This window comes from Brachypodium distachyon, chromosome 2 (genome assembly GCF_000005505.3).
Source record: "Brachypodium distachyon strain Bd21 chromosome 2, Brachypodium_distachyon_v3.0, whole genome shotgun sequence".
Classification (NCBI taxonomy): domain Eukaryota; kingdom Viridiplantae; phylum Streptophyta; class Magnoliopsida; order Poales; family Poaceae; genus Brachypodium; species Brachypodium distachyon.
The window spans coordinates 15720813-15788804 of NC_016132.3; the positions used below are offsets into that span (position 1 = coordinate 15720813).

Here is a 67992-nt window from a genome sequence, read left to right on the forward strand (position 1 = left end):
ACCCCCTTGGCACGATGGCCGGCCCCTTCTCCAATGACCCGACACGATGGTCGGGCCCACAATTCACATAAATGAAGCACTTGGTGTATCCCAGCATGTATATAGCTAAAATCATAAGTAAACAGCATGTATATAGCTAAAATCATATACTTGGTGTATCCCAGCATGTATATAGCTAAAATCATAAGTAAACAACATGTATATAGCTAAAATCATAGCAAGCAACTAGAGATGGGGAAATCAGCAAGCTAATTATGTACAGAGCAAGCTAATTTGATGGGGAAATCTAGGGTTCGGCGGCGGCGGGCTAGAGAGACACAGAGACAGGGAGAGAGAGAGAGAGAGAGAGAGAGAGAGAGAGAGATGCAAACCTAGGGTTTGATGGCGAAGGAGGAAGTGAAGGGGCGCGTAGAGATAAACAAAACTTTTTCTACGCGAACTCCCAAGATCTAGCCGAGGTAGAAGGCCACGAGGATTACCACTAGACGCGCAGTTGCGGATTATCGATGCGGCGCCTTGATGCAGTGCAGTCCCTCGATCCGATCCAGCCGATCCAATCCCGCGATCGTCGAAGTGCTGAACGTACAGCACCTCTGCCGGTATCCACACGTGCGAGGAGGAGCTCCGGCGGCGGACTGCTAGGTCCGGTGCGACGGTTGGACTGAATAGGGCTAGGGTTCTCAACGCATGAGAGGGGAAAAACCTTGTTCCTTAGGCATCCCACGCCCCTGCTTATATACCGAGTGGAAGTGGGCTCCAGCACTTGTGGCCCATCCATTCTGCGAGTCCAACTCGCATTGTCAGCCCAATTCTAGTCTGGGTCCAACCCGACCAAATACTTGCTCCCACTCTTAAGTGTGTGACCCCGCAGGCTCATGGCGACTTGGACACGATTGGAATCCGATTCTCAATCGATCAATCGGTAGCGGCTCCTAGCAGAACGTGCCGACTCCCAAGTACCATCGAGTCATGACGACGTACCTTCCAATGTGACATACATCTTAGTCCCTTTTGCCTCACGATATACCTTGTCAAACTATAGGCGATTAATCGTCATCCCTTTAATAGTTCAACTCTCTTCCCGATCTGTGATATACGATTCATCCGACTAACTCTTAGTTGATCGACCCGGTTAACAGTTAACCAAGTCGCGCATGGCCATGCTTCCCGAATCATATCACTCGAGAGGGCCCAGAGAATATCTCTCCAGTCGGAGGGGCAAAATCCCATCTTGGTTATCCACATCACACAGCTTGATTCTCAGTCAACCCGAACTCTGCCTTTATAACTGCCCTGTTACGGAACAACGTTTGACAGAACCTAAGTTGGTGATCCACAACTCGGATTGTGCGATAACCTCAGGTCTAAGGATTACATTGATTGAGACATGCAAATGACGACCTACTCGTTGCATCTCAATATGGGTCAGTCCGACTCGCTAAACTCTTTAGTCGAGTCTGTGTAAGCTGGAATGACATCACCATGCCCATGACAAGTGGAACCGAGTCATCAGCCAACTTTCACATTAGTCTAGGTTATGTGTCCAGCACAACCTCAATGACTAAGGACAATTTAGTATGAACAACATGAATACATAGTTCCACAATCAAATCACATATTCAATGATACATATCAGATGTTCAAACAAGAACAACTTAATAATATTTATGAATACATTGGGAATTACATCATACATGATTGCCTCTAGGGCATATTCCCAACAGGAAGATGGCGTGGAGGCGTCGGGCTCGGCAGCGCGTGGTCGAGGCGGGGGCGTCAGGCTCGGCAGCGGTGGGCCCCGGGCGCGGTGGCGGCGCTCGGGGCGAGGACGACGAGGCGTGGGCTCGAGGCATAGGAAGAAGACGACGCGGGGGCATCGGGCTTGGCGGCGGCGGCAGCCGGAGGGCGTCGGGTCGGCAGCGTCGGGCTCGGGGCAGCGGAGGAGGTCGACGGCGCGGAGGAGAAGGAGGAGGTCGATGGCGCGGAGGCAAAGGACGGCGGCGGCGGTGCGGAAATCCGGCAGGGCTTCGCCCGGGGGAGGAGGAGCGCCCACTGCTGGTCTGCTAGGAAAGTGACGGGCTAGAGTTTCGGCCGCTCCTTTTATATGCCGAAGCACATCAGTGGCGGTCGTGTAACCGCGCGAATGTTACTGATGATCACCCACACATCAGTAATGGGCGGGAGGCTCAGCAACCGTTACTGATGTGCTTACATCAGTAACGGGTGGCAGAGCGACAAACCATTACTGATGTGCTCCTATACATCAGTAACGGTCACACAGTAGTTGACCGTTACTGATGTGCTACTATGCTTGTTGGGGCAGTTGTACCAATTTAAATTTAGAAAACCTGTCCCTTTGAAATTATGTTTGAGGAATCAATTCATGCATTTCTCTAGTATTTGTACTACATTAAATTCAAAAAATTCATCACATGCATACAAATTTCACAAATAATTTCACTTAGAGCAAAGTTTGCATTAAGATTCAGTACGAGTACATTTTTACAATGTGACTAGTAGTGCTTCTCCTTCCTTCGGTAAGTCATAACTTGACTCCTCGCAGAACTGCTTCTGAGGTAGGGTTTTTTGTGGTATTTTCTCGCTCTCGCTCCCATCACTTCTTCTTTTCCCTCTCCTTTTCCTCGTTAATATTGTGCGTTCCGCTTCTTCGTCATCTGCGGCGGTCGTCGGATCATGGAAACCTTCCTAGTCTTCTTGTGAAGTAATTCCGTCCACTCCAACAATGCTTCTTTTCCCTCTTCTTACTACGACGCGGCCTTTATTTGCCGGGTCATCTATGTAGAATACCTGCTTGCATTATTTAGCAAAGAACCATGGTTCCTCTCTTGCCGGGATTTTTCTCACGTCAACTTGTTCACGAGGGATCTCAGGAGGTAGCACCATTGTCGTGAACCTGTGACTTTCTTCTTTGTCACCTTTGGTCCATCTTACACGAAATATTGGGATCTTTATGATCGAGTACTCCAATTCCCAGATCTCCTCGATAACGCCGAAGAACGCTTTGGTTTTGCTGTTGTCGTCGGTCGCGGTCTCAGAAGTCATGACTACACCACTATTTTGATACGTGCTTTTACGGTCCTGAGACGCAGTATAGAAGTTATAGTCGTTGATCGCATATGATTGCCAAGTAGAGACGTGGTAAGCAGATTCCCGTGACAAACATGCAACCGTCTCTTCTGATACATTGGTCGTCTCCCTGCCGGACCAATAATTCTTCAGCCACGCTGCGAATGTTTTATTGTGCTCCCAGTGGATCCAGACTTCTCCTCTTTTAGGGTTTTCATTTCACAGTTGTTCCATGTGCATTTCATGATAAGGCCGGCAGCAATCGACAGTTTGCAACACAACAAATGTGATCTTTCAAAGTCAGTTTCCCTTCCTCTTCCATAGACATTAAGGTATGTATGTCCAAGACCACCTTCGCCATCGAGCTTGCCCTTGTGCCGTGATTCGGGAACACCTATTGATTTCTGATCGGCCAACCACTCCGTGCAGAACTCGATGCACTCTTCTGCCCAGCTTTCCACCATGCTACCTTCCGGACGCGATCTGTTACGAACATAGCGCTTCAGAACCCCGTTGTATCGTTCAGGGCCATACATGTTATGCAGAAACGAGGGCCCTAGGGACAAGATCTCATCGCATATGTGGATCATTAGATGGACCATGATATCAAAGAATGATGGAGGGAAGAACATTTCGAGCTCGCACAGAATCTGTATCATACTATCCTTCAGTATCTGGCATCGTCTAACGGTGATTGACTTCTGCGAGATGCTGTAAAAGAAGTCAAAAAGCTTCATGATTGTCTCCCTTACGTGCAGCCCCATGATACCTCTGATTGCGACTGAAAGTAACTGAGTGAGTATGACATGGTTGTCGTGAGATTTCATGCCAGATAGCTTGTGACTCTTCATGTCAACCAGATGCTTGATGCTCGACGAGTTGTTTGATGGGACTTTAATGCCCTGCAAGCACTGGCACATCCTATGCAACTCGTCTTTGTACAGGTTGTAACATGCAAGACGACATCGTGTGGTCACCATCACGAAACCATTCTTGTTGGCTGCCGACACTTGATCTTTGCCCCACAACTCTTTTCTGATAGACATGAGTCTCAGGTCCTTCCGTGCATTGGGTACATCTTTCGTCTTCTCTGAAATGTTCATCAGCAACCCCAGCACGCCGTCGCATACATTTTTCTCCACGTGCATCACATCTATGCTGTGGCGACATTCTAAATGTGCCAAGTACTCCAGGTCCCAGAATACGAACCTCCTTTTCCACACGACGCCTTCAGGTTCCTTATATTTCTTCGCAGCAATCTTTCCGGGGACAACTTCAAGATCGTTCACAATTTCGAGGATTTGCATACCGGACTTCTCCTTCGGCGTTGTCTCGTGCTCCATCTTCTCATTGAACCTTTCCTTGTCATCCCTCCAAGGGTCTTTAGCATCCAACCACTTTCGGTGGCCATGTAAAGAATTTTGCATGAAGCGGGCAACTTCTCCGATGTCGTGTTTCCCCCGCACTTTGTACAGGCCTTGTAGCCATGTGTCACTTGGCATGAAGTATTTCCATTCGCGGCATAGTCATGCACGCAGGTCAGAAGCGCTGCTCTCATGGTGAAGTACTCCCTCCTGTTTGCGTCCCAAACCACTCTGCCAGAGTTCCAAAGCTGCTTCAGCTCATCCTTCACTAGCTGCAGATACACATTTAGGTCAGCTCCCGGCTGCTTTAGACCCTGTATGAGCATGCACATGTGGATGTACTTTCTCTTCATGATTAACCATGGGGGAAGGTTGTAGACAAACAAGATCACTGGTTATGTGCTGTGCTTGTTGTTCATGTTTTCGAAAATTTTTATCCCATCAGTGCCGAGACCGAGCCTCAGGTTTCTGGGCTCTGCCCCGAAATCTGGAAATGCCGTGTCGAAGTTCCTCCATTGAGTCCCATCGGCAAGGTGTCTTAGGACCCCAGCTTCCTCCACACGGTAGTGCCCGTCAGGATCGAATGCAGCCTGTGCCGGATCTTGATAGACGAGATACCTCGCGTCCTTAACGCTTAACTCGGCCACCTGTCGTAAGATACCAGACAGTCTTTGCCGGCCTGCCCTTCATCACTTCTTCCCCATCGTCTTCGTCACCTCTAGCGTTTTTCTTCTTGTATCTCGATGCACCGCATATGTGGTAGCTCTCATGGTTCTCGTACTTTCCAATGTATACCATGCAGTCGTTTAGACATAAATGATGTTTCACGCAATCTAATCCAATCGGGCATGTAATCTTCTTCGCCTTGTATGTGCTGTTGGGCAACTTGTTTGGCTGTGGAAAAACCGAATCAAGGTAACTCAACAAGTCCGTGAAGTCCTTGTCTGACCAGCATGATGCTGCCTTCAGCCTCAAAAGTTCGAGCATCACTTCGAGCACGTTGTTTTCTTTGCCAGCTCCATCATACAAGGGTGTGTTTGCGTCCTCCAACAATTTTTTGAACTGAGCAGACTCTGCCTCATCTTTAGGATCCTCCAGCTGGTCCCGTAGGTATGGGTCATCTAGCATTTCGGCAATCCTGTCACGTGGAGCTCCTTCACCTTCCACATTAGCCTCCTCATCGACCCTTGTTTCTTTCTCGGAATCATTCGCCAGATCATACCGCAGGACATCATCATCTTCGCTACTGCTAACGACATCAACCGCATCCTCCCCGTGACAAGTCCAGCGAGAATAACCTTCCACAAACCCGATGTCAGCACGTGCATCTGAACATCTTCAGACTTCATCATGCATGTGTTTCCACATTTGCAACATGGACAACGCATCATCACAAGTCCTTTTCGTTCCATATCACCTTTCGCAACTCCAAAAAAGACCGTCCATTCGGTTATCCATCGAGCATTGATTCTTTCCTTGGCGTACATCCAAGAACTGTCCTTCGATCTACAACACAATACACAAGAAAACACAAAGCAAAATAGTTAGCCAGCCTAATCATTAACAAGGAGAGTAAGGTGTTAATTAACAGGGGCTAACTAAAATTTTGAAATTAGAGACAATCGGAGAGAAATTGGAGGCCGGCGAGAAAGATCGGGAGGGAGAGAGAGCTCGCAAGGGAGAGGGAAGCTCCGGGCGACGACGAGGAGGCCGCATTTTGGCCGGCGGCCGGAGCTCAAAATTTTAAAATTGGGGAACTTCAGAGAGAAATTGGAGGCCGGCGAGATAGATCGGGAGGTAGAAAGAGCTCGCAAGGAAGAGGAAAGCTTCGGGCTCAAAGATAGGAGCTCGCCGGCCATGGCCGTCCGCCGGCCATGGAGATGGCGGCCGCCGGCGCAGGGGAGAGAGGAGGAAGGGAGAGGGAGGAGGCGCTACCTGGTGGGCTCGTCGGCGGCCATGGCGGCTTCGGGCAGCGGTTCGCCGTCGCCGAATAAGAAGGGGCTGCAGCTGATCCGTTACGACGCGCAACGCGACCAGCTACGGCTCTGCCCAGCGTATTTAAACCGCGACGATCATCAGTGACGGTTGGGACTTGGGCGACCGTTAATTATAATAGGGGGTACATCAGTAACGGTCGCGTTAGGGCGACCGTTACTAATGCGTGACGACCGCCACTGATGTCTCTCACGAGGTATGGTGGTTCATCAGTGGCGGTCGCCTCGCGCGGTCGCCACTGATGTATGGCTGGGCGGGGACGGGCAGACCCCGCTCTGTTCATCAGTAACGGTCGCGGCCGCGACCGACACTGATGTTGTTCATCAGTAACGGTCGTGCCGACCATTACTGATGTGCGGTTACATATAGACCGTTTTGTAGTAGTGTAGAACGAAAATGACCGCCATCCCGAGGTAAATCGATCGTGTACATCTATCACTTTTTTGACGGGAACATCTATCATTTTAAGTTGAGGTATATATCACAGGCTATCTATACATGTTGCGTATCAAGAAAGAAAAATAAGTATTATTTTAGAGATAAAGAGGGATTTTGGAACCGGTGTTGTCATGTGTACCATGGTGGCCCTCTCCCTAGGTACGCCCTGTGCTTGGAGGGCCAATAGAAGGAAGGAATGTGTCTAGATATTGTTCTATTTTGCACAGAGTGGGATTGTTCGTGGTCCATGCGATCCGGTCCTGATGGACTATACAAATGCCGAAATATCTAAAGAAGACCAGCCATCAAGAGATCTGATCATTTCATGTGTATACACTGCGGATTTTACATAAGCTGCTCTGGCATTAATTTACTCCGTTAAAAGGAAAAAAAATTGCACAACAAAGGGAAGGACCACTACATTAGTGGGATCGAGAGCTTAAAGTTAATTAATATTAGGATATATACTCTGTCCACACGTACATAGCTTGTTAGTACTAAATACGCTACATCAGATTTTGGGTAACATATATAGAAGAAATGAAGATAGAGAGATAAAAAAAACTTATTCTAGCTAGAAACCGGGACAGGACCACTCTTTTTTCATTAAGATGTAAACAAGATATTATTCGTAACTGCAGGGGTGAAGTCTTGTCCTCCTGGACGGTGCTCCCCAACTGTGCTTCACCGGCGGAGGCTGAAATTCTTGCTTGTGGCTGGGGCCTCCGCTTGGCTAGGGATTGGATCGATATGCCTATGGTGATTGAAGGAGACTGTGCTGATCTCATTGATGGCCTGAAGACGAAGGACAGAGACAAGGCTATCTATGGCCATCTCTTGCTGGATGTGAAGGCTGTGCTTGCGGACCTGCTTGCTTTCCGGGTCTCGCTAGTGAAGAGGGAGTGTAATAGAGTGGCTCATGAACTTGCTCAATTAGCTAAGAGTGGTGTAGAGTCTCAGGTGTTGAGACTCGAGTCGCCGCCTTGTATCGACGAGCTTCTCGCTTTAGATTGTAATTCTGAACTCTTTTATCAATAAAGCACTCCCGATTCCTCGCAAAAAAGAAGATATAATTACAATATATACATGTTTCTTCTATACAAAACCAATACATTAATTCGTAGCCAGTTTTTTTTGTTTATCTATTGAAAATGCCCTTACTAACAAAGAGAAAATGTAATTGAAGAGTTTTACGTTACACAAAGTTGTCCGTACTGTTTCTCTCTCTGCGTGGAAACAAGCTAGCTACTCCAACAACTTGTTGGATGCTCTCACGCACCATTCACGCGAAGTTAATGTGAAGAATATTTTTTAGCTCCTGGTCGATTGCACGAAGCCACGAACACAGCTCAGTTACATTTGACCACGATAAACAAAGTACTCGCGACCGTGTTCTGGCACGTTAGCGCGTTCCATGCATGACACATTTTTTTTCTTTTTGCCCACCAAGTTTTTATTCGACCGACCTGCACGCAGGTACAGCAAAAGAAAATGTTATCGTGAAAGCAACGGTAGGAGAATAACACTGACCACTTTACTATTTGATCAAAGGGTCGTTGATCAAAGTCATGAACATTGCAGTCACATGTATGGCAGCACAACACAACGGTTAATTAGAGCATAAGTGAGAGAATCTTAATAAGGGAGTCTATTGAGGCTAAGACCCTAGGTCCCTTGCTGGCTACACATTGTATCTAGAGGACCAGCTCTTCCAAGGAAATTACGAACCGGCCGAATCTTACTTGTGACCATGTCTTAGATTTCTTTTTTTTGGCAAAACATACGTACGATCGATAAGTAGCTAGGTTTCTATGAAAGTTTGTCCTGGTTGTATCAGTGAAACCAATAGCCATAACCAACCACCACAAACATGTGGCAAAGCTGGCCGATGTGAGTACAAGTCAAACATACCCTAGCTAGCAAGAATAAATACTAGAGATATATGATTATTTTTAATCTCTAAAATTAAGTATTTTATTTCTTTTCTGATTTGTTTGTACAATTTATGATATTTGTTTATTTATACCAAATAAAGTGTTCACATAAAAATTGTATGGTTCATAAATTATTTTTCTTACTAATATCGATGGAGATTGTCATGTATTTTTCTTTAAAAAATCATCTATTTTCAAAACACTAAGACAAAAGGTAAGAGTGAATCAAATAAATAAGAAATGTTCACGTATTTTTTTAAAGAAGTAAAGGTAAAATTTTCATGTGTTTGAAATTCGTGACTTTTTTTAGTTTCAAAAGAAATGTTCTCATACGTAAGAAGAGATGTTCGTGTGTATAATAAGCAAGTAAATGTTCATGTATACCCCAAAATGCGACTTATCTTGTGCAAACCTTCATCCGGTACAACAAATAATAAATAAATATGAACAGATAAATATGAAATAGAAGCAAACAGTGAGAATAAAAAAGAAAGGAAAAGGAACTGTAAGAAAAAAAAAACAAGAAAACACTAAAGAAAGTTGGGCGTTATGTGAGCTTGGCCCACGTACCAGACTGGAAAGAAGCCCCTTCAAAATAGGCCGATTCAAGGCCTGGGCTGGACTTGTACATTTGGAAGGCCTTGGAGGCTAGAAACTAGAAACAAGCAGACCCCAAGTGCACCCAGCCTACCCGAGCCCAGCTGGTTCCCGGCCCAGGAGTTTCGTAGCAAATTGGGTTGGCAGGCCAGCCCACCAACAAATCTTCTCTTCGTCTCTTTTTCCACTCCTCTAAAAATCCTTCTTTCCTTATTTTCTTTGTACAGTAATAACGAGCAGTAGCGGTAATTTGCGTCCCAGATATTTTTATCACAACGTAAACTAAACCAAAAGTACCACCAGTCAATCACACCCGAATATTACTGGCCTGTCTCGTGCCAAATTTATCAAGACCTGAAGAATAATCCTAGCCACTAGCTCACTGATGCTTCCTTCACTCCTTGTCCATCTTTCCACAGGCCACAACCACAGAATTATACCACCTTATGTCCTTTCATCAATGTTTACGCAAAAGAAAAACTAAAATTTATAGTGTCAGCTTAAGCTTAAGTGCCCCAAAAAGGGTTAACATAATCCTCCCTAACATAATTGAGTCATTAACTCGGCATTTTTGTTACTGACATGTGGGGCCGATGACGATTTGCAGCATTCACGTCCAAGCTCGGTGCCCGAGTCAATCTTCGGCAAATGACAGGTGGGACAGAAGCCACGTGTCAAACACGTGGTACCTCTCATACGTTCGAATTTCTATCCGGACGATAATACGGAGTAATAATTAAACGGAAAATTGTCTCATGAATAAGTAGTGTAACCGGATTTTTGAACCACGAAAAAGGAAGAGAAAATCGGGAGGAATGGCCACTAGCAGCCTTGGCCTCTCCACGTCCTTCCTCCCCGGCCACGACACCCGGCGGCGGCGCCGGCCGCCGCGGGGCCCCGCCGCGTCGTTCCGGCCGGTGACGGCGGAGCTCGGCGCGGAGGTGGGGCGGCAGCTGGTGGAGGCGGTGGGCGTGGGGCTCCCCTGCACCGTCATGGCCTGCGGCGACGTCATCTACCGCAGCACGCTCCCCCACAACGACGGGCTCACCATCACCGCCCCCGGCGTCGCGCTCGCGCTCGCCGCCGCGTCCTACCTCTGGGCCACCCCCGGCGTCGCCCCGGGGTTCTTCGACATGTTCGTGCTCGCCTTCGCCGAGCGCCTCTTCCGCCCCACTTTCCGCAAGGTGCAGACTCCACAGTTAGTTCCCAGCCCTGAGTCGTTCGTGATGCTTTGATTCGTGCTAATTTGGTGTTCCTGGGCAGGACGATTTCGTGCCCGGGAAGAAGCTTGGGGAGGGCGCGTTCGGGGTCGTGTACAGGGCGTCGCTGTCTGACCCCAAGGCGGCGGAGAAGGTGAACACCAATGTTGCATCTGCTTGTAAAATGCGGTGCCTCAATTTTGTAGAATTTTGGTAGCTGGTGATTGCTTATTGCATTATTGGCGAAACAGAACAACCGGATTAAGTTGAAGTGTTATTGGATTGGACAAATTGAAGTTGTTCACACAGGAAGTGAAAAATGTGTCTGTGAGCATATGGTGGCATGATCATTCAAATATTATGGTTGTTGCGTCATGTAAATAAGCAGAATTTAAAGGTTCCAGGTTGATCGCTGAAAATCCTAAAACCCTGTCAAAGTTTTGTGAAACAAGCTTCTGAAGAGCAGTAAAAGAGTATAGGTTATTCACTTTTATGTGTCAGTAAAGTGGCTTCCAAACCATGCATATTAATGCACACTGCTTGTTTTGTTTATCTTCAAGCAAGGTGATGTGGTCGTGAAGAAGGCAACCGAGTATGGCGCAGTCGAGATATGGATGAATGAGCGTGTCAGGAGAGCATGCGCTAGCAGCTGTGCAGATTTTGTTTACGGATTTTGTGAGGTATGTCTACACTCGGTTGAGTGGTGTAGCTGTTTCCCACAATCTTCGGATTTAGTTTTGTTTGCCAATACTTGATTGATTCCTAAATTCGCATTGTGTATTTTATTTTCTAGAGCAAACCTAAAGGTAAGGGAGCTGATGATTACTGGCTTATTTGGCGTTATGAAGGCGAGGCCACGCTTTCTGCTCTCATGCAAAGCAAGGAGTTCCCTTACAATGTAAGTGCATCAGGCTTGAAGCAGGGTGTTAGGCCAGACAAGATGATTGCTTGCATTGACTTCAGTTTACCAGTTCTAGGTTTAGCATGATATTTCTTTGTTGCCATAAACTGCGGTCAGTTAACTGATTCTGGCCACTCGGTGTTGAAACCCCAGTTTTATTTGTAGGCTAGCTTACTGAGCTGCACTAGAATGATGTAGTTACTTAACCAGTTTTCATCACCTCTCACCTAGGTAGTGAGTGAGTGTTTATATTTATCTGGAGCTGTACTACCTTACATACCCACAGTGAAACTTTTGAGCTTATTATGGGTCATTAGCTCTAGGGCTCTAGCTTATGATGAAATGCCTTGCTAGTGAGAACAGTCAGATAGGTTCCTTTCGTTAACGCCATCAGCTCATTGCATGACAACCATTTCTTCTTTCCATCTATTTGTAACGAGACGGATTCTCCCATGTAATTTAGTGTTAGCTTGGTAATTTCTGTAACAAAAATATGTATCGTGGTGTACTTTAACAGTTTAAATATGTTTGTGGTTGATCAGGCTGAGACAAAGATTCTAGGAAATGTTCAAGATTTGCCAAAGGGGATAGCGAGAGAGAATAGGATTATTCAAACGGTGATGCGACAACTCTTGTTTGCTCTTGATGGACTTCATTCAACAGGGATTGTTCACAGGGACATAAAACCCCAAAATGTGATATTTTCAGAAGGTAATAACCAACACCTATCACGTATGTTGTTTGCAATTTCATCGTAAAATCTTTTGTACTAATCTTTTCACGTTTTATCTACCGAAAGAATCTCGCACCTTCAAAATTATTGATCTTGGAGCAGCAGCTGATTTACGAGTGGGCATCAACTATATTCCTAAGGAATTCCTTTTGGATCCAAGGTAACCAAGCTACCTTCATGTTTGGGCCGAACTGCTGGAGGAAAAAAAATCCAAGATAATTGTTACCTCTTGAAGTTTAAGCTGTTACCCCAAAAATAGAGTTTTCCTTGGGATTTTCTTGGAGCTTTATCAATGCTTTGCAGGTATGCTGCTCCGGAGCAATATATCATGAGCACACAAACACCTTCTGCTCCCTCTGCTCCAGTTGCAACTGCTTTATCTCCAGTTCTGTGGCAGGTATTCTATAAAAGTTTGAATCCTTGATTAAACTGTTTTTCCTCTATGTCAGTTCAAGACAATTGTTCCTACCAAGAGAATTACTTTAGCTGATGCAACAATTTTGTATTGACAGCTGAACCTTCCTGACAGATTTGACATATATAGCTTGGGCCTGATATTCTTGCAGATGGTATGTCATCACTGTAATTTAATTTATGTGTTTCCTAGTTTCATGTCTGTCTGTTTTAATAAACCCAGAGGAAGGTAGCTTTATACACCAAAAGGTAGTATCAAAGCCATTACATGGGAAAAAAATTCTCCGATTCCTGCTGGAATAGATCAATAGAACTGTTTTCTTTGGAATTCCTGCATTGAGTGCATGATTTTTTTTTCTTATTATTACTGCAAGAATTGAACTGTCTCCACTGAAAATTCTTCATACCATGGCCCTTAAAGTTTGTAGTGCGTGTTATGGAACTCCAAACTTTCAGTTTTACTATAACTCTATAAGTTCTCAAAGCGTCCTCGCATTAAGCTGCCTTTCCCTTAGCTTGAATGCATAATACCAATTTACATTCTGCACTATATTGTTATAGATAGACCCTTCCACTTTGTTCATATATTGTCGAAACACCTTCCTGGTAAGCTTGTAGTGACTGATGTTCCTGACTTACTAGGGAAATCAGTAACATATTTGAGTATTTGTTAATCTCTACTCTGCATAACTTGAAATAATGATACTGTTAAATTACTTGCAAGTGTGTTTTCCTCTTTTTTTGACCTCCTTTTCTACCTCTGCTAACCCAGCTAGCTCATTATGCTCGTGTGTAATTAGTATGTGTGTGAAACACACGCTGTACTGTTACCTGCATCTCCACACTTTGCTGCAGGCAGGATCCTACATAATAGGGACATGAAATGTTGCATGTTCGAACGGTCATTTTCAGTTGAGGATTTTTCTGTGGTGTTGCAGACATTATCAGAACACATAAAGTTTATTGGCAGGATATTACGCTAACTTCTGCTTTCAAAACATCGCATGATTGCATAGGTTTGAAGTTTCAGCAAAAATCTTGTAGTTTTAAATTATCTTTAACACATCATTCTTTTTCAGGCATTTCCAGCATTGAGAACAGACAGCAGCCTCATACAATTTAACCGTCAACTGAAGAGATGCAACTATGACTTAGAAGCTTGGAGGGATTTGGTAGAACCACGAGCTGCCCCAGATCTTCGGAGGGGCTTTGACATCTTGGATTTAGATGGTGGTATCGGATGGGAGCTCCTGACGTCGATGGTCCGGTACAAAGCGCGGCAAAGGACTAGTGCCAAGGCTGCACTTGCACATCCATATTTCAACAGTGAAGGGCTCCTCGGCCTCTCGGTCATGCAGAACTTGAGGCTGCAGCTATTCCGCGCAACCCAGAAGGACTACAGCGAAGCGGCTCGATGGGTCGTGGGCCTCATGGCGAAATCAGGAACGGAAGCAGGAGGAGGCTTCACAGAAGCACAGCTTCAAGAGCTCAGGGTATGTATTCGTGACAGGATGACAAGAACATACCGCTGAGTAAAAACTTGAGCTGTTGGAGCATTTACCGTCGTTTCATTACACTCTACATCATTTCTTTCGTTTTCAGAATTTTGTACTGAGGTGCAGTGGGATAAACATACGATGATTTGGTAGGAGAACACTGACCACTTTCTTGTGTGCAGGAGATCAAACCGAAGAAAGATAGTGCCGAGCGGAACGTGCTCGCTTCCATGCTGCGCGTGCAGAGAAAGATTGTGAGAACGATCAACGAAAGTATGGACGAGCTCACCAGCCAGCGCAAAAGCATCTGGTGGAGCCGGTGGATTCCCAGGGAGGAGTAGAGATCAGGCAGGCGCAGCTCTGTACATTGTCCAGTTCTTCTATAAAAGACGACTCCCATTAGCTACGCTAAATTGGTAAATGGTATATATGCCCTGCTTACTTTGTAGCGTTGGTGAGTACAAATTTGCCCGTCGGAAACACTATGATAACATATACCGACATGAAGATAGATGTACATATTTTTTACACGGAAGCAATATTTTCTGGACCTTGATCACAGGTTCATAGCGAGTCTGCTGTGCTCGATTAATTTGTGATGATGGCTTGCTGATCTGGAGGTACCTTCTTCATTTTGTGCTGCAAGATTCCATCATTCCTTGACAGGTCGACTGCACTTTGTGGCCTTAAGAAGTTTATTACTATGATTGAAGCATCAGTACATGAGTGAAGTTTATGGTTCAATTGTACCATTAATTCGGTTATTTGGGTCCTTCTCATTTGTTGCATTTGTCTGGGTGTCCTCCATGTCCATGGTCCAGCCGTCCAGTCCTTGGCCATTCTGCTCAAGGTGTCAACTCTCAACTGCCAAAGTTCCAACTACAACCAAACACTTACATCTAGCCACTAGTCGATCTATGGCCAGGACTACTCGATTGGTACTAGTAGGATTATCTAAACTACTACTCCCTCCGGTTTAAGTGTCTACCTCTGATTCATAACAAGTGTCTTAGTGATCGGAGGACGGAGGACGGGTAGCTGAAGTGCAAATTCTTCATAAAATAGGACATGTAAGCAAAAAGGTCATTCAGTGAGAAATACACTGTGGGACGCATAGTAGATCCTGTCCGGTACCAAGCGAAAGCCTACGAAGAGGGTAGCCTAGAGAGCGACAGCCGATTGCCAGTAGAGCACACGGGCCCTTTTGGTATTGTCGGAATGTTGCTTTTGGACGGGCTGGACTTGGTCCAGGACGTGTCAAGGCTTAATAAAACAATGTAAGCTCTGTGAAATGAAACCATGCGGTACCATCCAACGGTTTGTCGATAGGTAGGCAATCGTTATGTGCAGCAACAATGCTGATAACACAAATGATCATCAACCATCAGTTCATTATTTTACGGTTGATTAGGCACCTCGTTATGGTACTGGCCAATGATTAAGTTCCAAATCCTTCAGCCGACAGCCGTCCTCTCTGTTCCATTTAGCATGGAGCGATGATCATGTGGGCAACACTGGTAGCTAGCATTTGGCCCCATGACTGTTCGTCGTTATTTTTCTTCGAGGTTCTGGGCCTGCCCTTTAGATGATTACTCCTTCCGTCCCATATTAACTGACGAAATATTACATGTATGTAGACATTTTTTCGGTATAAATATATCTTTATTTGAACAAATTTGAGTCATTTAATATGTGGAACGGATGTGGAACGGAGGGAGCAGATCATAGCCGTGCAAATGCAATCTGCCCGTTCTTTTACGTGCAAAATGTGTTCGAAAGCGTGGTAGTACTCCGTAGAACGAGTCCAGGAACGTCTCCCGTCGACGGCGCCAGTTACGTTCTCAATGGGAAGGAAGCAACCGAAAGGCGGAGAAGCCACCGCATGCTTTTTGTTTCCTTTGTTTATTTCTTTCTTTAGGTGGCCCTCCTATTAATTAATCAACGCTGTTTTTTTCTTCAGGTGGCCCTCCTATAATTAATCAACGCTGTTTTGTTCTCTGCCCGACGGCTAGAAGAAGATTCAGACAGCGAATCTGTTCGGGCATTCTTGTTCGTAAATCGCACTTAACACCTCCCAGTTCCAGTGAATTCGCGATCAGCTACTTTTCTGAGGACCAAAGTATGTCGATGAGTCGATCTACTGTACTCAATTGTATGGTCAAATGATAGGATGAGATTTTTGCGTCTGACTCGTACTCTCGTCTCTTCGCAAAAAAAAAAAAGGACTCGTACTCTCGTAGGAAAATACACAAGGTGCAAAATTCCTCTGCAGGGGGAGCCAAGAAGAGTACTCCGGTGCTGAAAGCAAGTTTGTAAGAGTTTAGAGGGGTTCCGCAAAACATAGCATAACCTCCAAAAAAATCGCCGATTTCTGGAACCTTCCGTTCGCATTGCGTAGACCACCCAGAAAACCCATCCGCTCGTACGCCAACTTCGCAAAAAGCACCCCCTACTTATCTCCATTCCCACAAATACACCCAACTTCTCTCTCTTCCGCAGACTGACAGACTGTCCCCACACACACCGCGTCTTCGCGATACTCTGCCGCCGGGAGAGAGAAGAAAAGGAGGGGGAGAAAAAACCCCGACGAGAAACCGTCGCGAACAACGCCCCAAAAGACAGCGAGAACGAGAGGGGCGGCGGTGGCGGGGGAAGGGAAGGAAAATGGCGTCGATGCAGAGCTGGCGCAAGGCGTACGGCGCCATCAAGGACACCACCACCGTCAGCCTCGCCAACCTCAACTCCGACTTCAAGGTCCGCCGGATCCGGACACCCTCCTCTCCCTCTTATCTCCCCGCCGGGTTTTTGTTTCTGACCTAAAGTTTGCGCCGAATCCGTGGGAACCCTGGTTCCTCCCTCGGCTGGGGCGGGCCGGTGGCGTGCGAGGAGCGCTGGATCTGCGTGGTTTTGATCGGGGAACTCGTTTTTTTTGTAGGATCTGGATGTGGCGATCGTGAAGGCGACTAACCACGTGGAGTGCCCGCCCAAGGAGCGCCACCTGCGCAGTGCGTTGATTCCTTCCCCCCACACGCGCTATTTTCGAAGTTTTTGCTTGGCCTAATTTAGTGGTTTTTGGGGTTCATAATTAGATTATGCCTCTAAGTGCGAGGTTGTGAGGGGAGGGGGATAAGGTGTGCTTTTTGTTTAGTTTGGTTTCGGTGTTTTGATGGTGTTACTGTGGTGGTGGTGGTACAGAGATTGCTGCGGCGACGTCCATCGCTAGGCCCCGGGCAGACATAGCCTACTGCATCCACGCTCTCTCTCGTCGTCTTAACAAGACCCGGAATTGGATTGTAAGTCCCGCGCTCGCTTGGAGCTTATATCATTCCTATCTATTATGACATTTTGTTGATGTTGCCTTGGATGATCCCCTTGTTTCCATGTATTTTTACTCGAATGGTATCTCTGTCCTGTATAACGAGACTGATTCCTACTGGAATGACAGAACCTAGATTGGTCGTTGCAGTTGCTGTATTATGCTGGAAATCTGTAGCTTTCCATGTAACCAAGATTGATTCTTGTAAATTTATGTTTCTTAGTGAAGTTCCAAAGGTTGGATTCTGTTATGTGTTGATCCATTGAATTTTGCATTTCCAAGTGTTTGCTATCTATTTTCGGCTGCACTTGGTTGCTACAGTAGTAATTTCATTTGAGATACTTCCTGAATGTCGTACTGATATAGGCTGTGGAAATGTTAGTACTGGTAACTAAATCAAAACAAATAAAAAATCATATTAAATGCTGGATCAAATGTGTGATTTTATATAATACAAGAGCTGTTAGTTCAGCATCCAATATTGTCCCATCTTGCTGGTTGTTATCAACTTCACTATTTAGTTCAGTATGCTGTATCCTCATACAGCCATGCCTGGTGATTGTGAGTATAGTCCTACATAGTTAGGTTAGTAATATCAAGTACAGCTTAAACTAATGATGAAGTCCAGAAATCTTACAGAATTTTATCAGTCTATTTACTCTACGATTTATGTAACATACAGGTAGCATTGAAGACACTTGTAGTGGTTCATAGACTTATAAGAGAGGGGGATCCTACATTTCGAGAAGAGCTTCTTAATTTTACACAAAGGGGGCGGATTCTGCAGCTCTCAAACTTCAAGGATGATTCTAGCCCAGTTGGTTAGTATCTCTTTATTTGCTAGGAGATTGCACAGACCTTCTTATTACCCCTCGATTTCCCTTATCGAGTGCTGTCCACAGCCTTGGACTGTTCCGCATGGGTTCGCACATATGGTCAGTTTCTGGAGGAAAGATTGGAATGCTTCAGGGTCCTGAAATATGATGTTGAGGCTGAGCGTTTATCGAAACAAGGTCAAGGTCCTGAAAAGGTCTGAAACATCAATTCTCTCTTTGGTACCACAATTGACTAGTTTTGAGGATCACACATATTAAACCTGAGTTTCAATTCTACATACTAATTGCTGCTTCAACTGGTACTATTTTGTCATCAGGGACACAGTAGAACCAGAGAACTGAACACTCAAGATCTGTTAGAGCAGTTGCCAGCTTTGCAGCAGTTACTGTATCGACTTGTTGGGTGTCGGGTGATTATCTCTTAATTCTAGAATAACAAGTCTTAGATATGAGTCTCTCAATTTATACCATTTGCATCTCTAGTCTCTACATGTAATGTAAAACCCCTTTGCATTTGGTATTGCAGCCAGAAGGAGCTGCGAATAACAATTACTTAGTGCAGTATGCTCTAGCTCTGGTAAGCTCTAATTATTTGTCACAGTATCTGTCTGTGCTTTAGTCTCTACTGCATCTTTCTTATATTCTTCATAGACTTGTGTGTCAGTGTCGGCTCTTCATCCTATTTAACTGATATAGGTGAAAGTGTCGTAAACAATTTTGTCTTTCTTTTTGTCATGGATAAAGTTTGGTAGGAACTAGGAACAGCTGCACAAATAGATCTGTGCACCACATGTTCTTTGAGATTTGTGTTCTCTCCTAATAAGCTGCACATTGAACTTTTGGCAAGCCTAGGGAACAACAGCAGGAAAGTCTTCTCCATCTTGTCCTTATAGATGTTGCTAAGATGCTGTCTCACGATGTTGAACTATTCATATCCTGTCCTTCTAGATGTTTCTAAGACTCTGTCTTGCGAAGTTGAACTATTCATAATTCATATACCGACTAATCACAAATATTTCATCCAGTGCTGCATATTTGGCTAATGATGAAGCATATTCTCAACTATCTGTACTGCTCATACTGTTTCGAGTGTTGGCATGAGATATCTTGCATTCTTGCATAGGATTATTCCATTATATATGTGATTTATTTCTTTGTTGATATTATCCTTACATTAACAAAATATTGTCTTTGCTTTAATATCATAATTTGTGTTGCCAGATAATCAAATAAGAATATGCTTGTTTTCAACATAAGCACAACTTCTGATATGTTGATTTGGCTGATGGAGTGAATGACTAAAGCCTGTTGCTCTGTTATCCACAGGTGCTAAAAGAGAGCTTCAAAATTTATTGTGCGATAAATGATGGAATTATTAATCTTGTCGACAAGGTAAAAGATCTCTTGAACTAACAACTTGCTACTATGTGGTGATTAACAATCTGCACGTATATTTTGTTGATTTCTTGTTTATGTGTGCAGTTTTTCGAGATGGCGAGACATGAAGCGCTTAAGGCCCTCGAAATTTACAGGAGGGCTGGCCAACAGGTAAGCCCTGTGCCCATAAGTTGACATGGTGGATTGTATCTAGATTCTAAAAAATTATATTGCATCTTCCAGTTCTCACCTGGTCTGGTTCTTTGATGCAGGCTGGGAGCCTATCGGACTTCTACGAAAATTGCAGGGGCCTAGAACTTGCAAGGAATTTTCAGTTCCCCACTCTTAGGGAGGTGAGGGTTTGTACTGGTTTTCTGATTACTCACTATTTATGACAGATTTTTTTCCACAAACATCTCATTTTAAATTCCTCAGCCACCACAAACGTTTCTTGTGACTATGGAGGAGTACGTGAGGGATGCTCCGCGTATGGTTCCAGTTCGAGAGCCACTGGTCAGTAGTTGAGTGATACAATTGAACTTACTGTTTCTGGTTTTTGCTGTATTGACATGTTTTTATCCTATCTATCATGTTATTCATATCTTGTGGTTTAGGTATCTGTTATTCTTAACTCTTAAGTCACCTGGGAAATCGGCAAGGAGTATTGTCTTTGTTTCTATTTGTTCTTTTCAATGATGAACCTGCTTTATCTAAATGTTAGTGCATCCAGTATGATCCAATAAGCAGTTATATGACAACATAAATGGAATACAAATACATGCGGGAAAATGGCTTAACAAATATAGAAATAACCTGTTCCCATGTGGAAAGAAGCACACACAAAGGGTGAAAAACTTAAGACAGACATACATATCAGCTATTCATCTTTGCGCCACTAAAAATATGCTGATGTGTTTCATTATATGACTTGAAAACCTGCAGCAGCATTCCTAAATCCCATGTCTAGTAGGCACCTATCCGTCTGGTGGTGACTTGATTTTGTTGTGTGTGTGAAACAAGATCTTATATTAATCTTTCAGCAACTAAATACCAAAACTTTACCAAGAAATACTCTTCCAAACAGGACTTTAGGCTACTCTTCTGAGTACTGAAAATGGACCATTTCATAAAATTTGCTTTGTCCATTCATCAGGAATTTCCTGAGAGGCTTCTTCTTACGTACAAACCGGATGAATCAGAGGATGTTTCTGCACCCGATCCTGTCGAAGAGGAAAGCCCACCAGTTGAAGAATCTGTTCCAGTACAGCCTGTTACTGAAGCTGTTTCACCTCCTTCCAAGAATGATGTAGCGGTGGTGGATACTGGTGATCTACTGGTAAGTAAAGAGCAAGTATACTCCATGCTTTGATTTTGACAATCTAAATATCCTTTGTTTGTTAGGGCTTAAATGATCCAAGCCCTGGTGTATCGGCAATAGAGGAGAGCAATGCTCTTGCATTGGCTATTGTTACATCAGGTAATTAGCCGTGATTCAATTCTTTGTGACTGACAAGTATCTTGCTTAACCAATTAATTGATAGATTCTCTGCATCTGTATAGATGCAAGTACTTCAACAACTAGCACCACTGCATGGCAAGATAAAGGATTTGATCCAACAGGATGGGAACTTGCCCTTGTTACTGCTCCAAGTAACACAAATTCATCCGTTGCAGATAGTCAATTGGTTGGTTTCTTCTCTCACTATTCATTAATTTTCTGAGGATTTTTATGTTGGTCCCCTTTGCTTGTCACGAGGGTTAAATCTTGGTGGTAACCAGGCATTTCTGGTCTTTTTTTATTGCTTCCACTCATTATTTGTTGTTTGAAGCCTGGAAATGTTCAGCCACATTTGAGGAATCAATTTTCTTACCCGTTGCCAGCCGTGGTGCTTGTAAGAAATTTACCACTTGTACTGATATTGTGACATGACTCCGATGTCATGGACACCGTATTTCTCTGTTAGTATGTCACAAGTCCTTACTGAATGGAAGTACACATAAGTTAAAAACTGTTGCAATTGCCAGCAAGCAGCAACTTATGCTGTGCTTGATCTTTTCATGTAGTTATGTGGGCACATTTTTTTGTGGGAACCATATGCAAATAGGCGTTTTTTTGTTTGTCATATAGGCAAATAGGCGTGTTAGTTTGTGCAGCGGGCCAATGGAATCATTTTTATTGGTAGCAGAATACGATAGTATGTCTTGATAGTGTCCACTTATTATTGATCAATAATCATAAAACAAGATGCTATATAGATCTACTGTGTAACAATAAATGGGGTGTTCATTGCATTTGTTTTCTGTATTGTTGTTTCTCTCGGGTGAAACCCTTTTAGGTGATATATCGAGGGGCTACAGTTGCTTCAGACAAAATAGTAATTGAAGTGCTGTACTGCTGTTTTATCGACGAAGCTCTTTTCACCTGCAAAAGAGTAAACTTGATGACCGTGTTTACAGGGTGGTGGACTTGACAAGCTCATCTTGGACAGCCTCTACGATGAAGGAGCCTACCGGCAGAGACAGCAGCAGCAGTTATATGGTTCGTCAGCTCCCAACCCATTCATGACAAATGATCCATTCGCGATGTCGAACCAAGTTGCTCCCCCGCCATTGGTTCAAATGGCTGCAATGTCTCAGCAGCATCCGCAGATACCAACTATGATGCAGCCGAATCCGTTCGGACCACCCGTTCAGACACAGCATGCAGGCCCGGGCCCTGTAACGAACCCCTTTCTGGATACCGGCTTTGGGCCATTCCCCGTGGCAAACAATTCACAACAGCAAGCCAACCCATTTGGTGGTAACCAACTTCTATAGGCTGCATTGAACATGAGCAATTTGTGTCCACAGCGAATGCGATTTTTGTGCGACGGTAATATGCATTGTGCCTGGCCATTATTGTATGATACCACTCGTATTGATATGTGTATTCGGCTGCACCAGACGGGGCTGCCAAGTGCCAAGTGACCCTTGTTGTAAAGAAATTAGTGACCTGTGCAACATCAGATATATGTCAATAAATAGTAGGACAAGGTTATAACACGAGGGATTGCACTGGGTGATCGATTGGTACTCGTTCTTTTCTGCCCATGTAGGCATGCATAGTGTCTGTTCAGCTGTCATCTCACATTCCGTGAAGATGTCCATGGTATCTCTTGCACATTTTCTCTGATACTATCCATCTCTGGAGTATTTGCTTTTCTGTCATCTGATCCCTGAGCTGAAGTTTCCTGACTAAGGTACCTCTTTGGTTACTGACCTGAACTCGGAAGTGCAGATCATATTGTCCGGCGAATGTCTATTTTTCAAAGTTTCGTTAGGTAAGATGTCTTCCAAAAAGAAAGTAGGTAAAGACTCAACAGTGAGGTGCCGATCATTTATCAGGACCAGGAGGACTATAGTTTGCCTGCCGTCATTATCATCATCCTTTTTCATTGCCGCGAACGATAAACAAAACGCAATGGCACGATGATACGCTGCAAATTACAATATCTAACCGCCTATCTAGTGAAAGTGTTTTGTCGCCTCTTGGGTTAGAAGAAAAGTAACCAACAGAAGAATCTTCACCAGTGATCCGGCTTTTCGCATCGTGAGGAGGCTCTCGCCAGTCCCCCCCACCTATATGAAAATGGCTATGTGTACGAGTTGTCCTCTAGTTTTCTGGTGCTTGTAGGCTTTAGCAGGAGGAGGGTAGATCGATCTCTCTTGCCTGCAGGTGAAACTTCTTGCTGCAACAGCGAGCGGTGCACTACCAATTGGGTGCGTAGCTTCTCTGCCTGAATGTAGCTTATCTATATTTCTGAAGAACCAGTGAGCTTTGCAATTCTCAGTATTGTACAAAATGATTTATCCATTTCTGAAGAGCCAGTGAGCTTTGCAATTCTCAGTATTGTACGTACTGCTACTAGTAGTACAATCATGCAAGGAAGCAAAGGTATCAATCAGCGGGGACCCAGGGGTATCCACGATCCCAATCATTCAGATCCACGTAAGGCGACACCCACCCAGCAGGCCAGCACAATATCTGCCACGCCCCTCTACCAGTACTAGGCACCAAAAGCTTTGCCCGCTACATCGCTGCCACGTGCCTAGGCAGTACGTACTCTATTGTGCATCTGTGTGTACTAAGCTTAACTGTTGCCTTGTTTGCCTTACATCTGCAGCAAACAATGCCATCAAAGACGACAGTGGTCCCAAAGGGCCACATGATGGCATCGCATGATCTCATCGTCTTCCCAAACACGTACACCTTCACCAGGTAAGTTCTGAACACACAAAGGGCACGCTAGCTGGGTTGGTTATACAGGATCTCAGTATGCGAGGTCGATGACACAAGCTATAGCTTCACACTCTTTGTCTCTCGTCGACTAGGAATGTTCTTCCGGTGGTAGTAGGCGACGTACCCGCGGGAAGCGAGACGCGTGAAACGATCTCGTCGAGTACCTTCAGTGCAAGTGTGAGGGAGCGAGCACACACGGGTTGCGCGGGGGTTCTGACGAGTCACGAACAGCGAGAACAGGCTTGCGCGGGGAGCAACAAATGTTTAGAATTTAGGTTCCGTTCCGAATTAACTGACGTGGATTTATATACATGAGGATAAAAAGAAGCTATTTAGGCTTGAAGGGTAGGAATAACGAAGATATTTTCTCGTTTGAAATGAAATTATTACTTATCATTGTTGCGGTAAAATGAAATTATTCCTATCATTGTTGACGTAAAATGAAATCATTGGAGCAGGGTCTCCGGTAGAGAAGCTTGCCGAAAATATCTCTCCCTAGGTCTAGACTAGATCTGCGAAGGAGTGAGCGCAATGCATCGACCTCAAAAAACACAAAAAGAGTGAAAGCAATGCATGTGGAAATCGGCAGGCTTGTAGCACCACTGGAGCCGGTTGCACGTACTGCAGCAGCCCCTCCTAGCTCCTGCCCCCCTACTGGCCCGAAGAGATTCCTTTGCCCTTCTCTGCTCGCCGCGCCCGGATGGATCGAAAAGCCCACCAACCGGAGACGCAGACACTGAAGGAGACTCCCCTGTCCCTGACGCTGGGCCCCGGGACGCGGACAACGAGCGGAGCCCCCGCACCGCACTACATCTCAGCCAAGGCAGCTGACAACAGGGCCCCGCCAGATCTGCCCCGGGATTCGTTTGGGGCCCGCCCCCCGGCCGTCTGCGCGTCCGTGGCTGGCTATAAATCCCCGGACCCGTTCGCCGCAGAGATCCACACTTCACTCATCCAGTGGGAACAAACAAACAAACCGCGGAGAGAGTGAGTAGCGAGGGGTTGTTTTAAGCTTTGCGCGAGGTTCGCTGGTGCGGGGGGCGTTTGATGCAACAGAGAGGCGCCCAGGCCAACAATCGCCGCTCCCGCGGCTTCTCCCGATCCCGCCTCGCCGTCGAGGGAACCTAAACCCGCAACACACCCGAAACCACTTCCAACACAAACCAAAACAAACTTAAAGAGGAGAACTGCCTCCTGGTCCTCTGCTTGTAAAACGTTAGTCCGAGAAAGAGGAGGAGACGACGATGGAAACCCCCGCCGTGATCGCCGTCGTGGAGAATGGTAAGCCGGTCGGTCGAGATTCATAGTTTTTGATCACTTGGTTTTCGCGCACGATGAGGCAGACGAGATGCATGGTTTTGTGTGGGATTTTGCAGGGTTCGTTGGGGTGGAGAGGAAGGTGCAGAAGAGCTACTGGGAGGAGCACTCGAGGGACCTCACCGTGGAGTCCATGATGCTCGACTCCCGCGCCAAGGACCTCGACAAGGAGGAGCGACCCGAGGTATACCTAAATTCTCCAACGTTTATTCCTCCATCTCCTCATTTCCGATCGATTTGCCCGTTGCTGTTAATATATATCTATCTCCCCGACATCGATCTCTCGTCTCTCTCGTGAATCATGCCGTCTACGAGTAGTACGTGGCCGGCAAATTAAACAGCAGATGATGTGACTGCTCCATATATCATCGTCCTCGTCCTTGTGTTTGTGTTTGCGGGTGTGGCGTTTCGCCACCGGGGAAAAAAGGCGAGAAAGCGACGGGATTGGTGGCAGTTCGTTTCGGGCCCGACGTGGCTCGCGTCGCAGGAAAGGAGAAAAACGGTCTCTGTTTACTTTTTTCCTTTTTTTAGGGGCATGTATATTTCCTCATTTAATATGAGGAGGAGGGAGTACATCTCTTCTTCTACCGGAGAGATGTCCGGAGAGATGTAATCTGAGGCACAGAGGTTGATGCTCACGCTACCAGATTTTTTTTTTTCTTCCTTTTTTTGGGCCATGTCAACTACATCTCTTCTCTACGGTCTACGGAGTACTTCCCATAATTAAGCATCCGGGGATTAGCCATCAAATCTTAAGCTGACCCGTAGTTTTCTGCCGGCTTTTCAGCTGAAAGCAGGGGTGCACGTAAAAACGTTTGACAGGTATATATGGCCAATGGCATGAGCAGAGTACTCCACTTATACTTGGCTCTCTAGGAAATCGTTTGAATGAGTACAAAGTCCAAATGATCTGCTGGTAGGAGTTTGCTGGTTCTGGCCGAGACAAAAAGTAAAATAAAATAATTCTGTCCGAGGTCAACTTGCTCTTGCTAATACTCCTATGTAGTACTAATTTGAAACCATGTACTCCGTACTAATACAGCGCATGGGCTTAATTAGCAGAATGGGCACGATATTCTTGAAATGAAGAAATGGGCGATGCTCCTAGCTAAGCTAGTGCACTATACTAGTAGTGCTATTTACACTACTCCAATAGGTACGAATACATAGCTTGTTATGTTATCAACTGGGAGGTGGTCAAGTCACAGTATTCTATTTGTGAGCAGCACGCATATAAACAAACCATGGAAAGTTGATTATATAAGTGCCGGCAGTGTATATAAAATGACATCTTTGCTGATGTGGCTGATCAATAGATCATATGCCACCAGTACCATCCGGTTGTTGATAATCTGTAGGAACTTTTTTCTACACTAGGTTGATTGATTTGCAGATAATTAGATTCTAATTTTTTTTAAGGACTGGTTGTTTAGTGGAGTAGAAAGTTCTCCGGTGGCTCTAACTTGTTGATAAGATTTGTTTAGTTTTTTCAAAGTGCAAATGCAATCCTATAGCAAACTCGGAATCAAGTGGACATGGCATTGCACTTCTTTGCTTTTGGAATCGTGCGAATCAAATTAATTGGCTCTGAATCTTCAGTGAATCTACCGGTGGGGATCGCGACAATGACATAAATTGGAGGCGGAGGGGAAGTAGAGGGAGTCTGCATGAGTAAAAAAGCAAGAATATTGATAAAAGGAACCAAATAATCATAAATACTACTAGTTGACGAATTTTTTTCCCATGAAATAGTATGAAAGGTTCATATACACTTATAAGATCGTAGGGGGTCCTGCTCTCACTGTGTGGGGACTGGGAAAGCAAAATTGGATGGGGAAGAAACCATTTCTACCCGCAACTTGGCACGGTCACTAGAGAAGAAATCATTCACCATGTCACTAGACAAAATTTGGACTACCAGACTACCAAAAAGCTAGGAGCCTAGGAGTAAAGAAAGTAAAAACAAGAGATGAGATTATTGGCCAGCGGAGATATTTCTCTGGCACATAAACATGGCTGAACAAGATGACGGTCGCACGGTGGCCTTGTTGCAGGAGACAGTGAGGGAGCCAGAAATTCAGCACGAGAATGGCGAATGGGGCTTCGCGGGAGGGGGGTGGGGGCAAAATTAGAGACCAAGCTCATTTAAAATGAGCTGGATGATAATTATTTAATAGTTCTTAGGTAAAAGGAAAATTGTTAGGGAGGGCAAAGCCCCTGTGGCCCTCATATCTCCGTGCCTGAAAGTGGATGATCTCTCCAATGAACCGAGATCCGCTGGATGTGCGTCCGGATAATGTGGAGCCACTGACATGTGGCCCTCCATCTTTCGGACACACATATCAGTGTCCACACGTTATGCTGCCTTGAAAGGCGTCAGCCCATCTCCGTCTCCGACAGCTTACAAGATAATATTAGAGTGAAAGATCAATAAAATTATGAAGAGAATCTGCGGTGGTATTAATTGGGAAATTGTGCAATAGACGCTCCTTCAGATAAAAAGGACGCGCACAATACAATAACAAATTACCAATGACATTAGGAGATGCGCCACATTTTATATATAGCACCTACGCATGAACGTGGCACAGGAAACGAATATTCTTTTAATTAAAGAGAGGCAAACAAACACTGCAAATCGATCCCCTCTATAAACTACTCCATGATCTTGTTTCTACCTACCTTCACCAAGTCCGGCGCCGTGTCCTCTTCCTCAGTTCCTCCCCTCCCCCCTTATTTTCCTTTGTTAAACACCAGTGACCAGCCCACCCCACCGTGGTTGATGATTCCCTGCTCCCCAGTGGCCACTGGCTAGAAACTCTTGCTGCATATCATAGTATATGATATACCCATGTCACCATCATGCTCACGTTTCTAGCTAGATAGTGCGCATCTTTTGATTCGCTCCCGTCCCCTCCATAAAGCGCTAGCTGCTCCGATCGACGCCGAACGCCAATCTCCATCGCCCGCTGCCCTCAGAACAGAACCGAGCAGTGAGAGCTTAAGCTTCTTAAGAGCAAAGCATGGCCGAGGCAGCAGAGCCGACCCGAGAGGAGTTCCTGGCAGCAGCAGAGCTCGACCCCGAATCTGACCAATGGGTGCGTGCCAAGCCCCGGCTGCTGCCCTTTGAATAACACAGGCCAAGCCCCGGCTGCTGCCCCAGCACTTGCACAGCATGATTTTTATCTGAAAACTTGGCACGTTCGTACTGTAAATACTTCTGAACACGGTGCCAACTTTGCGCTGCATTTTTATGTGTAGGTGCTGTCCATACTGCCGTCCTACGAGGGGAAGACGGTGCTGGAGCTCGGCGCCGGGATCGGGCGCTTCACCGGGGAGCTGGCCAAGGAGGCCGGCCATGTCCTGGCTCTCGACTTCATCGACAGCGTCATCAAGAAGGTGAGCGTCCTGCATTCTTCTATCTTCTCTGGACGTGGACAGGCCAAATGTTCATACTCTGCAGAGCTGCAAATTCATGTCGATCAGTTCTGTGATTCTGCCTCCTCTGATGATGATCTGTACTGGTCTGCTTTGCCTGCAGAATGAGGAGATCAACGGGCACATCCACAACAACATCACCTTCATGTGCGCCGACGTCACGTCGCCCGAGCTCAAGATCGAGGACAACTCCATCGACCTCGTCTTCTCCAACTGGCTGCTCATGTACCTCTCCGATGAGGAGGTAATTATGGACATCAGATCGAATTTATCAAAAATGTTCATGTCATGTACAAAAACAGATGCAAACTTTTTTGCTTTGTAAATGAATTCTTGAAACTGAATGCTATTTCTGTACTGTAGGTTGAGAAGCTGATAGGGAGGATTGTGAAATGGCTCAAGGTCGGTGGGCACATATTCATCAGGGAGTCCTGCTTCCACCAGTCTGGAGATTCCAAGAGGAAAGTGAACCCAACACACTACCGGGAGCCAAGGTTTTATACCAAGGTTACAAGCTCAACTCTTAATTAGCAGTAACATTTTGTTTTATCTACTTCCATTCTGTGTTATTCAGAGTGGACCCTGCACTGTGCTGTGCATCACCATTTGCGTCTCATCTCTCAGTCCCATCTCTTTAACTGAAACTTGTTTTTACTGGCCATGACTTTGCATCTCCAGCTTGGTGTGGAAAGTTACTTTGATCATTTTGTCAGATGAAAAATTATTTACCGCTTTAATAGCTAACTTTTTCTTTCTTTTACAAATAGATATTTAAAGAATGCAGTTCCTATGATCAAGAAGGGAACTCTTTTGAGCTTTCCCTTGTAACTTCCAAGTGCATTGGAGCTTATGTGAAAAGCAAGAAAAACCAAAACCAGGTACTTAAATTTCATTTCCTGTGCACAAAGACGCTCTTGCGTCAGTGTTACTTGATCAAGCGAAGTTACTGACAAAACTGTGTGCTTGATAGATATGCTGGCTATGGGAAAAGGTTAAGTCAACAGATGACAAGGGATTTCAGAGATTCTTGGACAATGTGCAGTACAAATCCAGCGGAATCTTGCGTTATGAACGTGTATTTGGAGAGGGTTATGTTAGCACTGGTGGATTCGGTGAGTGGCCTCGCATCGCCCCTAAATTTCTGTGATTTGCTTACACCATATGCTGTTAAACATGCTTCTTCTTTTAGGAAAGTTCAAAAGATTCTTGTTTTAGAAAGTTAAGCAGCTCGTTTTCTCTTTCTATTTTTTTGGAGAAAGTTAAACAGTTGCTTCTTTCATCACAGAAACCACAAAGGAGTTTGTGGACAAGCTGGATCTTAAACCTGGCCAGAAGGTGCTTGATGTTGGGTGTGGAATTGGAGGAGGCGACTTTTACATGTCCGAAACCTACGATGTCCATGTTCTCGGCATCGATCTTTCCATTAACATGGTTTCATTTGCAATCGAGCGAGCTATCGGGCGCAAATGCTCCGTCGAGTTCGAAGTTGCTGACTGCACAACAAAGGAATACCCGGAGAACACATTCGACGTCATCTACAGCCGTGACACCATCCTTCACATTCAAGTATGTTTTTCGGTGGATAGATTTAACTGTTTTAACACTTCATTTTTGTCTAGCAAATGCTTGTTGGTAACAATTGCCTAGCGACGATATATAACCCAGTAGCCATAATTCTGACAATTGGATCAACTTGGTTTTGCAGGACAAACCTGCTTTGTTCAGGAACTTCTTCAAGTGGCTGAAACCTGGGGGCAAAGTCCTGATCAGTGACTACTGCAGGAGCCCTGGGAAACCGTCAGAGGACTTTGCTGCATACATCAAGCAGAGAGGCTATGACCTCCATGATGTGAAGACCTATGGAAAGGTTTGCTTCTTCTACAGTAAACTTTGCACACCAGGAACAGGAACCAATTTGCTTTGATAGATTAAGAGTTCAAATTAGCAAACCATTCTAATATCTGTTTACACAACAACCCAGATGCTTGAGAATGCTGGCTTCCACGATGTCATCGCCGAAGACCGCACCGACCAGGTTATCATCATCTCCCACCCTCTGAAATCTCTGTCAATGCCATGCACTTTCTAATCCTTTACTGCTATAATGCTTGGACAAATGTAAGAGTTTTCTTCAGTGTCTAATTAACATGATCGTCTCATCACTGTCCTATGCTATGCTGCATTGTTTCAGTTCCTGAGGGTTCTGGAGAGGGAGCTAGCTGAAACGGAGAAGAACAAAGAGGCCTTCTTGGCAGACTTCACCCAGGTACTAGGACGCAAAAGAAACACTTCAGTCTTAACTACCTTTTGTTCTTCTTCCTGAGAGTCTCGGTAATTTCTCATTTCATATATCTATGATCTATCTGTCGGCAGGAGGACTACGACGACATCGTGAACGGCTGGAGCGCGAAGCTGAAGCGCAGCTCCGCCGGCGAGCAGAAGTGGGGGCTGTTCATTGCTACCAAGTGATCATATCCCCGGCGGCGGCCGGAAGCAGAGCGGCGGGCTTCAGCTCAGAATAAATAAAGGAACAATCGGTGCCACAGTAGTACTATGTCGGTGTGTTTTGTGGTTGCAGTGGCTGGATTGGGCGCCCGATTTGTAAGAGATTTACTAATGGTGTACTGTTGAACTTTGTGAATCTGTGATGTGATGCGCTACATTTGCTTTGATGTGGTGGGTGGGTTGATCATGATTCCTTTTTTCCTTCTATTTTTTTGCTGCAAACGGCTGGGCTACTTGACACACACTAAATTTATTTGAGCGACCACATAAGCTAAATTTTTATGACAAACGCAAATCTCACGGATAAGTTAGGATACTAGTAATCGATGCTAACATAATCTAACTCGAAGAAACGCGATCCCTTCACACTCCCCCCCCCCCCCCCCCCCTCTAACGTGGTGGGATCAGAATAACAAAAGGCCTCCACTCCTGCATCACTCTCTTGTACCAACATGAAAGCAAAATCCGATCTCTTACACTACCACATCTCCTTGGTAAGATGAGTTCCGAAGAGGAAACCACATTTGCTCAGACTTGCCTCTTGACATCAAGCCTCCACGTCGGCACCCAATAGCGACAATTCGGTCCTCCTTGAAGGAGACCAGCAATCCTTCTCTTACATTACTCATGCTATCATTATCTCCTTGCATCTTCCCACCCTTAGAAATTTGCATATTATGGGGGGATAATTGGGACACCATGGTAGTGTGACGAGATTCATCCACCCGTCAATCCCTGCCAACACTAGATCATTCCCCTAAGATTGGCTTCTCATAGTATCAAACATTTCTTTTCCTTGTCCACCATCATCGTGTCCTTGTGCTTTAACAGGCTATTGACAACCCCATCCTCTTAGCCACACTCGGAAGATTCATTAGTGGCGTGAGGATTTTTTTTTCTCCAGAAGATTCATTAGTGGCATGACGCTTTGTAGAGCCAAAGGTGTAGGTATTGCCACAACATCTCTAGAATACCCCCCCCCCCCACCTAGGGGCTTAATGGTGATGTGGACTTTCTACATTGAGCCAGCCTCCAGATTACAAATGGCATATTCTTCATGTACATCATTGTCGCAACCCATCAAACCATGTCCCCGCACATATATCAGAATAAGCCAAGCTTCTCATATTGACATATTTCGTTTAACTTCCTACACACTGCTGACAAATCGAGTGAGCGCAACACGCATACCATCGCAAATTAGAACACGGATATAATCGCCTCAGGCGCTGCCCACCGCGTGCATCTAGTGACCAAAGCCTCATGACAGGGATACTACCTTTTCTTTCCTAAATGGCTCCAACGGGTAGTGGGTTTGAACAAGGATTTCGTAAAGTTTAGGAAGATAATGTCCTTCTATATAAATCCATACAATTGTATGGATCAACGAGAAGAGTCCATCTCCCATACCACCATGGCCCTTGCTCGATCAATCACACGCTCCCAATCTTCGAGATATAACATCTGAATGACAAAGAGATTATCACCGACCGTCAAAAAATTTCTTCCTGCTAATGGTTACAACCATAATTCGTTGGGAGTGACCTTAGCTTGGGGTCATCGAATGCGCAACCCTGTTGCCTTTTCTATTCAAACGTTTCTACGAATCAAAAAGGACCTAACCGTTTGAGAGGCCCAACAACTTTGCTAAGCCTCAGGGAAGCACTTGACTCGGCAAACTCGCCAGACTCCCGAGAGCCCGCGAGAGAGACGAAGAAGCCCGAAAGGGAGGAACTCAACACGGGAAGGGGAGCCAGCCAGAGCCAGTGAACCGCCCCCAACCACCGACGGCGCCATGAGGGGCACGGAGATGTTGACCGCGGCGCACGGGGCCGGCGCCGGGACCGGGACGCCGCCGTCCACGCCCTCGGCGGCCGACCTCGCCCCCGTCGCGGGCGGCGGCGGCGGCGGGAACTTCCCCCTCGGCGCCGCGCTCCTCGCCTTCGCCTTCGCCAACTTCGTCAACCTCCTCTCCATCTGGTGCGCACTCCCTCTTCCCCCCCTCTCTAGATCTAACGCGGCGGTGCTGTTGCCCCCATATTTTCCGGTGTCGGTGCGATCTCTCTTCAGTTGGTGCGATCGCGTTTTTGGTTTCCCGAAAAGTGGGATCGTTCGTGGAGAAACTTAGCGGACGGGTTTCTTCTCGTGATGTGGAAGCGCCGAATTTGGTTTGGCTTTTGTAGTGGGCTCATGGTGGAGATGAATTTACTTCTGTAGAAGGATGTATGTGGGGATAAGGATTTATTGGGTCGATATCCACGCGATTTGTTATATGCCATCCGTATTGCAAACCAGTGACCTCGTTTTATTTGCCATTCGGGACTAGATAGTTGTTATGAGTGTCCTATTTAAATCTAAGCAAAGTCCTGACATCCGAGTAGGGCTGATGTATGGCACAAGTATAGTACTCCCTCCGTCCAACAAAAGATGTCTCAAGTTTGTCAAAATTTGGATGTATCTAGACATGACTTAGTATATAGATGCATTCAAATTTGATCAAACTTGAGACATTCTTTGTTGGATGGAGGGAGTACTAGTAACTCCAAATGACTCGTAAATCTAGAAGTGTACTATTTACACTGCGCAAATTCTGCATCGATGATGTATGAATGAAGACTATCCTGCTAAGATGAAATGACTGATCAACTGGCAGTGTATGACTGTATGTTTAGAATAGCTGTAGCTGGAGAGTTTGCACTGATGTTCCATTAAGCTTTACTTTTTTCGTCCTAGACATGCAGGTTAAAGGAGAAGAAATGGGATGCAAGAAAGTTTCTTACCTCTTCTGGAGTTATTTCATCTCTTTCTGCAACAGTGGGGAGTTTGGCTGTGGCGGTTGGCCATCAAGAAGGCGGAGATAGCTCCGTGTTTGCCCTTGCATTGGTTTTTGCTGCCGTTGTATGTACTTGAACTATTTAGGTTCCATGCATTTCTTTTTTTCTTTTCAATCAAGTAAATGTGACAATCAAGAGTCCCTTTTTCTTAGAAATTGCTATACTCGTTACTATTTTCGTTCCCATAAACAATTATAGGAATGTAAGATCCTCTACCTTTTTTTGGTATTATTTGTTTGCTCTTCCAATACACATGTTTGTCAGTACCCATTCAATATAAATCTGAGTGCTTCTTCCTTTAATGTGGGTGGGTATGGATTTTCTCTTCTAAGACATCTTGCTGAAAATTTGTCAGGACATAGTGATAGAGATGCAGTTGTGAGTTCAGGAACTCGTTATTATACTTCAATTGTTTCTATACTAAGTAACAACTGTGCCATAAAATAGTTTCTTTCCAATTCAACTTCTTAGCTTCCTTTTTGTCAAACATTTTGTTTTTAAAAGGTCAGCTTTGACTGCATTCACATCAACATTAGCTCTTTTCTTAGAATAGGTTTCTAATATAAGTTTTCTTTTGCAGGTAATGTATGATGCATCGGGAGTCAGATGGCACACAGGTCGCCAAGCTGCCGTAAGTTTATGGATTTCTATGCACATTGTGAACATCAGTGATTGTCCTATAGTATCATTATTGCATGGTGTTGTTACTTTATGTTTCTATGTGTGTTGCCAGTGAACTACGAGTATTATTTTCTTACTATCCTCTAATACTGTAATAAATTTGTTGCAGTTGTTAAATCTAATAGTTTCTGATTTATCACCGGACCATCCAATTATCTCTACCTTTAGGCCGCTTCGGGAACCTCTCGGACACAGTCCATTTCAGGTAGCTCTATTCATATTTCTTCTTTTGTGTATGCACAGTTAATATATTACATGCACTCAAGTTATTGCCATGCCCACAAAATGAAGATTGTAGTAGTCAACTAATTATTGTTGGATGTTAAATTATTCCATTGCCTTTGGATGACGGATGAGATCCAATTGACTTCCACTTGTATCAAATGTGTTTTGACTCCTATTTCATGCTAATGTAAGAAACTAAATTTTGGTATACCATGGTCCATTACCTTACAAATAGACGACTAGTTGTATGCCCATATTTCCCAATTGTTAGCAATGTATCAATTTATCTTCTTGTCATCATGTGTGACTGCATATTCATGTCGATAAATGGGATTTGTGCAGGTTTTTGCTGGAGCGCTCGTTGGCTGCATTGTAGCATTTGCCATGGGGAAATCTGTATGAGAAATAGTTGGCATTTGCCTCTTATAACTGGCATTTGCCTTATACGCAGTCTATACTATTTTTATATGGTGGAACACTCTTGTGTAAAGTTTCTCTTTCGTATCAATGCTATGAAAAATGCTTTTCTGTTGATAGCGTATCTCTTTGCTTTATAGCTTATCTTGTGCTAGTAGACAGATGGTGGTCCCCGGATACAATCATTACTCTAAGCAATATTGGAGTGTTTGAAAACTGCACATGATTTTTTTAATTGAAAACAAACAGACCAGCTTTTGCAGAAAAGTCGAAGTAAACATCAGATAGCTGATGCACTAGCTAAAGGTGCTCCGATGAGATCCATATTACTTCCTCCGTCTCAAAATAACCGACGTGAATTTGTATAAGATTTTGTACAAATTTACGACACTTATTTTGGGACGGAGGGAGTATTTTTTTTAGCCATACATACATCCATAAGACAATTAATATGGATCGGATACATCCATAAGACAATTAATATGGATCGGAGTACTTTAGTTGTCGTGAAAATCCCTAGTACCAATCTTTGTGATGTACAGTTGTTTTCCCTTTCTCAATGTCCCTTACCTAGCCAGTCTCAAATTCTATAGCATCCAATGCTTTCAATTCAAATGAAACGTTTTGGTGCCTTTACCTATAGGAAAGTAATAGGTGCATGCCTAGGAGAAGTATACATTTTTCCTTTTCACAAAGGATGCATGCCTAAAGCTCAGGCTATAACCATTTTTTTATACCAAGCTCAGGCTACAACCAAATGGTACTCATCTGGGAAATGTGAATGAAGCAAGACAAAGAGTAGGAAAAAAGAACCCGAAACGCCTAGCGTCTTGTGCTGACAAGTCAGGAACTGAAAATTTCAAGATGGCATTGCTAACTCATCTGGGAGCTTCACCTCACTGCCGCTGCAAACACATGTAACAAGAGACTGCCACCCTTCAGCGTCCATCCACGCCCCACTCTCCGCCATCTTCTCCAAGACGAAGCAGGCTTCCTCTGTCTTCTCGTCCTCGCTGAGCCCTTTCACCAGGTGCCTGAAGGTGTGAGCCAGAGGGCAATGCCCGCTTGCCAGCATGGCGTTGAGAACTCTCAGGCCCAACCCGAAATCCTGAGCGCTGCAGCACCCGTCAGCCAAGACGCGGTACGTCGCGGCGCTCGGTACGGTGCCCTCTTTGACTTGCATCTCGACCAACGCCTTGTGCGCCTCGACCACCCTGCCGTTGTCACACAAGCATTTGATCAAGACGTTGTAGCTCGCGTCGTCGGGCTTGAGCTTGCGCTTGCGCATGTTGGAGAGCAGCCCCCTGACGCCATCGATGTTACCCTGCCTCGCGTAAGCGCTCATCAGCACGCCGTAGTTCACCGCCTCGGTCTGACAGCCCTGGTACTCCATGTCGAACATCATCTTCTTGGCGTCGTCGTGCCGTCCGGCGTCGCACAGCCCGCGCATCAGCAGGGAATATGTCACGGCGTTGGGCGTCACGCCCCTGCGCACCATCTCCTCCCTGAGCCGCTCGGCGCCACCCAGCTCCCCTTCCTGGCACGCCGCGCCCACCAGCGTGTTGAAAGTGACGACCGTCGGCCGGACGCCGCGGCCGAGCATTTCGTCGAGCACCACGCGGGCGCCCACGAACCCGTCCCGCTCGCACGCCCCCTTGAGAATAATGTTGTACGACACGGCATTGGGGCGGACGCCGAGCTTGGCTGCGCGAGGGAGCAGGTCCCGGGCGGCGTCGAGGCGGCCGTTGCAGACGAAGCAGTGGAGCAGCGCGTGGAAGGTGGCGTTGGAGTGGGAGCAGAATGCCGGGACGGCGCGGAAGACGAGCAGCGCGGCGTCCGGGCGGGCGGCGGCGCCGAGGCGGTCGATGAGGGCCGCGAAGACGGTGCCCCGGAGCGGCGCGCGGCGGGAGCGGAGCTCGGAGATGAGCGGGAGGAGGATGGGGAAGAGGCGCGCGCGGGCCAGGCGGTAGAGGACGCAGGAGGCGAAGGGGTGGTCGTTGAGGCGGCGCGGCGCCGAGAGCAACGCGGCCGCCGCGGCGACGGGGGAAGGGAGCGTCTTGAGGTGGAGCAGGAACGGGTGCGGTTCCGGCGGTGGCTTTGGCTTGTAGCGAAGCTTGCTGGGATCGCGGCGGTGGGTCGCGGTGGCGAAGGGCATCGGTGAATGCAGACACCGGCGTTGCGAATCGCGGAAGCGTACGAGAGGGTGGAGTTTACGTAAACGCACTTACGGTAACGTAATAATTGGCGATCGACAGAGAAATCTAGGATGTGACGTTCGCTGCGTAGTCTTAAGGAGCGAACCTTGCCCAAGTGTCAGGGCTCCAGGCCAAAAATCCCCGCCACCGCCGCCCCTCTGCCACCTCGTGCAGCACGCCGGCGCAACCCCACAAATCCGGCGCTCCAGAACTGCCTCCAGGCGTACCCGTCCCCCATCCGCGGAGGCCCTCCGGGTCGCATTCGCCGCCGAGCGAGGAGGTCGCCGCGAACGCCACGCTGCACGCAATGGCGCGCTGGCGGTGGCGGTCCTGCCCAAGGAGTGCAGCCGGAGCCCCGCGTCGTGCATGGTCTCTCTGAATCACCGGACGCTGAACGGGCGGAGCGGCTGCCTGCGCGTTCATGGGGTTACATTGCATACCCGGCAAGCGGCCGTCCATGGCGCCGCTGATCCAGCAGTCGCAGCCGGCGTCTGTGCCAGGTATACTACTTGAACTACTTGAACTACGGAGTACTTGAACATGACCCCCCCTTCACATTATTTCTCTCATTTTAGCTCGCCTATTACGAAAAGCATCACAATATTCACTTTCTGAACCCCGCTAGTTTACTTGCAGCTCGTGATGGACACACTTGTTGCCTTCTTTGGCTCAACGTCGACGAGGATCACAAGAGATGGTAACTGGTAACCTCCCAAGGTACCTACCACCACCCTAGGTTGTCCATACAGCTTAAAATTATATACTCCGTAGTACATTTTATGCTACACTGTACACAAAATGCTAGGCATTGGAAATGTCATGTTCCATCTTTTAGCTGCAAGATATCACACCCATGGAACCTTTTTTATACATTCATTAAGGCGCCTGCAGTTTCATAGTAATATATCTAGATTGCCCAAGGCAACTGTAAACTATAGTATCTCAAATTGATGAGTCCAACTTGATTGCGTTGCCCAAATCTTTGTATTATGTTGCGCTGGGGCGAAGTTCTACAAGTGAAGCATAGGCTCCACCAGCGATGCCCATCAGTGTTTCATGCCTCCCTTTCTCCACAATTGTGCCGTCCTTCAGGACTGCAATTATATCAGCTCCTTGGATCGTCGAGAGGCGGTGTGCCACGATGACAGTTGTCCTGCCAACCATCATGCGATCCAATGCATCTTGAACAATGCACTCTGACTCGGCATCTAACGCACTAGTTGCCTCATCCAGAAGAAGTACCCTCGGGTCCTTGAGAATAGCTCTGGCGATAGCTATACGCTGTTTTTGCCCGCCTGATAGTTGGGTTCCTCTGTCTCCAACATTCGTGTTGTAACCCTGTGGCATGCTTGATATGAATTCATGGGCATTGGCCGCTTTAGCAGCCACGACAATCTCATCCTCAGTTATCTCTCCATGCTTTCCATATGCTATGTTGGCATGTATTGTGTCATTGAAAAGTAGTGGTTCTTGGCTTACCAATCCCATCTGGTCCCTCAACCAACTGAGCTTTAAGGTTTTGATGTCCACTCCATCGAATAAGATTACACCAGATTCAAGATCATAGAAACGCTCTAGTAAAGCAATTGCTGTAGATTTGCCGCTGCCACTTTCACCAACCAGTGCAACAGTCTGCAATAAACAGGTTGCTAAGTAAGTCCTTGGAAACAACTACGGAAGCACAGCAGATTGGACCCTCAGAATAACTGAGAGAAGATGAGAAAATTAGGGTTCTGGTTTAATTAAGACCTTTCCAGAAGGAATGCTCAAGGTAAAGTCACTGAATATTTGAACATCCGGACGGGATGGGTATTTGAAGCTGATATGCATAAAATCAATGTCACCCTTAACAAGATCCATAGTTGAACCTTCAATGCTGCTGGAGTCAATTTGTGATTTTCTATCTAAGATTGTGAATATGGAAGTTGCAGAATCATTTGCCTTGGTTGAACAGGAAGCCATAGTACTAGTTTGTGTTGCTCCAATCATGGCCACAGCTAAAGCAAAGAAAGCCTGCATTACAATATTTTGAAGCAGATATAAAGATAGAATGTTCATGAAGAATCTTTTGGTGTTGTTGAAATGATTCGTACTGATTACCTTGTAGACGTTGCCAAAATTGGAATTGCCCTGACTAACAAACTTGGCACCAACATAGTAACAAAGAGCACAGGTGGAATACAGCACCATATATGAGAAGCCAAAACCAAGGCCTCCAACTATTCCAGTTCGAATTCCCTGATTCTTAGAAGCTCGACACTTTTTAATGTATTTTGTCATCACTCTCTTCTCAGCACAAAAAGACGATACTGTTCTGATGTTACTAACTGCTTCAGTTGCAACCTGACTTGCTTCTTCATACATGGTCTATGATCACATATCAACCATAAAAAACATAAATTACAATTGGCACCCATGTGCATTAAAAGACAACACTGGTTACAGCATTGTAGCAGAGGCACTGTTAATGAAATGTGCTAACTTATCCACATTTTTTCAGCATGAGGTCCGTATTCAGTATACCTATCGAGCTTTTGCGCTTTAGGAAGGACAAAAGAAAGCAAAACTAATACTAAATAAAAAGTTCATAACATAAAGCTAGTTCATGGCTCACCTTAGTATCTTGACTAAACCCTTGTAAGAACTTTACTTGAGCATAACCCTCGAGACCTATTAGAGGAATCACAATTAAGATGACCAGTGAAAGCTTCCAGTCTGCGCTCATTGCTATTACTATTCCACAAAGAAGCGTTGAAGTACATTGGACCATCAAGGCCAAGTTACCCCCAACAAGACGCCTCACATTAAGGGCATCAACACATAGCCTTCCACCTAGTGCTCCACTGCAAGAGGTGAAAGAGACAGTTAGTATCTTGACTGTTCCATTTTCGTGAATAGATCAAGATAGCTCACCTATTATTTGCAGGATGATCAAACCAAGCAGCCTCTTGGTACACTATGTTTTGAAATGTCAAAACACGTATTCTTTCTATAAGTTTCCCACCAGCTATTGCAAATAGAAAGCTATTTGCTAGCTTTGATATCATACTCATCGCACCCAACCCAACACAGAGCAATCCCCAAAAGGTAGAATCTTTCTGTCGCTTGTCTGCTGGTAATTCATAAAATGTTTTAGCACTGGTAGCCATTACATAACCAATCATTGGGTAGACAGTTCCGTCAATTGCAGCCGCAAGAGAACCAAATATAAGAAATGCCATTTCTGGTTTGTTTAGGCTAATTAGGCGGCCCATCGGGCCCTTCTTGGAGACCTTGCCATTAGTGTTATCGCTATCAGCACCATCATAATCTTGTAATCCAGTAGGCCCATGCAAGCTGTCTGGAGGGCTTAAAGAATGATGACTGGTCCCAGCTGCACTTCTGCTAGTTGATCGTTTGAGTGATTGACTTCTTTTAGATAATGAACCTGGTAATCCAGCATCTAAGTGGTCGCCAGTGTCTTGGTGTGCCTCTTGTAGCCGAATAAGCTGAGAGTATGCCCCACTAGGATCCTTTACCAATTTATCATGATGTCCTAAATGAACCACTTCAGTTTTATTACTCTATTTTGGCACAAACACAACGGAAAGATCGAGCAGGGAGACACTAACCTTGTTCGATTAGTTTTCCTTCAGAAACAACTGAGATGCAGTGAGCATTCCTAACTGTGCTCAAACGGTGCGCCACGATAACCGTGGTCCTCCCAACCATGATCTTGTTTAGCGCTTCTTGGAGTACTCTCTCAGACTCTGAATCCAAAGCACTAGTTGCTTCATCGAGCAAAAGGATTTTCGGATCTTTTAGGATTGCTCTTGCGACTGCGATCCTTTGCTTCTGCCCCCCCGAAAGCTGAGCACCATGTTCTCCAACTGCTGTGTCATAACCCTGAAATCATATGAAGGAGTCATTAGGTTTATGTTTGTATATGCATGATGGGTTATTATTGAACAGATTGTGTTTAATTTAAGTACATTAGGCAAATTCTCAATGAATCTTGCCGCGTTGGCAAGCTCAGCTGCTCTCTTGATTTCTTCAAGTGTTGCATCCTCTTTTCCGTAGGTTATGTTCTCCTTGATAGATGTCATGAATAGCATTGGTTCCTGGTTAACAAGGCCAATCTTCCCTCTAATCCAGTCTAGTTTAAAACTCTTGATGTTCATTCCATCAATCAACACTTCGCCAGCCCGTGGATCATAAAATCTCTCAACCAGATTGATCACAGTTGATTTGCCACTCCCACTCTCACCAACTATGGCCATTGTTGTGCCAGTTGAAACATGCATTGAAAATCCAGCGAATATTAGTTGCTCTGGCCTGCTTGGATAGCTGAAAAACACATCCCTCAGCTCTATATCACCCTTGATGTCTTCTAACACAACACTGGTAGTATCATCATAGTCGATCTTTGGTTTCCTATTGATTGTTGTAAACAACCTGTACGCCGCAACTCTCCCTTCCTCAAAGGCAGCAATGCAGGGGGTTGCATCACCCAATGATCTACCCCCAGACAGTTGAAAAGTTGCATGTTAGAGCAGACATACTATCTTAATATTGTATTGGTGGAAGTATTATTACTTGTGTCAGAACTAGCTACTTGTATTTATTTATTTTTTAAAGGAGAGAGGCAGATATTGGTGGCAACTCAAGAATCTGTTACAAATCACAAGAGTCACAAGACATGACTACGTGGCTACACCTCTATGTCCTACTAAAACTAACAAGGATTAGCAAATGTTTTAAATTACTATACATGTCTATCTATTGGTTGAATTTAATTAGTAAGCTGTTTTTTTTTGCGTTAATACTAACCTTGCTGCTATCATGACGCAGAACAATATACTCATGATATCTGCTCCACTATATCCTCCGCTGAGGGTTAACTTACTTCCATACCATAGAATTAATCCAATGCCTGAGAAAGTGGCGAAGGTAAGGAAACCCATGCCAAAACCTTGGATAGTCCCTTCCTTGACCGTACCCTTGTATGCCTTCTTTATGTAATTGTTGTATAAGGTCATGGCTTTCTTTTCACCATTGAATGAAGCCACCTGTTATAATATGAATACATGTTAGTTGAGAATTTGTCATTCTTGATTGCAGCATCGACACCGGGCGTACCGTTTTTATGGATCCAATTGTCTGTTCAACAATATCCCCTGCATCGCTATATGATTCTAGGCCCTCGCTAGATACTTTGGACATCATCTTCGATACGATTCCAGCAGCAAAGATTATTGGTGGTATAGTAGAAAGCATTACAAGAGTTAGGAGCCACCCTTTAATGAACGCCACCACAAACCCACCAAGGAAAGTTGTAAAAAGATGTAGAAACTTCCCGACCTAGAGAAAAGGAATGGGAAATGTAAAAGAAGGAATAACAAACTGTTAATGGTGAACTTTACCAGTCTTACTACTAGTAAAATTATCGTCAAGTTCATTTTCTCTCAGAGATGGTTCACCAAACTCCAAAGCAGGAAAGGATAAAGATGAAGAGCTATACTCTAATGATAGAAGTTGAAAGTTGAGACACCACTGGAATAGTAGCTACGCAATATATTTATCTTTTCTGTCGCAGGTAAAGCAAAAGAAAGGCTCCAGGGTTTGTACCTTCTCTCCCATAGCCTCCTGAATAACTATTGTGTCAGCACATATCCCAGAGACTACTTGTCCACCTTTTGTTTCCGTGTCAAAGAATTCCATGTCTTGTGTCAGGACCGACTCGAGATACAATGATCGGATGCGATTTGCCTGCCTCTCCCCAGTCACCGTCCAACATGATATCTCTGGTAAGCATAGATATTATGGTTAAGAATGATTTTAGTGACATTCTAGATTTTGATCGATGCAGCAAAAGCATCAATGAGCGATTTGATATTGAGTACGAGCCTGTGCTATTCACGTGTATTATCATGCTCAAATAGATGCTGTTCCAAGGTACTGATATGATCAAAGACAATAGTGATCGAGTTCAACTATCGTCAAATATACTCATATACCCTCTTATATTTACATGGTCAAGTATGACATTAATTTACAACACAATACATAACTATTATACCATGGTACTATCTGGAACGTTTTTTGTTCTTGAGCATCATCCCCTGGGTAGCAGGTGGCCAGGAGAGGTGTTGCTTGACGAGGGCTAGTAGCATTTGATAGGATCTAGTTGTATCTTGCTTCTAGGAAGTATATAAATAATGCGAAAACTCATGCAAATTAAGGTACCATAATAGCATGTGTACTGGTCATGCTTCAATGAGAATAACCATGCAAAAGATACCATAAATGGCATCTCTTCCAATCATACTTACGGAGGAAACAAGCGGGCAATGTCCCAATCCCTAAGTAGACGAACTCTAGGACCACCTGAAAGAAATATGCCAGCTAGATATAAAATCTGTTATTGCTTTTGATATTTTCAAATAAAACAAAAACTTTCGATGCATATGCTTATTATGAATCAAGAATCTCTTAGCATTCCGTCAAAAGAAGAATCTCTTAGCAGCTTAATGCATGCTAATGCCAAACTTCATTGTGTCCTTGTAGTCTTGCAGAAGCAAAAGGGGTTACCCTGTTGACTCTGGGAAGGACAGTGCTGGGGGTGGCGCCCCCAAAGGCGTCGACCATCCGGCCAAAGACGATTGTCATGACCACCTGCGACATGCCGGCAGCGATCGCTCCGACGGTGCCGACAAGCATCAGCACCACGTCCATGGCGTCTGCGTTCTTGAACAGGTCATGTAACGGCACCTTGCCAACTTTGGCCAGCTTCTTCTCGGTGCCATTCTCCTTCTCTTGATATCCACCCTTCACAGCTGTTGCCGTGATTGTTTCTCCCATGCTATGGCCACCAGGTTGTACTAGACTAGCTGAGTAGCTGTACTATGGCTTTGGCTGCTACGTGTGTAAAGTAGCCGTAGCTTTTATAGTGCCGATGTCATACGTTTTTCTTTGAAGGAGCCGATGTCGTACGTTTCTATTTGAAGGAGCCGATGCCGTGCTTGTTAGTTAGCAGGTATCCGTCTTGGTAGTTAGCAGGCAATGTAGTCAATCTTGTTAATTAGTACTCCCTTCGTTGCTAAATACAAAATGATTTACTCGCCTTACTTCTGTTCTAAGTCAGAGTTAAAGTTTGTGCAAATTTATAGAAAAATCTACTAACATCTACTCCGTACAACTCTAAATTAGTTTTGTTAACTTCATCGTAATATATATCTTCATAGTATATCTATTTATTTGATGTTGTCGTGTCAGTATATTTTTCTATAAACTTAGTCAACCTTATATTTAGAAATAGACACAGTAGCTGGTAACAGCATTCGGAAGAGTAACCATAACTTTTCTCGAGTAACAAGAGTAGCCACTGATCATTGATGGAGTAACAAAAAGAAAATGACCCATATGGTGACAGCCTAGAGGATAGAACATGCATGTATCGCAGCCCCACGGTCGAATTATGCATGGCACTGACAGCAACTAGAAGCTGAAATACTGTTGACCGTGATTGAAAGGGCGCGATGATAAATACTTGCGTGGGCAGCCCAACAACCGAAATCCATGATGATGGGCAGCTTGAATATGTGATCTCTTCTTGCTCTTGCCATTGCTTGACAGTATACTGAAGTTGAATTCTGCTGCTGAATTTAATACGACCTGTGCTGTTTTTGGCTTTTGCAGGTGTCTCCGTCAGAAGACTTCTCTCCGATAAAGGAAGTATTTATCGACTCGCAATGATAGAACCAAATTGGGCACCCCAACAACCGAATTCATGACGAGGGCAATATTGAACCAGCACTTAACTGGCTATCATGGTCCATGTTCACATACTGTTCGACCTAAAATGCCGGATCCATCACGTTTTTGGTGCTTATCAATTCCACGTACTGTTCGACCTAAAATGCCGGATCCATCACACCAAATTGCAATCTGCATCGATCATCAGCACCCATCCGGCCGGCCGAATTAACGTTGTCTCCTTCCAAAATAAAATAAAAATTAACGCTGTCACCAGCGACCCGGCGCTAGCACATCCGCTAACAGACAAAGAATTTAGTTTAGCTTGGAGAAAGGCCGCAAGAGGTCGTGACTGGGTCTATACCGGGTTGAGTTGGGCGGTGTAGAATAAAGCCCACGTATGGCTGACTCGCGCGGGGCTGGCGTGCGCTGCGCTGGGCGGTCAAGGCGAGGAGCAAACAGATTAGTACCACATCGGCTAGCACGATGATTTCCGACCAGCATATAAACTCCCTCGCTACCTTCTATGCTGTCCCTAGGTTAGCATGGCCCCTGCGCAAGGATGACACGCATACATTGAGAAATGGTCCAATTTTTTGGGGATTTTACGCTGTGGTCCCTTTTTTTTTCTCGCAGATATACCCCTCGCCTCCTTTCGCGCTGCTGTGTTCTGTCTTCTCTTCTATTACAAACGGATCCTTGCTCTCTTCCGCACAGGCTCTTTGATTTTTTCTTTCCTCAGCCATGCCCCTGGAGCCCCTTCTGTCTTTTCTGCCTGTACAAAACGATCCTTACTCTCTTGCGTGGAGGTCCTTTTCCTTCCTCAGCCATGCATGCCCCTGGTGCCTTCTTTTTTTGCTCTTCCGTCTTTTCTGCTCGTACAAATTCCTAGTGAACGCAATTTTCAGCACTCAGTGTAGAACTTTTTAATCAACAATACATCATATTGGATTATTATTTTGGCAGCCATCATATCTGATACGGAGTATATTTTTACAGCCATCATATTGGATCTATTCATCTATTCCATATACATGGCTCATGTGTTTTCTAAGTAGATATTGTGTCCAAGATACTCCCACTGGGATTGGCCTTAGTATGCAATTTAAATCCTTAGTTCCTTTTTGTTTTTCAACTTGTAGATCCAACAAAGATTTGCAATTTTGTGATACAGTAGATTCAAGTTTCTTCAAAAAAATAAAAATTGTAAGCCTGTTGGGCTGCACACGGCTGCACCAGATCAGCCAGGGCGTCCGAAGCCAAAATTTCCCCATCCTTGGCCTGCCACCCCCTTGCCGGCGCAAGCTCGCCGATCCGGTGCGCCAGAGGCCAGCCTGGGGCATGCTCCCAGCAGAGAAGGCATCAGCCCTCCTCCGGGCCCCGTTCGCCGCGGAGGAGATCGCCGCACCCGCGAACCTGCACGTGATGGCGCAGTGCACGGGGGACCCCTGCCCGCGGAGGAGCCTTGCGTCCCACATGGTCTGGCTCGCCGGACGCTAGACGGTCCCAGCCCATACCTTCACGCCGCCGTCCATGGCGCCGCCGCAGTATGTGCCAGGTATTGTACTTGAACGATAGTATCGTCCCTTCACGGTATTTCCGTCATTTTAGGTCGGGAATTAAGATGAGCATCATGTTGTTCAATTTCTGCAGCCAATTTATTCAGTTACATTTTTTTCCCAGAGAAACAACACTCATTCAGTTACATTTTTTCCCCAGAGAAACAACACTCATTCAGTTACATTCATTTGGTGATCGATGCACTCTGGTAGTTGACAACACTCATTCAGTTACAAATGTACTTAACAGTTACCAACACCACGACCTGCTATGTATTGTCGCTTGATGCAAGGACAGATTTAGAGAATTATAATATATGCCAGCTCAACATTGGATACATTGTATGCTACACTTACAAAGAATGGTAGACCTTGGAAATGCATTGCTCCCTATTTTGGCTGCAAGCTATCATCGCCGAGGGAACCTTTCTTATACATTCGTTAAGGTGCCTGCATTTCCACTGCTAAAGTGGTAAACATGTGTCTTGATTGCCTAGGCTAAGCATAAATTGTAGTATCTTGAATTGATTCCAATGCCTGAAATCTTTGTATTATGTTGCATTGGGGCGAAGTTCTGCGAGAGAAGCATATGCTCCACCAGTGATTCCCATCAGTGTCTCATGCCTTCCTTTCTCCACTATCGTGCCGTCCTTCAGAACTGCGATTACATCAGCTCCTTGGATCGTCGAGAGGCGGTGTGCCACAATGACAGTTGTCCTGCCAACCATAATGCGATCCAATGCATCTTGAACGATGCGCTCTGAGTCGGCGTCTAGTGCACTCGTTGCCTCATCTAGAAGCAGTACCCTTGGTTCTTTGAGAATAGCCCTTGCAATAGCTATGCGCTGTTTTTGCCCACCTGACAGTTGGGTTCCTCTCCCTCCAACTGTCGTGTTGTAACCCTGTGGCATGCTTGATATGAATTCATGGGCATTGGCTGCTTTAGCAGCTTGGACAACTTCTTCCTCAGTTACCTCTTCATGCTTTCCGTATGCTATGTTGGCTCGTATGGTGTCATTGAAAAGTACCGGTTCTTGGCTTACCAATCCCATCTGGTCCCTCAACCAACTGAGTTTTAGGTTCCTTATTTCCGCTCCATCCAATAAGATTACACCAGAATCAGGATCATAGAAACGCTCTAGTAAAGCAATTACTGTAGATTTGCCGCTGCCACTTTGACCAACCAGTGCAACAGTCTGCAATAAATAGGATACTAAGTAAGTCTTTGAGAAAAGCTACCAAAGAATAGTAAATGTGGACCTCGTAATAACTGAGAGAAGATGATAAAATTAGACTTCTGGTTTAGTTAGGACCTGTCCAGAAGTTATGTTCAAGGTAAAGTCACTGAATATTTGAACATCTGGACGGGATGGGTATTTGAAGCTGATATGCATGAAATCAATGTCACCCCTGACAAGCTCCATGGTCGAACCTTCTACACTGCTGGAATCGATTTGAGACTTTCTATCTAAGATTGCGAATATTGAAGTTGCAGAATCATTTGCCTTCGTCGAATCAGAAGCCATAGCACTAGTTTGTGATGCTCCCATCATGGCCAATACTAAAGCAAAGTAAGCCTGCAGTATAATAATTTGAAGCAAATGTCAAGATAAGGTATCGATGGAGAACTTTTGTTGTTGTCGAAATGGTTCCTAGTGGTTACCTTGAAGACATTGCCAAAATTGGAATTGCCTTGACTAATAAACTTAGCACCAACATAGTAGCAAAGAGCAGAGGTGACATATAACATCATATATGAGAAACCAAAACCAAGGCCACCAACTATTCCCGTTCGAATTCCCTGATTCTTAGAAGCTTCACATTTCTTAATGTATTTTGTCATCACTCTCTTCTCAGCGCAAAAAGACGACACTGTTCTGATGTTACCAACTGCGTCAATTGCAACTTGACTTGCTTCTTCATACATGATCTATGATCACATATCAATCAGAAACGAAATGAAGGAGAACCATAGATTACAGTGGCACACATATTCATTTTCTAAAAGCACTGTTCACAACATTGTAGTAGAGGCTACTGCTAATGAAATCTGTTAACTTATCTACATTTGTAAGCATGAGGTATGTATCGAGAGGGGGAAAAAATAGGGACATGGGGCTAAATAAACATCCATAGAATAAAGGTAATTCATGGCTCACCTTAGCATCTTGACTAAATCCCTGTAAGAACTTCACTTGAGCATAACCCTGGAGACCCATTAAAGGAATCACAATTAAGATGACCAGTGTAAGCTTCCAGTCTGCACTCATCGCTATTGTTATTCCACAAAGAAGGGTTGCAGTACATTGGACCATTACGGACAAGTTACCGCCTACAAGACGTCTCACATTAAAGGCGTCAATGCAAAGCCTTCCACCTAGTGCTCCACTACAAGAGGTGAAAAAGGAAGTTAGTATCTGATTGTTCCATTCTACGAATAGATCAAGATACTCACCTAGAATTTGCAGGATGATCAAACCAAGCAGCCTCTTGATACACTATACTTTGAAATGTCAAAGCACGAATGCGTTCTATAAGTTTCCCACCAGCTATCGCAAATAGAAGGCTATTTGCTAGCTTTGATATCAAACCGATTGCACCCACCCCAACACACAGCAATCCCCAGTAAGTAGAATCTTTCTGTCGTTTGTCTGCTGGTACTTCATAAAATGTATTTGCAGCACTAGCCATGACCACACCAATCATTGGGTAGACAGCTCCATCAATTGCTGCCGCAAGAGAACCAAATAGTAGAACTGCCATTTCTGGTTTGTTTAGGCTAATTAGGCGGACCATTGGGGCCTTCTTGGATACATTGCCATCAGTGGTCTTGCTATGTTTCTCATCATCTGCACCATCATGTTCAAGTAATCCAATGGGCCCAGGCAAGGTGACAGGGAGGTTTGAAGCATGAAGTGCACTATCAGCTGAACTTCTACTAATTGATTGTTTGAGTGATTGACTTCTTTTAGTCAATGGACCTGATAATCCAGCATCTAACTGGTACACAGTTTCTTGGTGTGCCTCTTGTAGCCGAATAAGCTGAGTGTATACCCCACTAGGATCCTTTACCAATTTGTCATGATGCCCTATGTGAATCATTCAATTTTATTGATCTGGTTTGGCAAAAGGCTAATTAAAGATGAGCAGTGGAGATACTAACCTTGTTCGACTATCTTCCCTGCAGAAACAACTGAGATGCAGTGAGCATTCCTAACAGTGCTCAAACGGTGCGCCACGATAACCGTGGTCCTCCCAACCATGATCTTGTTTAGCGTTTCTTGGAGTACTCTCTCGGACTCTGAATCCAAAGCACTAGTAGCTTCATCGAGCAAAAGGATTTTCGGATTTTTTAGGATGGCTCTTGCGACTGCAATCCTTTGCTTCTGCCCCCCTGAGAGCTGAGCACCGTGTTGTCCAACTGCTGTCTCATAACCCTGAAATCATATGAAGACGTCATTAGGTTTATGTTTGTATATGCGGGATTGGGTTATTATTAAACAGATTGTGTTTAATTTATGTACATTAGGCAAATTCTCAATGAATCTTGCCGCGTTGGCAAGCTCAGCTGCTCTCTTGATTTCTTCAAGTGTTGCATCCTCTTTTCCGTAGGTTATGTTCTCCTTGATAGATGTCATGAATAGCATTGGTTCCTGGTTAACAAGGCCAATCTTCTCTCTCATCCAGTCTAGTTTAAAATTCTTGATGTTCATTCCATCAATCAACACTTCGCCAGCCCGTGGATCATAAAATCTCTCAACCAGATTGATCACAGTTGATTTGCCACTCCCACTCTCACCAACTATGGCCATGGTTGTGCCACTGGATACATGCATTGAAAATCCAGCAAATATTAGTTGCTCTGGCCTGCTTGGGTAACTGAAAAACACATCCCTGAGCTCTACATCACCCTTGATGTCTTCTAACACAACACCAGTAGTGTCATCATAATCAATCTCTGGTTTCCTGCTGATTGTTCTAAACAATCTGTAAGCTGCAACTCGTCCTTCCTCAAAGGCAGCAATGCAGGGGGTTGCATCACCCAATGATCTACCCCCAAAGAATTGGAAATTCACATGTTAGAATACAGATAGCATGTTAAGATTAGATTTGCGGTAGTGTTTTTTTAAGGATAGAGCCATATCTATTAGAATTTACTGCAAGACATCACTGCACCTCTCTCTCCTACTAAAACTAGCTATTATTAGCAACTTGTTGTAACTATAACATATGTCAATCTATTGGTTGAATGTAGTTAGTAAGTTGGGGAAGAATATTTAAGGTCAATACTAACCTTGCTCCTAACATGATGCAGAATAATATATTCATGATATCTGCTCCACTGTATCCTTTGCTGAGGGTTAACTTAGTGCCATACCATACAATTAATCCAAAACTGGAGAAATTCATGAAGGAAAGGAAACCCATGCCAAAGCCTTGGATAGTCCCTTCCTTGACAGTACCCTTGTATGCCTTCTTTATGAGATTTTTGTATAGGGCCATGGCTTTCTTTTCGCCATTGAATGAAACCACCTATTACAGTTTGAAAACTGGTTAATTGAGGATTTATCATTCATGATTGCAGCATCAATAAATGGCCTACCGTTCTGATGGATCCAATTGTCTCTTCTACAATATCCCCTGCATCGCTGTATGATGCTAGGCCTTCGCTAGATAGTTTGGACAGCATCTTCGAGACGATTCCAGCAGCAACGATTAACGGTGGTATAGTAGAAAGCATTACAAGGGTTAGGAGCCAGCCTTTGATGAACGCCACCACAAGCCCACCAAGGAAAGTGGCAAGAAGCTGTAAAAACTTCCCAGCCTAGAGAAAAGGAATGGGGAAATATAAAACGAAAACTAAAGAAGATTATGACTTATTGTATACCGTTAATGTGGAAAATATCAGCCTTTTACTACTCATCATATTGTCGTCAAATTTATTGACTCTAGGAGATGGTCCTACAAACCCCCAAAACAGGAAAGGAAAACAAGAGGAAGAACTATACTGCAATAGAAATTGAAGCATCACTGGAACAGTAGTAGCTAAGCAACATATTTATCTTTTCTGGCAGGTGAAGCAAAATAAGAAGCTGTCTGGGTTTGTACCTTCTCACCAATAGCATCCTGAATTAGAGTTGTGTCAGCAGATATACCAGAGATTACATGTCCACCTTTTAATTCCGTGTCAAAGAATGCCATGTCTTGTCTCAGAACCGACTTGAGATACAAAGATCGAGTGCGAGCTGCCTGCCTTTCCCCGGTCACCGCCCAACATGATATCTCTGGTAATTAAGCATATGTATTATGGTTTAGAATGATTTCAGTGATCGTGCAAATATATCATGCATAAAGATCATTTCTGCAGATCATACTTACGGAGAAAACAAGCAGGCCATGTTCCAACACCTAAGTAGACAAACTCTAGAACCACCTGAAAGAAATATGCCATCCAGATTACAAAATCACTATTCCTCTGATACCATGAAATAAAAAAACTATTATAAATGAAGGGCATGGCAAATTAAGAACCTCTTACAAGTGTAATGCCTATGTGAAATTCCGCATCAGTATTCTGTAACCTATCAGACGAGATGATACATGACAAGTTTTGATGGCGTTGCAGGCTTGCATATGCATGCAGAAGCAAAATGGTACCTTGTTGACTCGGGGAAGGATGGTGCTGGGGGTGGCGCCCCCAAAGGCGTCGACCATCCGCCCAAAGATGATCGCCATGACCACCTGCGACATGCCGCTTGCGACCGCCGCAACTGTGCCGACCAGCATCAGCACCACATCTGTGACGTCTGCGTTTTTGAACAGTTCATGCAACGGCGCCTTACCACCCTTGTCCAACTTCTTCGTGCCATTCTCCTCTCCTCCATCAGCAGCTCCAGCAGTGGTTGTTTCCTTCATGCTATGCATACCAGGTACTCAACTAGCTGTCTGTCTATGCCTCTCTGCCTGTTATGTGGAGATTTGGAGGGTATAGTTCCTGCCTTTGCAGTGTCGATGTCTTGTTAGTTAGCACTTAGCAGGTAACTGCGTTTTCACAAGAGTAACCATGAAGTGATATGCAGTTAACAGTTGAGTAACAAAAGGAAAATGACACATACATTGGTCCACAAGCTGTGAGGACTGCCTGACAGCCTATAGGCGAGCAGGATGATAAAACCTGATTGGGCAGCCCCATGACCTAATTCATGATGAAAGCAAGCAACTAAAATCTGAGATCTTGGCAGGGATTGGAAGTGCCGTCCGTTGGGAGTTCTTGTTTGCCAGACAGCTAGTTTTAATGTATACAGCCAGCTGTTTTAGCAAGTGTCTACATCACAAGATGACTAGGACACTTGATTGAATGTTTACATCACAACAACTTTGGTAGTTTTCCTGCTAGTATAGTAAATAACACTGACTTGGTCGTTAACTTTGCAAATCTGGTGATTAGTATGTCTCGTCTTTACCTGGTAGGGGCTATCGCAGAAAGTTGGGCGTCCAGATCTACAACTAGCCATCACATGATCACGACTCGCAGCTGCAGGAGCCATCCAAAGATAAGATCACAGGGATCTGTGCTTGGGTCCTTAGTATCAACTCATGTTTCGTATGTTTGATTGGATGTTCCTGGACGAAGTGAAGTGATTGTTTTTAATAAAGAGGGTTTCCCCTCCGATTTCTGTTAATAGAAACCAGGAACTACAAGGTTCAGTGTTGTCCTGTTTGACGTCTACTACGAGAATGGTTCAATGCTGTCCTGTTTGACGTCGATGAGGATGTAAGCTTCAGTGGATGCCATGGCTTGGTTCTGTCTTCCCAATTTTTTATGTCAAGTTTCCATTTGGCCCCTGGTTTATGTGGAAGTCACCATCACTAGGGCGAGCCACTAAAAGCGCTGGAAAATGCCACAGGGACATTAATTACTGAACCTTTTGGCTCAGTAATGTATAGTTGCACAAAGGCTTTTTTCTTTCTTTTCGGTTTTTTTCTTTTCGTTTCTTTGAGCCTTTTGGCTCTTTCGTGTTGCCGGATTGTACTTGCGTTTCTTGCGCTTTTTTCTCAATGAAAATGACACGTCCGAGAAGAAAAATAAACATTACTGAACCTTGTAGTTCATGTTGATCTGCGTAACTGCACGATCGAAACCAAAGTAAATTTAATCTTCCTAATTTTCATGAAGGAAAGGGGAGAATCTTACTTACTTTTCTGATGAATTCATAAGTGCCAAAAAATTCACGTCGGGTGTCTGAAATCTGAACGTGAGCTTGTCAAAGTTGTCTTGTATTTTTGACCCCAGAAACTTCAGCTGTTAATTTACAGTCGAGCCTGGCACGGGCCGGTGTAAGTTTTGTAAGTCGGCCCACGATCACGACCTGCACTGACAGTAAATTAGGGATTAGGGAAAGGCGTTTTGGTAGCTAGGCCCGTGGTGACCCGTAACAATGCTGCGGCCTTCTTTAGCACACCTTTCCCAGTGAGCCCGTCGTCAGCAGGCCGTAGGCGGATTTCGACCCAATTGATTTCGACAGGATTGTGCATTTTCCTTTTAAAAATACTCCGTACAAGACCCCCTCCTTTTCATATTAATTATCAAAATATTACATGTATCTATACGCGTTTTAGTGTACATAAATTCATATTTAGATAAATTTGAGACAATTAATATGAGACGAATGGAGTATTTAATTTAATGTGTAAGATAGATCAACACAGTACAATGCACTGAGAATGGTCTTGCTTGCTTCTGGGCTCCTTTCTTTTCCTTTGCCGACGTGAAAATATTTGTTTTATGACTTCATGTCCGTGCTTTGCAATGTCACTCCTGGATTCATCATGCACTCGTAGCTGAAGCACTGTACTAAAACATAAGCTGCGTATACGGCGGGGCGAGTCAGCTTTTTCTTAGCGATGGCACGTAGGATAATTTGCTGATGTGGAGGAGAGAGAAATAAAAAAAGGCATTAGCTTTCTTCTATCTAAGAGATGATCTCTTCACAAGAAGGATAAGACAAAGAAAATGCAAATTTCTCATTGTACTAGATTTCACCTTTCTTAACATTTATTTATTTAATTTTATTCATTTTACCATTAATTGTAAGATAATGCAATAAGAGATGACTTATTATACAATATGTTTTCTTATCTTTTCTAAATGACATGAAACACATAAGAAAATACTGCCTTGTCAATCATTATACATGTTCTAAATACTTTGTATTATATTAGTACTTCCTTCGTTACTTAGAGTAGAGCTTGGTCTCGTCTTTTTCTTTTTCTCTTTTTCCCGGGAAACTTAGTTGTTCCTCTTTGTACGGTGCTTTTCTTCTAACCGAATGACGGAATCGACCGTCTTTTTCTCAAAAAACTATAACAATTTGTCCTCTTTAGAGAATTGAGTGTTCACTATTACCAACCAGATATTCACAAGCAATTGAAAACAAAGACAAAATGAAAGTAGTACAATGTACTACGCCTTTCGTTTACATCCACCTTTGAACCTAGTGATGGCCTAGGTTACTGGCAAGACATTTTGTTTTATCGCTTCGTCTTTTTTGAACGTCCGTTTTTAACATACAGTACGTTCAGTGTTTTCCCAACCTTGTTCGAAAAAGAAAAAAAGAAAATCCCAACGTGCTCAACGCGCAATTCTACTGCTAAACGGAAACAGCAAGGAAAGAGAGTGGCACGGACGTACGGCCCGGATGGAGTCCGTACACGATTCGAACCCCAAGGACGAACCCGAAGCCGACACGCGTCCCTGTCCGCTCCCCCGAACCGACCTAAATCGTCAATAAATAGCCGCCCACCCCCTCCTCCCCTCCTCGTTTTCCCCACAACCCCTGCCGCCGCCGCAAACCGCAATCGCAAATTCGCAATCTCGCAATCCCAAACCTAGACGAGAGCTTGAACAGCAGAGCACGCGCAGCAGCAGCGATGTACTGCTCGGCGGCGGACGAGCGGGTGTACTGCACGGACTGCCACCGCGCGACGGAGGTGGTGCTCGACCACGGCACCGGCGACACCATCTGCACCGACTGCGGCATGGTCCTGGACGAGCACTACATCGACGAGGGACAGGAGTGGCGCGTCTTCGGCGACGACAGCGCTGGCGGCGAGGACCGCGACCCCTGCCGCGTCGGCTCGGCCGGCGACCCCTTCCTCCGCGGCGACGGCCTGCTCTCCACTTGCATCGTCCACTCGGCCAAGTCCAAGTCAAGGTCCAGGTCCGGGTCCGACCCAGCCGCCGCCCTGCACCTGCCCAGGATGATGCTCGACGTCGGCGGCCCGGCCCCCGACACGGCGCTCGTCGACGCGTTCCGCGGCATCGCCGACATGGCGGACCGGCTGGGGCTCGTGGCCACCATCCGGGACTCGGCCAAGCAGACGTTCAAGCGGCTCGAAGAGGCCAAGGGGTGCCCGCGCGGCGCCCGGAGCCGCGACGCCGTCTACGCCGCCTGCCTCTACGTCGCCTGCCGCAAGGAAGGCATGCCTCGGACGTACAAGGAGCTGGCCTCCGTCACGGCGCAGGGGGCGGCGGCGCGCAAGGACATTGGCAAGATGACGACACACATCAAGAAGCTGCTCGGGGAGGAGGACGGCCAGGTGCTCGACATCGGCGTCGTGCGCGCCACCAGCTACCTGCGCCGCTTCTGCTCCATCCTCGGCCTCGGCAACCAGCAGATGCTCGCCGCCCAGGAGGCCGTGAGCAGGCTCGAGATGGAGCTCGACGTGCGCCGCAACCCCGAGTCCATCGCCGCCGCCATCATCTACATGGTCGTGCAGCGCGCCGGCGCCCGCAGGTCCGTCAAGGACGTGTCCGCCGCCACCGGCGTCGCCGAGGGCACCATCAAGGAGGCGCACAAGGACCTCGTCCCGCACACGGAGTTGCTTTTCGCTGAGCGCCCGCCGCGCGGTTCTTCCGCGCGCCCTGCTCCTGCTGCAGGCCATTAACGCTTTCATTGATGCTTGGCCTTGGCACACGCAGGACCCGTTCTTGATCCTTGGCACATGCGTGTTTGCCATGTCCCGTACGTGTGTGCTTGGCAACTATATGTCTTAGACATGCTAAGTTTATGTTGGACTCATCCGTTTCTAAGTGCCGATCATTCGTGAATCCGTGCTTCATTCGTTGGTCCCAAACTCATGAACTGAGGTCTGAGAGGTGGTTTGCTAAGTACGACTCGTATGATTGATCACGGGAACGTGAGAGAAAGGTTCGACCTTTTTGGACGAAAATTCGGTGGTTTGTGTTAACCCCGAATAACCTTGACTCTTTGGTGTCACGTTAGAATCGAACCAAATTCAGATTTTAGTTGGGTTTCATTGAAATTCAACCTAGAATCTGAGTGGTTTGGCCTGAATTGAAAACTGAAATCGCCGATGATCTCAGTGTAATTCGGCTGAAAGGGATTTTCCTGGACTCCACAATTTTGAATACTTTGAATTGGTAAACTTAGCATGTTGGTAGAGTGAACTCCCCTTCTAAGGTTTCTATTTAATAGAAATCAGGGGTTCCTCCTTTTCGAAAATAAAACGAAGAGAATCAATAGGAGCTAAGATAGGCGCTTTGGTTGAGTTTCAGCGAAATACAACCAAGAATCTGACTGCTTTGGCCAGAATTGAAAACTGAAACCGCTGATTTCAGTGTAATTCGGCAGAACGGAAAATCCCTGTACCCCACATATTTTAATGGCCTCGAAACAGAAACTCACATGGAAATGTGAAACCATCATCTGGCAGATAATCAGATACGTAGCAATTGACACTTAGGCAGAGTGAACTCCCCTTCATGGTTTCTATTCATAGAAATCGAGGGTTCCCCTTTTCAAAACTAAAACGAAGAAGAATTGCAGCGCACAATCATTTTGGATATACACACTAATTTAGAGAATCTGACATGGGTTGCTGAGCTGATGTTACTCTGTTTTTAGATGAGAAGACAGCTAGTGATGTTACTCAGCCATGTTATTTTCTCCAGCATATATATAATCAAGTAAGGGAATCGCATCTTGTTCATAATTGAAAAACTGTTTTCCTAGTTTTTTCAAATGGATCAAATTAAAGGTGTATCCATTTGTCAAATTCATAAGAAAAATTGACTTACTGTATATATTTTAAGCATATTTTTACAGGTGCAAAAAACAAACAGTACTTTACAATACGTATGCAAACGGGTCCACTTCTAGGCTAACCTTCAAATTTTCAAATCAAAATTTGAACATTTTTTTAACTAACAAGCCAATTAAACGGGATCCTACTTGCATCTAGGTTTGACAGACTAAAATAAGCGGACCAAGTTTTGCATAAAAAATTGGAATTCACGGTACATATAAGGTACATGCATTTTGGAAATTCCGAAAACTTGACGGGGGCGCAAACTCACCGGGGGGATGCGTATGTACAAGTGGTATGACAAGTGTACCTCATGGGTCATCCAACGTGTTTAGGAAAAGGGAACAAAAGTATATGTTTGGTATGTGTGAACAGAAATTCAGTAGGGATAAACCAGGCAGATGATACGGTTCGGGATTGGGCTTAATTTGATCAAAATTCAGATTTTGGTCGAATTTTGTAGAAATTCAAACTAACATTTCAGTGGTTTACATAATAGAAAAATGAAATCAGCAATTTCAGCGCATGGAAAGCAAAATCCCGGACCCACAAATTGAATGACTTCAAAACTGAAACTGGCATGGAAACATGAAGTCTATTCATGGGTGATCACCTGGCAGATGATCAGATACATAGCAAGGTACAGAAAGAATTAGTACGAGTGCACAGCAGAATCATTTCGGCATATGCACTGCTTTAATAGGGTGGCTGGGCTGATTTTGCTCGGCCATGTTATTTTCACCAGCCTACAATGAATCTCCGTAGGTGAGGCTGGTGATTCCTTTGTCGGTGAATCAGAGTTTAGCCTTTCAATGCTTCACTATCGATCTCACGTCATTTCCTTGTACTGTTCTGTACCGAGCATCGACCAGAATATACCATCGTAGGTAAACAAAAGATTCACGTCCACGATCACCTGAAAAGATAATTTGAAAGAGAAAAGTTCGTTTTAAATCCTGAATTCGTAGACAAAATCTGAATCGGACGTTGACATTTTAATCATTGAATTTCGAATCCTGACCATACTGATCCCGATTAATCAAGATCCTTAATCCCAGAAATTGTGTTTGGTGGATCTTTTTCGCTAACCATGTGGTCACTGTACAATGAGATCTCTCACCATCATTAGATCACCATGTTGTGCAGATCGAATAGCTTTAATGATCTCATGTGCAGGTCATGTCATAGTTCAGCAATGTCGTCTTCGACAACTGCCACTCTTTATAAGACAAAGATAGTGGCACTCCCTCTGTCCTATTTTAAGAGGCGTTTTAGTTTCAGCGCACGTACCCTTTACAAGCACGGTTTGTTGCTAGTTGGACTTTTTTACCTTGCCCAATCAGACGAGCCGCACACACAGGCCAGCATTTAGTATACTCCTTGGAGTATTAACTAGCCCTGGTTCGATTAATTATGCATGCATGTATGAGGGTATTCGGGGCACATGCTAGCTGCAAAAGTCTGCACGCCTCCAAAAACGGGACAGGGGATTTTGAATATTACGCCCCGTATAATAAGACGGATGGAGTAGTTACTTAACAACCTTGACGCCACATTAGCGTGACCAGTCCCAAACGGATTTTTTTTGAGATAAATGCCTTAATTAATTAGGATTGGTAAGGTTAGGGTTCGAAATCCAAGAATTAAGAGGATAGGGTCCGATTCAGACATTGCCTACAAGATCAGGGTTTCTTTACTCTTCTAAAAGAACCATTTGGTGGTCGTGCGTCGCCACCCCTTTCCTCTCTTCTCTTACATGTGGGACCGGTCTTCCTCAACCTTTCAACGCCTCCAATGCCAATTCGTCTGCTCCTTCACCCTCTCGCTCATGAAGCCTAGCCCTAGGCCCCGCTCCAAGACGTCGCCGCCTCGCTGTAGCTCGCCGCGCGAGCGCCGCTGTCGGCTCAGGCCGCCGCCGCCGCTGACATGTCGATGTAGCCCGCCGCGTGAGGGCCGCTGTTCATCAACACCCCACGGACCTTCTCTTCCCCTTCCCAGCGCCATGGCAACACTGCCCCTGCCCTTTGGTCCATGGTGAGGCGACGAGCTTGGCGGCGATGGAGGCGGAAGAGTGCAGGTAGTGGTCGGTGAGGACCGCGGCGGCTCGCGCTCTCCAGCTCGCAACTTGTTCCAGCGACATTCTCGGCCCTGGATCCTTAATTTCTGCCTACGCCGCACTGGTGCGCTCCTATGCAACGCCTTCCCCTCCCTGACTCTCTGTTCAATTAAATATATGGAGCAACTAATTGAAAAACAGAAATTTAGAGCTTTTCTCCTTACATATTTGGTAGATCAAGATTCTGATTTCCCTTTGGTAAAATAAATAAATTCTGATCTCCCCTCTGCTTCAGTTGGCAATACTTGAGTATTTCAGAGAACAGGCATGGTAAATGTATAAAAAGTGTCTGCATGTGACTGATTCATCTCATTTGTATTTGGTTTTTGAAGACATATAGATCAGATGCACTACTTCCGATATGAAGCAATCTCGTTTAGTTCATATGATGAGATTACAAAGAAACAATATTTGGCAAGGATGCAATTACTTATTAACTAAACACGAAGTTTGATTTTTATTTATGCAAGTTTTTGCTTTATTCCACTTAAATGAAACAATTACGGATTAACTTATGATCGACCACATGGTTTTGTCTGTAGAGGACTGAGGGGAATTCATACCTTGGTACCAAGGGATTCATACCTTGAAGCTGAAGCTGCTTCAGAATCAGCTCCGAGCCAAGCGGTGACTGTCTGAATTCATCCATATAATTTTCTTCTTTAATATTTCAAAACTCCGTGGATCAGTACCACTCATAACTAATCTCCTAATAGCTGGCTGTGCATAAATGTTAATTAGAAAAGATGATTCCTAATGGATGTAATTCTGATTTCAAACTCGGAACCTTCTCTGGTAGGTTTAGTTACGTTCTTAAAAGAGCGATTGTAGGAATTTTGTGGTGAGAGATCGAGCAATTCATATGTAAGGACATTTTGATTCTTTTCCATTTAGATTGCCAAGATTTATTAGTTTTCTGGTTTCAAGTTTAAATACATCTAGATGGTCTAGGTCCTTCGATTTCTCAAATTGTTTTGCAGGACTTTCTGATTCCTTATTGGGTTTTAGAACGTTTTATCTTATTTGTTCCTACTCCTGTTGCCCTCTTTGCCCTGTTGTTATGCTCGAGGAAACAATATAATTTGTCTATGACTGAAACTAGGCAGTGCCCCATACTATCCTCCTGCCACCACGGTTGCAGTTGTCCATTTGATTGTTCACCGGGAGCATTCAGTATATGGTAATTTCTATTTCATATTTGAGATCATGTCAATGATTCAAAAGGCATATCTTACAACAAAGCGAGTGTGTTATGACTATGTTTGCAACAATAAGCGGAAGTAATAGTCGACTACTCTTTCTGCTCCTAAATTGTTGTCGTTGTTTTAGTTCAAATTTGCACTAAAACAATTACAACAATTTAAGATTGGAGGGAGTACTTTTTATGTGGTTCCCTAGCAGCGCACGGGCACCTCGCTAGTAAAGTAAAAATTCCGACCAGGATCGTCCTTTTCCCAATTAGTGTGCCAAACGGCTTTAAGGTCACAATTGACCGGGATTAACAAGGTTAGGGTCTCGATTTTAGGGATAAGAAGTCAGGGTTCATCTCGGACATCACCTACAATTACAGGGTTGAAAACAAGACTTTTCTCACTTAGAAATCACCTCACGAATCCCAAATAAGCTAACCACGAAGTAACAAACAAGCGCATCTTCTTTTGCACAGGCACTAGCGGCCTTAGCGGACCACGTAGATATGCATGATTCCGACAGACTCGGCATTGGGTCCCCGATCCCCAACAGCAGGCCAAAGAGGCGGAGGTAGCTGGAGGTGCGCACCATACTCACGAGTCCATGACGTAATTTTTCTAACTTATGACGAAATCCATTGGTCATAATTTAGCATATCTTTTGTAGTGGAAACATGCCTCGTTTCATTCGCTTTCAAGTATTACTTCTCACAAGCAACATTGTTGTCGGCAATGGGTCCAAGCTGCCGATTCATTCTCTGGTTTCACCCTCCTCAATAACGGATTTTTTTTCCTATGTGGCCCTATGTGCATTTGATCTTGTCCATTGAATCAGATCAGACGGTCCAGGTCGCAGTGGAGTATGGTATCACCCAATGACCTGATATAATAGGAAATCTTCTCAATCCCTATGCATCTGGCTAATCTCTCCTCACAGGTCCAGATCGAACGGACTATCCACTGGGTCGGCCCTCCTTGGGTAGTACAGGATTCCTTTCACCTCGGTACTCACCCCTTATACCTTAATAATGTGCTAGTTTCTCCTAGTACCACCATTAAAAATCTCATTTATGTGCGAAAGTTCACTCAAGATAATTGTTACTCATCAAAAATCTCATTTATGTGGCTTTTCTAGTGAAGGACCCGCCCGCTCCCTCCGTTTCAAATTAGTTGTACATTCAGTGTTTTAGAAACAAAAATGCAAACAGACAGATATCAGTTGGTATCTTTTTTTTCATATTGCCATCCAATTTATTGCACTTTATATGCATTCAATCTTCCTCCAATCCCTACTTAGTCGTAGATCTCTTCATCCAATAGAATGATAGAATTAAAGTGTCTGCCTAGGAAAATAAAAGTGCAATGATTAGACTTTGGAAGTAAGAATATACAAGTATTTTGATAAAACTTGCAAGCAGGCATTTACAGCTAATTTGAAATGGAGTGAGTACCAACAAAGAGAATTCTTCTAAGGTCCAATAGCCTTGGCGACCTCTACCCCTTCTTTGGTGCCCCAGCTCAAGCTTTGCTTGTTCTCTCCGCTACATCCACTCAAGATTTGTGGCACCGGTGACTCGAGCAACTTAGCGACAAATGTCTTTCAAGACTCTCCCCTGATCTCCTTATTTCATGCAGTAAAAAATTTCCTTTGTGTGAGGCTTGCCCAATTGGGTCGTCAGCCTAGATTATGTCTTGTGTTCCATTTCAACTTATACACTGTGATTTATGGACGTCTCTGATCTCTAGTTTTTTAGGTTAAAATTTATATCTAATGATTAATTCTTGATGATTATTCTCATTATTCATGGATGTTCCCCACTAATAAAATCCATACTGCCTCTATGTTAAAACCTTTTATTTCCATTGTTCGGACTCAATATCATGTCATTAATTATTCAGTTTGTGCAGTGTGATATGGAGGTGATTAATTCCTCAAAATCGAGCTTTTCACTCCTTCTCTATCAATTCCATCTTCTAGCTATCGTCTCTCGCATCACCATACCTCACCTTGAAATGGCAAAGCTGGATATTTGCACTGCCAACAATGTCATTCGCATGCTTCTTATTCAAGCCAACGTCCCACTTGAATTATGTACATGTCGGAGCCATGCACACTTTCACCCACCTTTTGAACCTACTTAACTATGCCCTTCCTGCTCTTATCAATTTTGCCACCCCACTCACTTTCTCCTCTATGGCATCCATATCCATCTTATATGGCAAATTCTCCTGTACCTGTTACTCCAGCAGGATTAAATGGAGTATTATACATGGGCATTTTTGTTTTTTCACATTTTTGCATGGATAAAAATAAATTTAGAATTATTTCCTTCTTCGTCTCTCTCGTAGTCGCGATGCGCGCGGCCGCCGCCATCCTTGCCCGGCACGCCGCCCTCTTCCCTTCGCGCGGCCGCCTCTCCCTCCTAACAGATGCCGCCGCCGTCCTCGACCAGCCCTCGCCCAGCATGCGCCGCCGCCTCCACCCTCCACTCCCTTGCCCGGGTATGACGTGGGTCTGCGGGAGGTAGTCTCCGGTGTTGGTCGGCGTGTGTTTTGGGGATTTTTTTCTTGACGAAATTACCTTTTTGTCCTTAATTCTGATTACTCCACTCTACTACTCCACACTTCACAATTGGAGTATTAGGGAGTAGTAACAAATCCGAGCCCTTAGATCTAAAAAATGGACGGTCCAAATTAATTCTGGGTACTCTCTTATATTCTTATGATCACCTCTAATCCCTATGGGTGCCTCTGCTTTCCTGATCTTATCGCCACATCCTCTAATTTGTGTAGCGCACCATTCTTTCTCGACATGCCACATTTGATGAAACCAACTTTCTTTATTTTTCTGCAGAAATAACATCAACCCCAACAAACACCTTCCAGCTGCCGCGAACAATTGAGTCCTCCTGGAACCGATCTTTCCCAAGATCCGAGCCCCACCTATCTCAGCAGGCAGCTGCTCCGCATAACACCCCTTGGGTCCCTCTCGATCAGATCTCCTCCAAACTCTGCACATTCAGTTACCCCGCGCGATTCCGGGACTGATTCCCTACTGAACCATCCCCCGTCCACTCCACCGATGCCACGTCTTGCCCTATCTCATCCACTGCTTTCATAATATAGCGACCCCAAAATTTACATACGATGATGACCGTGGAGAACATCTGGATATCCCATGCTGAAGAAATTGTTCAATCTTTCTGCCACCTTCCGTCCCATACCCTCCTCCTACCGTTCTGCACTAAGGACCCTAATTGGGGTAGATTTATATGCTTGACGAGTTTAATTAATGCCTTCTTGCATAGTAACACTTGGTCTTTGGTACTTGTCCTTGCAGGTGTCAACATCATTACCAGGAAGTGGATTAATTTATCATCACGGGATCTAGACGGTAACATTGGCCTGATACAACGATCTAGCGCTACCTATAACGATCCTACTTAGTTTGTTATGATGAGATCGTAAAGCTCGTTATCAATAACAATCTGAAAGAAGGGTTCAGTTCGTTAAATACTCACCAGCGATCGTTAAGCTCATTACAAGCTCGTTGACATCTGTGTTGTAAAGCTGCACACTCAGCCGATCCGATATACGATAGGGAATTAATTAAACTGCCTACTTGTTTGCTTTATGTTGACATAATCCTAATCGCAAATACTTCCTCCCTATCGGTTAATTTTCTATCATTACATCTCTCTTAAACAAGAATTTCACTAGTGACCTCGACGACATATATACACCGCTTCCATGCCATTAACGTCCACCATAACAACGTGGGCTGTTTCTCTCCCAACAACAGTATGGCTTGCTTAGAGCTTTTGGATCAAGCCAACATGGTACATTGCAATTCCATCTCCATTCTCATATAGACATGATCAGGTCCGAGCTCTCTATTCAGGATAGCAAAGCCTTCCTGATCCTTCCCTCCACGGAAGCCCCAGCTGGAGCTCCTCCAGTACGTCACATTGACACACTCTGACATTGCATACGTTGTACAACAGTTTGTTTGTTTATGCATGCATGCTCCCTGAAACACCCACTTTCAGCTCATAAAATGTATATCCCCCGATACACCAAGGGTTCGACGTACTTCAGCACTGAGGTCAAATATAGGGCGGCTGCAAGCTAGTATGCTGCTGAGTCTTGCTGGCTGCGCTACTTGTTGCTCAAGCTCCACACTCACCAAGCCATTCCACTTGGTGTTCAAGGGACTTGACTTCCATATATCATTGCTGTTCAAGGACTTCAGGACCAAGCTCAACATCCTCCCAGATGTATGTGACTATATTTATATTTCCATGCATACATGTACTGTCCACTGTAACAGTAGGCGCTAGTCATTAGGGCATCATATGATCTTACGCCATACACACACAGGGCAGGTACAAAGTGCATGCATGCAGCGCTGCAAAATCATGGGATTCATTCCCTCTACACTGAACAATTCACCGGAAAACATATCATAGATATAAATATAAACACAGTACAAAACGAAACAAAAGATTCACGTCCACGATCTGCTAGGAATTTAACAAACATCTCTGCTCGCTACAGGTCCGAAACGAGCTAATATATCAAGCAAGTATATACGGCGAAGCAATAAAGCAGAAACGCTAAACTTAACCAACAAGCACATTATATAGTTTCTACCGCAAATTAAGTTTAATTCAGACACGGAGAGGACGGACACAGCAAGCAGCAATGGTGGCAGGCACGCTATACCCGAAGAGCATCTGCGCGTGCGGGCGCAGCTTCCTGCACACGGCGCTGACGGTGGCCCCGGTGACGCCGACGGCCGCCGCGACGCCCTTGTAGGTGACGCAGAACCCGGCGCCCTCCGCCGCCATGTAGATGATCCCGGAGGCGACGGACTCGGCGTTGTGGCGCACGTCGAGGCCGCTCTGCTCCAGCCTTCTCGCCGCCTCCTCCGCCGCCGCCATCCCACGCTCCCCCAACCCCAGCCGCGCCCCGAAGCGGCGGAGGTAGCTCGACGCGCTCAGCACGCCGACGCCCGGCGCCTGCCCCGGGCCTTCGTCCCTGAGCCGCATCCTGATGCCCATCGCCATCTTGGCGATCTCCACCCTCGAAATGGCCGCGCCCGCCGCGGCGGAGGGGCACGCCGCCGCGGCCAGCTCCTTGAGCGTGCGCGGCGAGCACGCGTTGCGGCAGGCGACGTAGAGGCAGGCGGCCGCGTAGAGCGTGACCTTGCTCCGGTCCCCGAGCAAGGGCGGGCCGCGCGGCCATGCCTTTGCATCCTCCACCTCCCGGAAGATCTCCTTGGCCCGCTCCTTGACGGGCGCCTCGACCCCGAGCCGGCCCGCCATCTCGGAGATCGGGTCGAACCCCTTCACCCGCGACCCGACGCTGCCGCGGCGGCGCGCCATTGTTTGATCGGGACTGCAGGCGCCCTTGCGAGAGAGCGAGCGAGCGCCGAGAAATGTGGGGCGGCGGCGGGGCGGCTCGATCGATCGTCAGTTGCTTGCTTGGCGACCCTTTTTCTAGGGCAGGTCGGTACGTGCCGCTGCTTCGCGTTCCGCGTCGTCCGATGCTGATGCTACGGTCTGGATCGTTTTCTTTTTTTTTTTCCTTTGCGCCTGTTTGATCGACCCGGAAGGCCACCTACGACAGACAGGCCCGGAGTAGGCTGCATTGCTGACAAACGTACGTCCTATCTATCTCGAGGGATTTTCAAAATTTGAATACCAACTAAATTTCACTATACTACAAGTTTGTACCACTTGGTGTTTTTATTTCAATATACTACCTCCGATCCACGTACGTCAGTTATTTTAGTACGGAGGGAGTAATATTATTTATCGATATGTTACTGAATTTCTATTCATATACCATTAAAATTTTGTTGTGCCATATACATTATTTCCTTAGTATATATCATTGAAATTTTAATATGATTGCTCTAATTTTATCAAAATAGCATTCTATTTCATTTAATACATATTTTATTAAAATACCGTTGCCATCTCAAGTCGGATTTAATTCATTCGTTTAAAAGAAACATCGGATTTCACTACTATTATTTTTCATCAGGGGACTTCTAGGGTTTCTCTCCCAACCGGTACCTAGACCAGTTTCGTTTTGGGAAAATCAGATATGCGGTCCCGTGCATGCATTTGCAAAATAGAAAGCCCCACGTTGGTTGTTGTCGTTCTCTGCCGAGCAAACCCTACGCAACAACTTTCCCTTGGCTACCTTTCTCCCCGCCCCCTCCACCTCTCTCGTTTGGCGCCGCAAGATTTCCATTAATTGTTGCCACATAAAGCACTCTCTAGACGGAAGTAGAGACGCAAACGAATTATATATGTACCCCTCAAATCCTCTTAATTAGTTCAAACGGAATAACGACTGTCTTTCTAAAAAGTGATGCGACTTTAGAATTTTAATTCATTTTTATTGAACTGAGTAGGATCAGAGGTGTCCCAATGATGACCCATGCATACTTGCATCTATAGATGGAAGTACACACATACTTAGAACAGGGAAAATAAAGAAGATCTGCCAGAGAAGTTTTGTCCAATATCCTAGTTAAGTGAAAAGTACAACCAAACCAAGGTGTGATCCGGGATGTATACTTACGTGTTCAAAAACACAGAAGAATGCATCGACCGGTACGTAGTTGTAATTTAGATCCACGACCGCAGTGCTGGAAGTAGATCACGAGTGTCATGTGTGTTTAAGCTAATTT

At 45.1% G+C, this 67992-nt stretch overlaps 9 protein-coding genes, 1 long non-coding RNA gene and 1 pseudogene across 11 annotated transcripts; 7 read left to right on the plus strand and 4 right to left on the minus strand.

Moving 5' to 3' along the window:
• The first annotated feature begins 10170 nt into the window (after positions 1–10170).
• Positions 10171–14750, plus strand: LOC100841525 (serine/threonine-protein kinase STN7, chloroplastic). Its single transcript, XM_003567913.3, has 10 exons — positions 10171–10599; positions 10679–10768; positions 11175–11294; positions 11408–11512; positions 12058–12226; positions 12315–12408; positions 12552–12645; positions 12761–12817; positions 13742–14155; positions 14341–14750. The coding sequence occupies exons 1-10, from the start codon at positions 10231–10233 to the stop codon at positions 14497–14499; spliced, it is 1671 nt and encodes a 556-aa protein (XP_003567961.1). The 5' UTR covers positions 10171–10230; the 3' UTR covers positions 14500–14750.
• Positions 14751–16695: 1945 nt separating this feature from the next.
• Positions 16696–22755, plus strand: LOC100841026 (putative clathrin assembly protein At2g01600). Its single transcript, XM_003567911.4, has 15 exons — positions 16696–16912; positions 17094–17163; positions 17354–17451; positions 18157–18295; positions 18377–18504; positions 18628–18720; positions 18837–18887; positions 19637–19702; positions 19793–19858; positions 19960–20040; positions 20123–20200; positions 20841–21023; positions 21089–21164; positions 21248–21372; positions 22145–22755. The coding sequence occupies exons 1-15, from the start codon at positions 16823–16825 to the stop codon at positions 22502–22504; spliced, it is 1704 nt and encodes a 567-aa protein (XP_003567959.1). The 5' UTR covers positions 16696–16822; the 3' UTR covers positions 22505–22755.
• A 2143-nt stretch (positions 22756–24898) lies between these two features.
• On the plus strand, positions 24899–31416 carry LOC100841832 (phosphomethylethanolamine N-methyltransferase). 2 transcript variants are annotated; one of them, XM_003567914.4, is made up of 12 exons: positions 24899–25247; positions 25343–25467; positions 28545–28682; positions 28825–28965; positions 29085–29228; positions 29489–29599; positions 29692–29833; positions 30007–30287; positions 30427–30588; positions 30703–30756; positions 30913–30987; positions 31095–31416. In XM_003567914.4, the coding sequence occupies exons 1-12, from the start codon at positions 25211–25213 to the stop codon at positions 31188–31190; spliced, it is 1506 nt and encodes a 501-aa protein (XP_003567962.1). In that variant the 5' UTR covers positions 24899–25210; the 3' UTR covers positions 31191–31416. The 2 variants fall into 2 exon arrangements, with proteins under 2 accessions (XP_003567962.1, XP_010231068.1); XM_010232766.3 differs by lacking the exons at positions 24899–25247; positions 25343–25467 and adding an exon at positions 28233–28381.
• Positions 31417–32858: 1442 nt separating this feature from the next.
• Positions 32859–35507, plus strand: LOC100824675 (uncharacterized membrane protein YuiD). The gene is made up of 5 exons (XM_014898360.2): positions 32859–33206; positions 33968–34124; positions 34641–34691; positions 34851–34946; positions 35309–35507. Exons 1-5 carry the CDS (start codon positions 33022–33024, stop codon positions 35366–35368), a joined length of 549 nt encoding a protein of 182 aa, XP_014753846.1. The 5' UTR covers positions 32859–33021; the 3' UTR covers positions 35369–35507.
• Positions 35508–35854: 347 nt separating this feature from the next.
• On the minus strand, positions 35855–37829 carry LOC100824978 (pentatricopeptide repeat-containing protein At1g07740, mitochondrial). The gene has a single exon (XM_003565914.4). The coding sequence runs from the start codon at positions 37536–37538 to the stop codon at positions 36243–36245; it is 1296 nt and encodes a 431-aa protein (XP_003565962.1). The 5' UTR covers positions 37539–37829; the 3' UTR covers positions 35855–36242.
• A 374-nt stretch (positions 37830–38203) lies between these two features.
• Positions 38204–44514, minus strand: LOC100825283 (ABC transporter B family member 5). The gene is made up of 12 exons (XM_010232767.3): positions 44149–44514; positions 43890–43944; positions 43186–43361; positions 42697–42918; positions 42388–42626; positions 41550–42075; positions 41190–41463; positions 40492–41113; positions 40193–40421; positions 39679–39945; positions 39328–39591; positions 38204–39210 (listed from the first exon to the last, which is right to left on the minus strand). Exons 1-12 carry the CDS (start codon positions 44416–44418, stop codon positions 38566–38568), a joined length of 3789 nt encoding a protein of 1262 aa, XP_010231069.1. The 5' UTR covers positions 44419–44514; the 3' UTR covers positions 38204–38565.
• A 1159-nt stretch (positions 44515–45673) lies between these two features.
• LOC112270675 lies at positions 45674–47276 on the plus strand. The gene is made up of 2 exons (XR_002963073.1): positions 45674–46870; positions 47032–47276. It is a non-coding gene; the product is annotated as an uncharacterized LOC112270675 (long non-coding RNA).
• LOC112271232 lies at positions 45850–45910 on the plus strand (annotated as a pseudogene).
• LOC104583106 (ABC transporter B family member 5) lies at positions 47169–53267 on the minus strand. The gene is made up of 13 exons (XM_010234836.3): positions 52988–53267; positions 52530–52913; positions 52251–52305; positions 51981–52156; positions 51475–51696; positions 51166–51404; positions 50396–50921; positions 50035–50308; positions 49327–49960; positions 49031–49259; positions 48535–48801; positions 48185–48448; positions 47169–48067 (listed from the first exon to the last, which is right to left on the minus strand). Exons 2-13 carry the CDS (start codon positions 52794–52796, stop codon positions 47423–47425), a joined length of 3798 nt encoding a protein of 1265 aa, XP_010233138.2. The 5' UTR covers positions 52797–52913; positions 52988–53267; the 3' UTR covers positions 47169–47422.
• Positions 53268–55722: 2455 nt separating this feature from the next.
• On the plus strand, positions 55723–57070 carry LOC100825589 (transcription initiation factor IIB-2). Its single transcript, XM_003565916.2, has one exon. The coding sequence runs from the start codon at positions 55803–55805 to the stop codon at positions 56817–56819; it is 1017 nt and encodes a 338-aa protein (XP_003565964.1). The 5' UTR covers positions 55723–55802; the 3' UTR covers positions 56820–57070.
• An 8886-nt stretch (positions 57071–65956) lies between these two features.
• On the minus strand, positions 65957–66673 carry LOC100825903 (transcription initiation factor IIB-like). Its single transcript, XM_003565917.2, has one exon. It carries the CDS (start codon positions 66671–66673, stop codon positions 65957–65959), a length of 717 nt encoding a protein of 238 aa, XP_003565965.2.
• Between the last annotated feature and the right edge of the window lie 1319 nt (positions 66674–67992).

Bases quoted from the DNA above. Each gene is read 5' to 3' on its own strand.
- LOC100825283 (XM_010232767.3), bottom strand. From the start codon at position 44,418: ATGGGAGAAACAATCACGGCAACAGCTGTGAAGGGTGGATATCAAGAG. The intron at 41,114-41,189 runs GTTAGTGTCTCC...TGGTTCATTTAG, and splicing joins AGGAAAACTAATCGAACAAG to GACATCATGATAAATTGGTA. The intron at 39,211-39,327 runs GTCTTAATTAAA...TGTTTATTGCAG, and splicing joins TGAGCATTCCTTCTGGAAAG to ACTGTTGCACTGGTTGGTGA.
- LOC100824978 (XM_003565914.4), bottom strand. From the start codon at position 37,538: ATGCCCTTCGCCACCGCGACCCACCGCCGCGATCCCAGCAAGCTTCGC.
- LOC100825589 (XM_003565916.2), top strand. From the start codon at position 55,803: ATGTACTGCTCGGCGGCGGACGAGCGGGTGTACTGCACGGACTGCCAC.
- LOC104583106 (XM_010234836.3), bottom strand. From the start codon at position 52,796: ATGCATAGCATGAAGGAAACAACCACTGCTGGAGCTGCTGATGGAGGA. The intron at 50,922-51,165 runs GTTAGTATTGAC...CTTTGGGGGTAG, and splicing joins TGCATCATGTTAGGAGCAAG to ATCATTGGGTGATGCAACCC. The intron at 48,449-48,534 runs GTAACCACTAGG...ATTATACTGCAG, and splicing joins ATTTTGGCAATGTCTTCAAG to GCTTACTTTGCTTTAGTATT.
- LOC100841026 (XM_003567911.4), top strand. From the start codon at position 16,823: ATGGCGTCGATGCAGAGCTGGCGCAAGGCGTACGGCGCCATCAAGGAC. The intron at 16,913-17,093 runs GTCCGCCGGATC...TTTTTTTTGTAG, and splicing joins ACCTCAACTCCGACTTCAAG to GATCTGGATGTGGCGATCGT. The intron at 21,024-21,088 runs GTAAGTAAAGAG...TTTGTTTGTTAG, and splicing joins TGGATACTGGTGATCTACTG to GGCTTAAATGATCCAAGCCC.
- LOC100841525 (XM_003567913.3), top strand. From the start codon at position 10,231: ATGGCCACTAGCAGCCTTGGCCTCTCCACGTCCTTCCTCCCCGGCCAC. The intron at 11,513-12,057 runs GTAAGTGCATCA...GTGGTTGATCAG, and splicing joins GCAAGGAGTTCCCTTACAAT to GCTGAGACAAAGATTCTAGG. The intron at 12,818-13,741 runs GTATGTCATCAC...ATTCTTTTTCAG, and splicing joins GCCTGATATTCTTGCAGATG to GCATTTCCAGCATTGAGAAC.
- LOC100841832 (XM_003567914.4), top strand. From the start codon at position 25,211: ATGGAAACCCCCGCCGTGATCGCCGTCGTGGAGAATG. The intron at 25,468-28,544 runs GTATACCTAAAT...TTTTATGTGTAG, and splicing joins ACAAGGAGGAGCGACCCGAG to GTGCTGTCCATACTGCCGTC. The intron at 29,600-29,691 runs GTACTTAAATTT...TGTGCTTGATAG, and splicing joins GCAAGAAAAACCAAAACCAG to ATATGCTGGCTATGGGAAAA.
- LOC100824675 (XM_014898360.2), top strand. From the start codon at position 33,022: ATGAGGGGCACGGAGATGTTGACCGCGGCGCACGGGGCCGGCGCCGGG. The intron at 33,207-33,967 runs GTGCGCACTCCC...CTAGACATGCAG, and splicing joins GTCAACCTCCTCTCCATCTG to GTTAAAGGAGAAGAAATGGG. The intron at 34,692-34,850 runs GTAAGTTTATGG...AATTTGTTGCAG, and splicing joins ACACAGGTCGCCAAGCTGCC to TTGTTAAATCTAATAGTTTC.
- LOC100825903 (XM_003565917.2), bottom strand. From the start codon at position 66,673: ATGGCGCGCCGCCGCGGCAGCGTCGGGTCGCGGGTGAAGGGGTTCGAC.